Source organism: Globicephala melas, chromosome 4 (genome assembly GCF_963455315.2).
Source record: "Globicephala melas chromosome 4, mGloMel1.2, whole genome shotgun sequence".
NCBI lineage: Eukaryota > Metazoa > Chordata > Mammalia > Artiodactyla > Delphinidae > Globicephala > Globicephala melas.
In genome coordinates this window covers 54655802-54727890 of record NC_083317.1, presented here as the reverse complement: position 1 = coordinate 54727890, position 72089 = coordinate 54655802, and the positions used below count along the sequence as shown (strand labels likewise).

General features: G+C 40.2%; 1 protein-coding gene and 1 pseudogene across 5 annotated transcripts; one reads left to right on the top strand and one right to left on the bottom strand.

Moving 5' to 3' along the window:
- Positions 1-12429: 12429 nt before the first annotated feature.
- On the top strand, positions 12430-67256 carry CD47 (CD47 molecule). Of its 5 annotated transcripts, XM_060298041.2 has the most exons (13): positions 12430-12448; positions 24635-24730; positions 25658-26005; positions 36300-36389; positions 53531-53638; positions 54026-54046; positions 54829-54921; positions 55960-56052; positions 57403-57495; positions 63033-63064; positions 64441-64465; positions 65091-65123; positions 67009-67256. In XM_060298041.2, exons 2-13 carry the CDS (start codon positions 24724-24726, stop codon positions 67011-67013), a joined length of 948 nt encoding a protein of 315 aa, XP_060154024.1. In that variant the 5' UTR covers positions 12430-12448; positions 24635-24723; the 3' UTR covers positions 67014-67256. The 5 variants fall into 5 exon arrangements, with proteins under 5 accessions (XP_060154024.1, XP_060154023.1, XP_030692575.1 ...); XM_060298040.2 differs by lacking the exons at positions 12430-12448; positions 24635-24730 and adding an exon at positions 12865-13061; XM_030836715.3 differs by lacking the exons at positions 12430-12448; positions 24635-24730; positions 54026-54046 and adding an exon at positions 12865-13061.
- On the bottom strand, positions 32567-33016 carry LOC132597220 (mitochondrial intermembrane space import and assembly protein 40 pseudogene; annotated as a pseudogene).
- Positions 67257-72089: the final 4833 nt, after the last annotated feature.

Genomic DNA, 72089 nt, shown 5'->3' with positions numbered 1-72089 from the left:
TGTTTTCCTCCTTCTCTTCACTGGTTTCGTGAGCTGGTGCCAGCTGAGTCTAGATGGCGCGCGCTTTACACTTGAATGAAACACTCCCTGCCCTCCGTTCTAGGAGCTCCACTCTGCTGCCTCCATCTGCTGCTCTGATAAATGCTCGTATTTTAAATCTATTACTATCAGCTCACTCCCAAAGTGGTTTGCCAGCTCCCCACACAGTAAACAACCCCACTGGCACTGAGCCACTTCTGGGGTGGAAAGAATTTGGGCAGACAGAAGACATATCTCCCAGGGAGGAGAGATGAGAAAGAAGAGGGAGGAAATTGCCTGCAGAACTGATGGCAAAGACCCTGTCTGTGTCCCGCGGGTCCCCATGGGCCGTCAGGACCTGTGCCCAGCTCTGGGGTATCTATGCAGAGGGTGAGTGTGTCTGAAGCGCGGCCGTTTTGAGAGTGGAGCAGAGGTGAAGTCGAAGAAGATGCTTTGCTTTTTCTCTGAAAACAAACTGAACATTCTTAGCCTGGTGGGCTGACAACCCTCCAGTATGAATAACCTCCAGGAAACTAAGATACACAGGAATTTGCGCGGGCACGTACACCATTCCTGCCACTCTTCCAAGTCCCCCCCGGTAGCTTCAGCTGGCATTTGCCTCCCGTTCAGTGTTCCTCCCTTCCAGCAACTGATCTCTAGCTTGCATAATCACCAATTGCATTTGGGAAAGATGGAGTAATGCAGCGTGGAAGGTCTCCCTGAAGAGCACAATTACCGCAGAAGCCACTAGGGTAGATGTTCATTCTCTCACAGTTGTGGAATGATAGAATATTAGGGCTGGATGGAGAGTAAGGGAACATATGATCCAATTCCTTTATCCTAAATGCGTCTTACATTTTCATTTCCCAAACTGACTCCTGATACCCTCCCCTCAATCCCACACTGAACCTCCCCACTAGGTTTTCTCCATTTATTTCCATAGTGGTGACCCCATTTGCTCAAGCCAAAAACCTTGGAGTCACCCTTGGCTTCTCTCCTCGGTTTCTTGGTTTCTCTCACACCCCACGTCTGGTCTGACAGCAAGTCCTGTGGGCTCTACCTTCAAAATGTAGCCAGAATCTGATCCAACTTCACTGCTACAACCCTGGCCCAAACCACCTTCATCTCTCCGGTGGGTTACTGCAACAACTCTAGGGTCAGCACAGGCCAAATCTGGCTTGCCCCTCGTTCTTGTTAATAAAGTTTTGTTGAAACACAGCCACACCCATTAGTCTACCTTGTGCTATGATAGCATGGTCAAGGAGTGGCAACAGAGACCTCGTGACCTACTAAGAATGTTTGCCAACTCTGGCCGACCCCAGCAATAGCCTATTAAATTGAAGGTTGGCTAATGACACTGCCCCCCAAAACTCTCTCACTCAGAGTAAAAGTTAAGTCTTATAAGGTGCTGTTAAGTCCAGTTAACTGGACTCCCCACGGTCTTCTGACCTTATCCCCAACTATTCTCCCCTGTGCTCAGTCTCGTCTGACCACACTGTCCACTGCCCTACCCACAGATCCCCCTACCTCCAACACCCCTGCTCTTCTTCAAACAAGCCAGTCGGACTCCTGATGCAGGACCTTGCATTTACTCTCCCCTCTGTTGGAAATGATCTCTTCGTGGACATCTGTGTGGCTTCCTTACTCCCTACTCACTTTTTACTCAAATGTCAGCTTCTAGTGAGCCTTCTCTGACCACCTCATTTAAAATGGCACTCCCTCCCCAGCCCCTCTCATTGGTTTCTTCTTCTCCAGAGCCTCTATCACATTTAACTTACCACACTTCCCTTACGTACTGTGTTTGCTGTCTCTGCCCACCCCCTGCAGCCCACACTAGAAGGCAAGCTCCTTGAGGATTGGGTTCTGTCTGGTCTGTTGTTCTGATACACCCACAGTGCCTAGGTATGTACTAGGTGTTCAATAAATACCTTTAAATAACTAAATAAATCCTTGGAAATAGTGATGCCAAAGCAAATGTGAAATTTAACATTGTCTCAGCAAGGGTTTCTACAACCACTCCTGCCTAGGAAAAATTTCTAGGAGCTCCTGGCAGAAATGATCTGTGGACTCAAGGAGCCACCTTATTTCCCACTTTCCTATTTCCATCTTACTCCTTACCGTGTAACTAGTGTCCTTGTGCTATTCCTTGAGCCTATGGCTATAGCTTCTATAGTATTTCCTATCTCACTCTTTCTTTTCCACCTATCGTTATTAAAACATATCTCTCTGGTTTCTATTACCAAAAGACTCTGGCCCGTTCTCTTCTAAGCTGATAAACTCATTAAAACCCAAATATTAATGAATAATAATGTCTCTACCACCCAGAAAATAATTTGCATTTAAACAACTTTCAGTGCCTGAATCCAAAGAGGCCAGTGATGTGGGAATTCCCAACAGGCAAAGGGCCTGGGCCAGCAGGGGTAGTCACCAAGAGGATCCTAGAGCAAAATCAAATCCCAGCCCGTGGGCAGCTGTCCACTTTGCCTCTATGGGGTGAATCCAGCCATGTATATCCCCATCAGAGTGTGTGTGCGCACAGATATGCAGGGCATCAATTAGAGGCACTGAGAATATCTCAACTTGCATGGAAATGAGCCTGTCACTTGTGATATATACACACACTTACATACATTACCATGGATTCCTTCCCTTAGTGCTTTGATAGCTTTTCATCTAGCTTCCAGTTCCACTGGCACAAAGCCACTTCTTGGGGAAGGAAAGGAAGCTGGATAGGCATAGACGTAGCCCCCCAAAGAGAGGAGACAGGGAAAGGGGAGGTGACTATTGGAGCACAAGTCACAAGCATGTTCAGTTGGCCTCTGGGACCGTATTTACCGTGTTCCAAAACACAGTGAGGGTTCTGGGACCATATTTACCATGCTCCAAAACACAGTGAGGGTTCTGAGAGTGGAAAAGAGGAAGAGCTTGAGAAATGCAAGCTTTTCGCCAAAAAAGGGCAAAATATAAAATTCCTAGTTCACCAGATTTTGTGCCGTGCGAGCAAACCAGTGGACTTTCTTAGGCAATCCAGTACTGCTGACAAAATTAAGAGAATCATCTGAACAACTGAAGGAGAGGAATATATCCATTAGCAAATCTGACTGATTCGTCGATCTGGAGCCCTTCTCTCATCTCCAGAGGAAGGAGCGCTCATGCATTCCCCCTGACAAGTATGCCACGTACCTCCCAGCGATAGAGCAGGTTAAGACGAGCCCTTTACCTTAGTTTACCAGAGCCAACTCCAGGTGGTCTAGCCCCTGTGACTGTTTAAAATGAACACATCATTTTCTTTTAAATTATGATAGAGTACGACTCGTTTCTCCCCTACTTTACATGCTGCCTTGTGGATGCCTCTGAATTTGTCATCTGGTGAAATGGGTACTGATCTGTCCTTTCTCCAGGGGATCCCCCGGTTTCACTTACTTCATTCTCTAGACAAAGAAGCACAATTACATAACCATATGGAAGATTTCTACATTTTATCAAAATGGCATCTCGTAGTGGAAACTCAAGAGATTAGCACAGATTTCAGGTCCTAAGTACTTTGATGGACACACAAGAAAGCCGTTTGTAAACTACAATAAAACCAGTCTCTTAAACTATTGCTAAACTCACTAAATATAGAACTGAAGAGATCCTCAAGCCTCTTTAAAGCACACATCTGTTTCTCTCAGAACGAGGTGGGATATGTACTCCTTCACCATGAGACGTCAGAGAAGCCCTGCTCCCATGTGAGATGCTTCTCTTGTGGCCGTCATGATTCTGTCTCCAGGTCACCACCACAGCCTGGGTAGAACTTGTGACCTACGGCAAATACAAAATGCCCAGAGGGCCAGGAGATAACCGGGGTTCCAAGGATTCTCCACTGTACTACATGTGGGTCTTTCCCAGCAAATCAAAGGGGACAGAGGAGCTGATGATATTTTTACCAAGATGGATGACCTCCTAGGCAGGCCACCTGACTTCTGAGATCAAACCCTAAGCTGGTGGCTCTCAAGCTTTGGTATACACCAGAATCACCTGGAAGACTCCCTAAAACACAGATTGCTAGGTCCCACTCCAGAGTTTCTGGGGTAAGGTTCAAGTTCCCAGGTGCTACGGATGCTGTTGAACCAGATACCATGCTTAGAGAACCATCCCTCTAAGCACAGTGTTGCAATAACTTTTTCTTTTCCTCCTACTATTGGGGTTCATGGGACCTATGATTGGGAGAAAGTGAGTAGAAGTTGCAGCTGCAGCAGCAGTGGCAGTTGGTGTGTGGGAGACTTCAAGTCCAGGCTGCCATTCAAGACAGACAGATAAGTGAGGTGAAAGGCACATGGAATCAGGAAACCCTTCTCATGATTCCAAATATGTACATCTGTCTTGTCTGGCAGTTTGATCCTAGTTTATCCACTTCACTTTTAAAGCCCATCTGATGATAGTTTGAGTCTCTGGCCCACACCCATAGCAATTAGACCAGTATTAGAGAAAAGTAAGTTGACAGATGTACCCAGGGAACTCATGTAGCATCAATAAGCAAACCTCATGAGGCACAGTGTCTTGAGTAATTTTGTGCTGTGGCCATAGTAGGGGACGGGGGGAGGAGCACACATAGGGAGCCCTGGTTTTGGCGGAGAACAAAGGTTCCTTAGCAGACATTCCCAGCTGCTGCAGGTGGGGAATTCTTCTGAAACTGGAGACGAGACTCTCAGCCTGAAATGTACACAGTTTCTCTGCAGCTAATTTCAAAGAACACCCATGTGCTCTAGCCTTCATTCTTTTTTTTCTAGAAAACTTGCCCATCTAAGGATATAAAAGGCTGTCTTTAAAATCCATTTCTTCCTACACCTTGGCCCCAAAGAGGAATGATAAGCAGTAAAATGTTGCCAGTGGAGTTGGAGCTAAGAGGAACAGTGAGCCTACAGAGTGGTTTTGGTTAACGCCAGTATTCAAGGGTGTTGTTGTATGTAAGGAAGGAAATGGGGAGCTGCATTAGCTGCTGGAAATATCTCTGAAGGGCTGGACTGTGGTCATTAAATACTTCAGATGCTATCCCTTCAGGAGGGATGACACACTTATTTCTATTCTTGTTGCGTTTCCCTTGTAGATCAGCTGGGGCTCCGCTTTGCTCCATCTTCACTCCAGGACCCAGGCTGAGGGAGCAACCGCTGTATGGAGCACTGCTAATTGTTATTGGGGAAGGGAAGAGAGAGCAGCAAATCCCATGCCCAGAGCTAACACACTTTACTGGCTACAGTGAGTTGAATAGTCTCCCCTCCAAATTCACGTCCGCTCCTGGTACCTCAGAATGTGACGTTATTTGGAAATAAGGCCTTTGCTGATGTATTTATTGATCGTTAAGGATCTGGAGATGATATCATACTAAATTTAGGTTGGACACCTAACCTAATGATTGGTGTCCTTGTAAGAAGAGAGGACATATGGAAAGAGCAGAAGGCCATGTGGGGATGGAGGCAGAGAGTGAAGTGTTGCAGCTCACACCAAGGAATTCCAAGGACTGTCCGCATCTACCAGAAGCTAGGAAGAGGCAAGAAACGATTCTTCTCTAGAGCCATCAGAGGGAGCAGGGCTCTGCTGACACCTTGACTTAAGACTTCTAGAATAAACGTTTCTTGTTTTAAGCCCCCTCGTTTATGGTAATTTGTCAGGGCAGCCCTAGAAAACTAATACACTGGGCAAAGTCAGTCTTACCCAGTTTCAAGGGGATAGGGAGGGATAGTCCTGGTGTGCTGGATATTCTCCCTCAGGTCAACTCTCCACCCTTCCATACTCTCCTGAGCCTGGAAAGCTGAACTTCAAGAACTGCCTAAGCAGAGATTTTCCCCCCTGGCTTCTAGCTGAGAATTGCCCACAGCAGGAATTCAGAGGGTGGGAGGGAGTGAAGGCTGACTTTGACACCTTCCTCTCCAGCAGGCTGGTAGTGGCTGTGTTCCTCTATTGAAGGCCACAGCTCTTGCCTGGAAGCCCTCCTTCAGTTTCTCCTTTCCCTTTCTGGTGACCACTTCCTCCTCTTGCACCTCCAGACCTAGGGACCTGGGAGCAATAGCTATTGTTAGCTAACAGCCCTTGTCTGTTTCCTTTAACCCCACCCACATCCTTGCAAACAGTCCCTTAATCCAGGGGTCCCCAACCTTTTTGGCACCAGGGATCAGTTTTGTGGAAGACAATTTTTCCACAGATGGGGTTGCGGGGGATGGTTCAGGCCGTAATGCGAGAGATGGGGGGCAATGGGGAGCAGCAGATGAAGCTTCGCTCGCTCGCCCACCACTCAGCTCCTGTTGTGCGGCCCCGTTCCTAACCAGCCGGACCAATACCAGTCCACGGCCAGTGGGGTGGGGACCACCACCTTAATCTATCTCTTCTAAATCACTTCATTTGAGCGCACCACCTGTTTTCTGCTGATGCCTAGTGGATACACTTACCTGGGACCTAGGAAGAGAACTGGAAGTTTGGTGGACACAGTGGTGACTACCGCACTAAGTTGAGAAACAACACTAGTGAAACAATAGTGGGAACCGCAGCGAGAGCAACAGATCATGCAATTGCTTTGCTTTCACTATTCCTTCCCTCTAGCGGAGGAAGGAGTGTGAGCTCTGAAGCAAGATTCAAACTGCAGCTCCACTATCTCTTACCTGTGATATAAGCCTCTCTGAACCTCAGTTTCTACACATGCACAATGGGTATAATGAGGCTTCCCTTATTGGGCTGTGATGAGGATTGAGGGACATAAATATAAAAGAACCCAACTGTGGTAGGCAGAATAATGCCTCCCAAAGATTTCCAAGGCCCTAATAGCTGGGAGTCTGGGAATGTTACTTTACATGGCAAAAGAGACTTTGTGGATGTGATTAAGGTTACAGACCTTAAAATAGGGAGATTATCCTGGATTACCTGAGGGACCCAATCTAATCACTTGAGCACTTAAAAGTAGAAGAGGAAGGCAGAGGAGTCAGTCATAGAAATGTGGCAGAATAAGGGGAGACAGAAGAAATATGACAACAAAAAAAGGGTTTTGTGTACCACTGCCAGCTCTGACATGTTTTGAGATGACATGCAACTATACACAATGACCCAAAAGAGCCCTCTAGGTGCTAAGGGGCACCCCTAGATGGCAGCCAGCAGAGAAATGTGGACCTCAGTCCTATAGCTACTGAATTCTGCCAATCACCTGAATGATCCTGGAAATGAATTCTCCCCTAGAACCTCCAGAAGGGAAAGGAGCCCAGTCAACACCTTGATTTTGGCCTTGTGAGACCAGAAGCAGAGAAGCCAGCTGAGCCCACTGGACTTCTGACTTACAGAACTGTGAGATAATAAATGGGTGTTATTTTAAGTCCCTAAATTTGTGATAATTAGTTCTGGCGGCCACAGAAAATGACACACTAGCATGGTGAGGTCTCGGTACATAGTGTGACCTGCTATATGTATGTTACCTGCCCTCAGAGAGGAGAGTTAGGCAAGATACAAGGGGCCTTTCCAGGACCCCAAATGTTATGTGCTCTTAAAGAAATAAGCCTTTGGCCATTTTACAACCTAAAGTAGAAGCTGCCTTTCTCTAGTGCTTTCCCGCTGTCCTGAGTACGGGCCCCCCACAGGGGTAGCGGCTAGCAGCAGCCGCAGCAGGAGCAGGACACGCTGTGCTTCTCCCGGACCCGGGCAAAACAAGCCTGTGCACATCTGACATCCACAAGGAAATTCACACCAGATCAGGTTGTCATCTCTCTGGTAGGATATCTCTTACCAGAAACCTTCAGTCCTACTTACCATCCTCCTACTGAGAAGCAGTTTCTATTTCGAGTATTTGCCCCTGATTGAAACATGGGCGAGGAAGAAGGTCATTTCCTGCTGCTGGAGCCTTCCTTCCATTTCCCTAAGCCAAGTCCATCTCCCCAGTCATACGTCGATATCTTCCAGCTGCCTAACCAACCAACCCCAGTCCTTGCCTGGAGAATACAGACCCTCATTGCTACATGGCTTTATTTAATGACTGGGACTCCTATGCTTTAATAACTGGGTCAAGTTGAAATAACATCCTAGGACACTGGGCCCTGAGCCAGGCAACAGAGATGTGGGTCCCTCAGCATTCAATCACGAACACGGGGTGCAGAAGAGCAAGAGGATTAAGGCCTACCCACTGGGCACAGACATGTGCCTCTAGCTTAAATCAAAATTATAGATAGTTCACCAACCCACAGTAATTTTGCAGGGCTCCAGATCAGTAATTGGTGATCTTTCTGAAATACTCTTCACTGCCCATCTAGGAGACCCATCTCACTGTAAGAAGATTGTAATAAAAAGAGCTGATATTGACTGTGCGATTACTGTGCACCAGGCACAGCTCTATGTAACTGTAAAAGTATTAACACTAAATTCTCAAGGCAATTTGAAGGGTTAATTTCTATTATTTTTATCATTCTATCATCTAGCTTTTAAAATGAGGAAAGGAAACTAGGGCTCACAAAGGTTACATAACTTGTCCAAGGTTAACTGGTAGTACGTGGCTGTAACTCAAACCTAGGCTAAAGTGTTTCTGTATACTACATAGCACACTGATTTCTCTTGATTGATTTAACACACACACAGCCTTAGATCTCAACCAGGCACTGTGCCAGACCCTGGAGATACAAATATACTCAGAAACATTTCACTTTTTTTCTAGCTAACATGATAGAAGAGGAGACAGGTATGTAGAAAGAAATATATATTGACACATTTTATTAGCAGCATGAACAAAGTATAATATAATGGAAGAGGTCATTAGACCTGAAAAATGGTGGAGAGTTATGCGAAAAAGGAAAAGTAGGGTTGAGAAAGGCTTCTTGCAGGAGGTAAAATTTGATCTTGGCCTTGAAGGATGAGCTTGAATTCTTTGGGTTGGAGAGAGAAGAAGAAAATGTGGGGAAGGACATGTGAAGCAGAGGGAACAGCATGACTGAAGCACAGAAGCCTGAAAGTAGAAAGGTCTCGGCATGGAAAAGTCCAATGTTACGAGTGTAAAGTGCCTGACCAGGGCACAGAAGTTAGCTAGTATCACACTGGCCCGAAGTGTTAAAAATACAAGAATCTTCATTACAAAAAATGAACCCAAAAAGAAAAAATCATATTCAGAGATGCTAAGAAGAGAGATAATACTCATCATGTACTGCAACAAGCTTGATGATTGATAAACCAAAAAATTGGAACTTAGTGGTGATAAAAACCTCTGGTACACCAGATAAGCACCAGGGTTAGCTCAGTAGTTCGGTTCACAGAATTTCAGAATGGAACATCCCCTTACGATGGATAATTTGCCAGACAATCATAGAAGATGGAGTTCCTGGCCTTGAGAGGTTATTTATGATTCTTTCATTCACCCTTTTAACAACCACTTGTTGATTACCTATGATATGCCAGGCAATGGGACTAGCAATGAATAGGACTCACGTGGTCTCTCCCCTCATTGGGTTTACAGTCTAGGAAGGAGTCGCTATTGAACTTGAAGACAGCAACGCAAACAGGTACTTTCAGTATGATAAGGTAACTCATATGCACCAAACATGACTAAAAATACAGAAAAGGGGGACTTAACTTACACTGGGCTTATCCTGGGCTTTGGTCTACTGTGGGATCCTTTGACATGGGTCCACTTATGTAGAAAGGTTCATCTGGCTCTGCACAAGGCACAGGCCTTGCACAGCTAGGCAGGTACAGCCCTGAGCTAGCTCTCAGGAGTATCGGGGACAATGCATGGCACTGCATGGCACTCCAACATGGGGCCCAAAAAAAGGTCTAGTTGAATGAAAAATTACAGTAAGGATACAACTGTATCAATATAAATTTTTAGACAATATCATATCAATATGAGCTATGTGGTAGCATGTAGGTTTGGGGAGGAAGATAAAAGTAGATGTACTGTTAAGATAGAAAGTGAAAGAAACGGAAGATGACCATGAATTCAGAAGGGAAGCTTGTGAACATTTTCATTGGCCTTGGAGTCAGACCAACCACCATCCCCTCCCTGAGCTTGTGAGCAAGCTTCACTTTCCTCACCTATAAGGGTGTTGATAATGGTAAAGGGTAGCAATTATTTGGGGGTTGTAAGTTTATTCATCTACAAAGGGGAAACTATAACATCTTTGACATTACAGAGTGAAAAGAAAATGTAGGAAGAAGAGGGCAAGGGAGTTAGATGCAAATGAGAGATAAGTGTCACACAGAATAGGCAATGTGCTCATCGTCCCTCTTTCCCTTTGTCATCACTAAAGTGAAGATCATAATACATTCTAAGGCTGGTATGAAGATTAATTTAGGTAATATACCTAATGTGTATTACGTCTGTTCCAAACATTCTATGCACTACTCCCTTGTCTTCCATCCAAGAAAACCTGTCACATAAAGATAAGATGAGATCAAAATCCAAATAAAAATGCTTGCAAATGTTACAAGGGAAACACAAATGTGAGGTGGTTGGGTACTAGAGAAAGGAGCCCAAGGTTATCCCAGAGAGAAGATCATCAAACCCACGTAGGTTGCTTTGGATTGTCTCTCCTGGAACAGGCCTCCTCCTGCCCCACCATCAAAACCTATCCCAGGGCTTCCCTGGTGGCGCAGTGGTTGAGAGTCCGCCTGCTGATGCAGGGGACACGGGTTCGTGCCCCGGTCCGGGAAGATCCCACGTGCCACGGAGCAGCTGGGCCCGTGAGCCATGGCCGCTGAGCCTGCATGTCCGGAGGCTGTGCTCCGCAATGGGAGAGGCCACAAGAGTAAGAGGCCCGCGTACCGCAAAAAAAAAAAAAAAAAACCTATACCAGCTAGATTCCTAAGAGCAGAGGTGGTCACCCAGGTGGCCTCTCCTTTACCTGACTTAAGCCTATTCCATTTTCTGCACAAAGCTACATTAAGCACATAGCCTCAGCAGCTCCCAGGATAAAATAGAGAATCACTGATCTGTACCTCTGAAAGCTGGGGACAGTCCTTCCCAGTCACTCTTCAGCTTTAGGGGGGTTGGTTGATCTCAGGGACAGCAGACAACCTTATTTAGCCAACCAGCTGCTCTGTGATACATAATGTCCCGAATGCTCAAAGTCTGATGGATGATTCTTTTGTATCCACATAAGCAGCAATGGGAGGAGAATCCATCAGTCTCTTTGGTAGCCTCAGGGTGTCAAGGCTGCCATTTAAATCATTACTACCATAATTATTAACCATTGTTCTAATAAGATATCTGCCAGGCAATTCTTTTTCTTTCTTTCTTTCTTTCTTTCTTTCTTTCTTTCTTTCTTTCTTTCTTTCTTTCTTTCTTTCTTCTTTCTCTCTCTCTCTCTCTTCCTTTTTTTTCTTTAATCATTAAAAAACTATCAAATTTCACTGGAGCAACACTTGCCTCAAGTCACATCAACAAGTTGTTTAAAACCCCTTCTGTCTTCCCAGTTCAACAGAAAGTCATGGAGAAGGGAATACTTAAAATACTCTCTCTGATTTTAAAGAATTGATAACGCTGCGGGGAAAAGGTCTACACAAAAAATAATCATAGGGAAGAGTTACACAGTATATTATACAGTACACTGCTACAGAGGGTCAGAGTGGTAATTTTATTTCCTGGATGTTATCACTATGGGGATGCAATGGAGGAAGTGCCATGGGTAGAGGATTTGGAGGAGTGGAATATTGCGGTGGGGAATTGCTTTGCTTTGCACGGCGTAAGAGAAAAACAACCAAGGGAGCGGACAGGATATGCACGCCATCAGAGTAGTCACCAGAGCATGACTTTTTGACAAGAGTTTTCATCGTTTAGGGTAAATGTTAAAGGTAGTTCTAAAAGGGCTTTTGCTTTAGCATGAATGATGTGGCCTGTGTGATTCGGTGAGCTATTCAAAGGGCTTGTCCATACTGTGGCTTGGAGCCACACTTCGAACCCATTTTTCAAGCAAGCTAAACCCAAACTGAGCAGAGGAGTGCACAGGGCGAGATCACTAACCAGGCCCAGTGACTGTGCAGGAAGGGACATCTTGGATACTTCTGCTAACGTTTGTGACCATGCCTGATCGCCCCTAGGGTTCCAGAATTAACCACATCTCAAAGTGTTTACCACCGCGAGCGGAACTTGTTTGAGTAATCCCGTTCAAAGGTTGAACACACTATAGAACAAGGCGAGAAAAAGAGCTGAGAACCCGAGAGCCGCTAGGAAAACAAAAGCAGTTGGGGGCAGGTGAACCGAGGAGCGCCCACGACGGGCGAGGGGAAGTTCCCTGCAGACAGGCGCCCGCCACCTGTCTGCCCTCGGAGCGGTGCCCCCCGGCTCGCTGCCCGCTGGGGGAAGCGTAGGGACGCCCCCACGCGGTGTGAGCTCCTGCGGCAGGCGGCGGAGCTTCGGGGGAAACGGGCAGAAGTGAGAGGCGCGGAGGCGTCAAGGTCCAAGCGCGCAGGAGAACGTCGGACCCCGGGAGAGGCGAGTGATCCTGGGCTCGAGAGGGGCCGGCACTCCGCGGTCCGGCTGAGCAGCGCCTGGGGCGGTAGTTCCTGAAGCGTGAGGATGGGAGTGAAAGCAGGAGAGGACGAGTGGAGGGAGGACAGTGGGGCCCACGGCGGTGCGGGAGGCAAAAAGGGAACAGCAGACAGGGACAGGGGTAATGAGGCCCCGGTGACCGTGGGAATACGCCCTCAGTCTCGGGGACACTGACAGGAGGGCGGGGGACTGGGGCGGCAGGGCGTGACCGGGAAGCCCGCCGCGCGCCACCGCTGGGGAGCTGGCGGGAGTGGGAACTCGAGGCCGCGAGTCGTGAGGGCGACGCGTCAACAGCAGTCGCGGCGGGGCGGGGGCGAGGCCGAGCGCGCGTGCGCGGCCCGCGCGGGAGGGGGAGCGGGTGTGGGGCGGCGGGAGCGCGCCTGCGCGCGGCCAAGCCGCCTGGGCGCCCGGTCCTGACTGTGACGGGAGGCGGCGGTTGGTCCTCTCTGTAACGGCGGCGGCGCCTGCTCCAGACACCTGCGCGGCGGCGACCCCGCGGCGGGGGCGGAGATGTGGCCCCTGGTGGTGTTGCTGCTGCTGGGCTCGGCGCGCTGCGGTGAGTGGTCACTCGCTCTTGGCTCTGCGGCTAGTGTCTCGCCGCCCCCGCGGGTGTGTGGGCTGCGCCCCCACTGGCCCGGCGGCTCCCTGGAGAGGGTGGCCAGGGCGCGGGGCACGCGGGCCCTGCACGCCCGGGGTGCGGACGTGGGAGGGCCCCGCGGGTAATCTGCTCCCCCTTCTTTGCTTCCTTTGCCTCCTCTTCCTCTTCCCCTGGGTGAGAGCGGGGCTTATCTTCCCCTGTTCTCCACCTCCAGATGCACACACTGAGGAAGACTCCAAACCGTGCACCTCGCGCAAAAATTAGCTGTAGAGAGAAAGGGCGCGATCAGAGGAGAGAGGTTGGCAGCTGTTAGGGTCCCCCCTCTTTCGCACCCTCCTCAGTGCTTTAAACGCATTTGGGGTTGAAGGAGGGAGAGTGGGAGGGCCCGAGCCTCATGCGATGCAAGTGCGCATTTTGGCGAAGTCTGAAAGAAGGGATTTCTCCTGTTTGTCCTCCCACCTGAACATAGGAGTTAAGGGGACGTAAAGGACACAGTTAAGTTTCATTTCCAGCCCAGCGTTTAATCAGAAGATTCTTCTGGCTGCCTTTTTTTTTTTTTAATACCCTAGATATAAGCTTCCTGGATGGAAACTCTTTCTCACTACTCCCACGCCCCATCAACCACTTTAATACAGTCCGAATTGCACGTTCAAGTTTTCCTACTTTTTTTAGGGGAACCATTTTAAAAGTAATCCAGATTTCGCTTGAAGTATGAAGACAGTAACCTCTAGTCAAAGCATATTTGCGGCAGAGTGAGATTTAGTGTCTTTCGACGCCAAAGGCGTTTTGGCCCCCCAAGCTTTTGGAATCCATTTCTCTTTTTTAAAACGTGTGCTTCGTCTATAACAACTGAGGAAGGAATGGGAATTTTCTTGGCTGTACAGTGCCTGTCACACTTCACATTATAGAGCCTCTTGTGAACTTTTTGTAAAATTCAGAATTGAGTTGGAGTAACAGTAACAAGCCGTTGTTACATTTTATTCTAGAATGCTAAGTTAATTACATTTTAAACGGGTTATTCGCCTCACTGTGCCATTCATAAAGGCTTGTGACTTCAAGCTATTTCCAAAATGCCCTTAAGTCCCGGCTTAGCTCTCTTTCCTCACTCTGAAGCCGCCTGGAATGTTGGAGCTGCTAATAATCAATCTCTGTTACCTGAAGGGTTGATATTAGGTAAGGTAGTGTTTTCTGTTATCATTCTTAACGGCTTACTGCCCATTACTATCATTATAGCTCAAATAATACTGCTATCAGAAACCTGTTGTATGATCAGAAAGCCTTATATTGAACCCGATTATGAATTTGTAATAAAATATTACTAATTCAGACCGTTGGTCTCAAAGCTAGTTTGAAGCGTAAAAAGTGTAAATCATGTACTGTTTTAAAAACGGGGTCCTATTTTCAAGTAGATTAGAAAGAAGCGCTAGATTGGTACTTTTGGGGATAGAAATGGTTAGGCCTCTTTTAGTAATAGGTATGATCACATATAATTAGCACTCATTTACATACAATAGTAGTGTGCTCAAGTCCCTACAGAGTCTTAGAATTCAGAATTTATGGTATTTCATTGTACTTAGTTAATAATAACCTGAAAAAAAAACAAAACAGAGGCATTATGCATTTGATGAATATAAAACAGGAAGGGATAGTGTTTGTCATAGGATACAATGGATTTTTATGCATGTGTGTTTAATATGTAGTTTTAAAAGAACATGTATGAAGAGATGTTAACAGTCTCAGAACACAAGTAGTTATAAACCAAAGTATTTGGGAGACTGAAATTAGATTCTAAAATGAGTAAGGAAGTCATGGATTTGTATGTTTATTTGTACTCAGGTTTGATTTGCTTTCATTTTCATTTATAAATGATTGTTAATCAAATGCTACTTCCTGGTAACCACTACAGTTTCCACTGATCTTTGTAGTAAAGGAAATTGTCTAAAATGCCCATTCCTTCTAATTACAGGAAAAATACAACCTCCTTTATTGGTTTACAAGATGTAGAATGAGTTACTATTCTCCTTTCCTCCACCCTCCCCCATATGTCCAATTATACATTGTTTAAAAGCACATCAGCAGTTTCAGTGGTATTCACTAACTGGTAAATAAAACGCTACTCACATAAGGACAGTGATGTGAACTGTCTTATCAGTGGTTGAATGATTTTTCTTTGTTCAAAGTGAGTTTTTAAAATCAAAGGTACACATGATTAAAAAAACATTTTTATTGCATAAGTCTAGTAGTCATTTGGCTTGCTTAAACAAAAATGTTTTCTTCTCTCCTCAAGAATATATTACTTTTAACCACAATTTGCCATTTTGAGGAAGTAAATGCCTATTTAAAAGTACTTATTTCCGGGTCCGCCCAGCAGTCTAGAGGCAGTATGCTAAAGCATTACACTAAATGCCTACCATTAGGACATTTGCTCATGCTGTCATCTGTATTTTGGCAGATGTTTTATCTTTGCCACTGAATTGTTAATGGAAATTTGAAAGGCCAGGTTCTAAAGAGGAAAAATAGGTGGTTTTCCCAAAATTGATAAACATTCTAAATCCAAAATGCATTATTAAAACTAAGTTTGCATTCCTTGATGTTAATTCAACTCTAGCTACTATACATTTATGTTCTTTTCGTGATGTAATTTTCATATAACCATTTTACCCATCTTTTAGGTTTTTGCTGTCATACCTTTTTATACAAGAGAAAATTTTTTTCTCTTTTTATACAAGAGAAAAATTTCTATATTTTTATATCTTGTGCCTCAGCATAATATAATGCACTCTTGGGTTGTGATAAAGCAACTTTCACTTTATGTACTAGTGCCGATATTTCTTCTATGATAAAAGAACAAGAATGATAGTGTAGGATCAATTTTGCTAAACTCATTGTAGTAATAAAGTAAAAAAAATATAGAGCACCCAGGAAATTTGATTCTGATATACCTAGACTAAGACAGTAGAACCTGAATTTTCCCTCTTTGTGGTTACATGGAGTTGCAACAGGAATTAGAAGTTACACCCTGCTCTGAATATTTTATTCCATCTCCATGGAGCAGTTGTATAAGACTCAGAATCTGGTCAATCCCAGGGTTTAAGATTTAGATTAGGAGAATAAGTGCATATTTGAATACATGTCACACTTATAGGTTAAAAAGCAAGGCAAGGGATTTGGCAAGTGCAGGGTCTATCAAAATTGCTTTTCCTGTTTCAAGCAAGTGTGAGCCCACGTTATGCTCTAAGCATTTTGCAAGGCCCTCTTGGACATACAGACAAATTTCGGACTGTATGCCTCTTAATAACTTAAAGTGTAGTTTATGAAGAGAAGGGATTTTTTGTTTTTATACCGCAGTAATACTTAATATATTTTAAGTGCTTGATAAGGCTGTAATTCTGGATGTTACTGACTTTAAACTGCCCCGGGCCTTATAATTCTAGGTTGACCATTTCCGTTCCTATGAGGCCACTTTGAAATCGAGTGGGAGATTAGTTTGAGTTAGAACTAAACAGATGTGGACACCTCCATTTTACCCCAGACTTTATTTAGTTTCTGTTGAGGAGAGATCTGACTAAATCCTCCTTTTGACTCTAATTCTAACCCAGTTCAGTTTGAGACTCCAGTTCTTCCTACCAGAGACCAAGCCTGATGGCAAATATTAGTAGGATTCATTTCTTGCAGGCGTCTTTACTCAACAAGCTTTGCTTCATTCACCTTAGTGACTGCTGGGGCTTCTTACCCCAATCCTGAACATCCATTCCAAGCAAATAATTAACTTCCTACTCTACTGCAAAAAATAGTGATGTGTGGTGTGGACTCTCTCAAGTTCCCGCCCACCATTACTAAACTTGTCCATAATATCTTAGGCAACGTTCGTCTCATTCTCCTCCTTCACCCAGTGTCAGAAGTGTTCCTATTCACTTTCCAAGGAAAGGATCCCCTGTCTACAGCTCTTTCACTTCCACCATCTCGGAGACCTGCCTAATCACCTTAATCCTTAAGCTTTGAACCTTAGATCTTTCCTTCTTCATTGATTCCTTCGTCTTAGCTAGCAGACATGCTCAAGTTTCACCCCATATTAAAAACAAACAAGAAGAACAACCAAAAAAACCTTGGCCTTGTCCCAGGCTCCACGCTCTTTCCATTACTGCCTTCTTTCTCTGCTTTCTTATACTGCCGAGTCCCTAGTCTGCTGACATTGCTGCAGGTAAAGAAGCTAATGGTGAATTTTTAACTCTCTAGAGGCTGTTTTTACTCATCCTGCTTGACATCTGTTTTGTCCATATTAAGACCCTTGGTGTCTGCAGTGGCATTCTTTGCTGCCTCACCTACTTCTATCACTTCTTTTTCCCACATCGTTGGTTTGCTCCTCTTTAACTATTTGCTCCATAAATATTGGTATTCGCCAACACTTTATTCTCTGGTACCTGCTCTGTTTGCTTTGCAAGGACTCTCTGGGTGATCCTGTTTATGCTCACAGTTTCAATTACCACCTATATTCTTGGTATTTCCCAAGTCTTTGTAGCTCAGACTTTTCTTCTTAAATCCAAATTGATATATCCTGGGATCTACTGGACATCTCCATTTCATTGCACCACAGGTACCTTTAATACTCAGCCTATTAAATATTGAAAGAACATTCACCCCTAAATCTCTTTTCTCTATAGTTAATCCACAATCTAACTAGTTATGCATACTATTGATATTTTAGCTAGCAACTTTATTTTTATTTTATTTTACTTTTTAATTTTTTTAACAACTATATTGGAGTATAATTGCTTTACAATGGTGTGTTAGTTTCTGCTGTATAACAAAGTGAATCAGCTGTACATATACATAATCCCCATATCCCCTCCCTCTTGTGTCTCCCTCCCACCCTCCCTATCACACCCCTCTAGGTGGTCACAAAGCACGGAGCTGATCTCCCTGTGCTATGTGGCTGCTTCCCACCCACTATCTATTTTACGTTTGGTAGTGTATATATGTGCATGCCACTCTCTCACTTCGTCCCAGCTTACCCGTCCCCCTTCCTGTGTCCTCAAGTCCATTCTCTACGTCTGCGTCTTTATTCCTGTCCTGCCCCTAGGTTCTTCAGAACCATTTTTTTTTTTTTAGATTCCATATATATGTGTTAGCATACAGTATTTGTTTTTTCCTCTCTGACTTACTTCACTCTGTATGACAGACTGTAGGTCCATCCATCTCACTACAAATAACTCAGTTTCGTTTCTTTTTATGGCTGAGTAATATTCCATTGTATATATGTGCCACATCTTCTGTATCCATTCATCTGTCAGTGGACACTTAGGTTGCTTCCATGTCCTGGCTATTGTAAATAGAGCTGCAATGAACATTGTGGTACATGACTCTTTTTGAATTATGGTTTTCTCAGGATATATGCCCAGTAGTGGGATTGCTGGGTCATATGGTATTTTTTTTAGTTTTTTAAGGAACCTCCATACAGTTCTCCATAGTGGCTGTATCAATTTACATTCCCACCAACAGTGCAAGAGGGTTCCCTTTTCTCCACACCCTCTCCAGCATTTATTGTTTGTAGATTTTTTGATGATGGCCATTCTGACTGGTGTGAGGTGATACCTCGTTGTAGTATTGGTTTGCATTTCTGTAATGATTAGTGATGTTGAGCATCCTTTCATGTGTTTGTTGGCAATCTGTATATCTTCTTTGGAGAAATGTCTATTTAGGTCTTCTGCCCATTTTTGTATTGGGTTGTTTGTTTTTTAGTTAACAACTTTACAATTCTTCTTTCTTCTTCTCCTTTACCTCCCACATCTGACTTATGTCGATTTTCCTTTTTTGTTTTTTTACTGTAATTTTTTGCCTTCTTTTCAGTTGTCATTTGCCTGGATTCCTGCAGTGATCTCTTAATGTATCTTCTTTCCCATCTCCTTTCCTGCCGCAATTCACCCTTCATACTGCTGTATTATTTTTTTTTAATGTAAATAAGTCTGAGTGGTTTGCTACTGCTTGTGTTTTCAACTCCACACTCCTCAGCATGACATTCAAGGAAGCCTTTACAATACTTCCTAACCATCTTTTCCAGCCCCCTTTCCTAGAGCTCACCTGAATAATCACCAGCCTGCGGTTATTCTCTTTCTTCATTCCTCTGTACTCATTGTGTACTCTGCCTAGAAAGCTCTTACTTTTCTATAACATTCCTACTTCTCCTTCCAGACCCAGTTTAAAGACCACCTGGTAGGAAGAGCATTCTTAGACACTACAAGTAATTTTAAAGGAACTGTTCCATCCAATCTGCAACTGACTTGATTTAGATTTTTCATTAAAATATGTAGCTTCACGATACTGTAATCAGGTCTATAGAAGTAAGAAACAGTGGAGGATTCTTCTGAAATATGGAACAAGAGTGAATCTTCCCTGATATGATGTTTAGATTTTCCTTTCTTGGGATTCATACTTTAAATTTTTACATTCAGAAGAAATGTATTAAGTCCTACTTGCTGAACCCTGGGTTAGATCCATAGGATACCAAATGAAGACATGGTTCTTGCATTACTATCTTTTGATCCTAAAGGAGGGATCAGTAAAATAAAACAGTAGTTACAAGATTTGATAGTAAATGCAGTGACAGCACTTGAAGAGGGGGCAGTGGGAGCAATAAGAAGGGATGAATACAGTTGAGTAGTAGCAACGAAGGGGACAGGATTGAACATCTCAACCGTGCTTTCAGGAAGAGCCAAAGTTAGTGAACTGTAGCTGCCATTTATTGAACATTTGCTGTGTACGTGAAAGGCACTGAAATGAGAACTCCATGTTCTTTATCTGATTAAATCTTAACAAAATCTCTATGAGGTGTACACTATCAATATTCACGTTTTATAGATGAGGAAACTGAGATACAGAAATTAAGTAACTTGCCTAAGGTTATACACTTAGAAAGTGCTAAGTCACCATCCAAGGTCTGACTCCAAAGTTTGTGCTCTTACCTGAACACCCAGTGAAAGGTACAGGCCTCCTTAGGCTGGGGAACAGCTTGTGTGTGGGGGGAAAGGCATGGAGAAGAGAGTGCATTTGCATATCCATGGAATTGCAAGGTCATTATGATTGGAGCTTAGTTTGGAAATGAGGGAGTACAGGAAGTGGAGCTGGACAGGATCTTGAAGGACCTAGTTTGTATTCCATGCTAATACCCTTAGAATTTAGCCTGAAAGTCGGGGGGCGGCGGGTGCTTTAAAGTATATTAGGCAAAAGAGTGTATATTTGCATTTGGAACAGTTATTTCGGGAACTGTGGAAAATACATGGCTGGGATGGGGAAACATTGAGGCTGAAGGCAGGCAGCTAGTTAGGAGGGTATGGCAATAGTTCAAGGCAGAAATGATGAATGTCTAATTAATTCATACAACAGACATTGGATTTAGGAACTGTTAAATAGGCTGAGCCTAACAAGAACTCTCCATGGCTAAGGAGAGGCCAGAATCCAGCGTGATTCGTAGGTCCAGGTCTGGTTGACTGGTGGATAATAGAAAATACTTTAGGGAAGTGAGGATTTGGAATGAAGATAGGCAGAGGGTAAATAGATTTTTGGACATGTCGACTCTGAAGTAACTGTAGTGCATCCAAGTGGAAACACATAGCAGCCCGTTGGCTTTCCAAGGTCTACAGTTAAGGAGAAAGGTGAGGCCTAGTTAAATAAAATGAGTGGGTAGTTAAAACCTGGAGTGAGGGAGAATACTGGGGCGGGGAGGGGTGGGGGGCAGCGTTGGACAGGAAGTCCTTAGGAACCTAATATTTATTGTGAGTCAAGGAATAGATTTCAATAAAGAAAAAATGCTGCCACGAGGTGGTGAAGGCTCTAGGAGGAAATCCAGAGACGTAGAAGCCAAGAGACAAGAGCAAGAAAGGAGCTGCCCACTGGCTCAAGAACTGTAGAGAAGTCAAGATAGAGAGTGAACCATGTGCATTCCGTTTTCACAGGGGATGATTGGTGACTTTGGCAAGAGCTGTTGTAGTGAAAAAGGCCAGGGTGGAGGCCAGGTGGCAGAGATTTAAGAAGTGAATAAGAGGTGAAGAAATGCATGTAGGTTATCTTTCTAGGATGCTAGGAAACAGAGACAAGTACAAGGGATTTTGTTTTTCAGTTGGCTAATATTCAAGCATTTACAAAAGTTTTTTTAAACCTACTGTAAATGAACTTGAGGGATGTCGGAGGATGATAGTCAACGAGGGAAAGTTCTCGAGGAGATTGATGAGCGTGGGGCAGAAATGTAAACTAGCTCTCAGGTGACAGGGTTCATTTCTGAAGAGGAGGAAATGAGGGGAAGAGAGGTGTGGATAGTTGGGGTAGCAGGAAAATTTATAGGTGGAAGTATTGGAAGCTTCTGGTTTCTTATCTGGAGGACTCAACTTGAAATAGGAAGAGAGGGCTCTTTCAGAGTGTATAAGATAACCTATTCCAAAAGGAGAGTGATTTCAGGGTTGTTACACAGGAGAGAACTTTTATGTGGAACATGTGAAACGATAAAAGATTGAAGGCCTAAATGGTCAGGGTCTATGGCAATCTTCTGTTGTTCCCCTAGTAGCAGCAAACATTTTCTTTTATTTTTTTAATAAATTTATTTATTTTATTTTATTTTTGGCTGTGTTGGGTCTTCGCTGCTGTGCGTGGGCTTTCTCTAGTTGTGGTGAGCGGGGGCTACTTTTTGTTGCAATGAGCGGGCTTCTCATTGTGGTGGCTTCTCTTGTTGTGGAGCACGGGCTCTAGGCACATGGGCTTCAGTAGCTGTGGCACACGGGCTCAGTAGTTGTGGCTCAAGGGCCCTAGAGCACAGGTTCTGTAGTTGTGGCACATGGGCTTAGTTGCTCCGCGGCATGTGGGATCCTCCCCGACCAGGGCTCAAACCCGTGTCCCCTGCATTGGCAGGCAGATTGTTAACCACTGTGCCACCAGGGAAGACCCAACAAATATTTTCCTTGAAATCCGTAAGACTGATTACTTTCCTGCCCATCCATAGCACTTCATTCAGGAAGGACAGCCCTTATGACCTTGGGTTATAAAAAGTATGTGTCAGTCCCCCAAGTGAGAATTCTAAGCTTCTTAAAGATAATTCATACATTTTTTTCCATTAATGTATCCCCACATCCTGTCACAGTGTTTCAGATCAGGTGATTCTCAATAAACATTTGCTGCATGTTAGCATTTCTGACCTAGACCTGTGTACTGTATCATGTATTAAGCCTTTTCTGAAAGTGTATAGCAGCTGTTTTGAGGACTGTGTTATGAGATGGTTTGAGTTGGTGGTCTGTATTCACAGAGGTTGTAAGGTCCAATATTTTTGGCATTTGATATAAGTTAATTTTCTCATTTCATTTGTTAATTTATCTGTAACTCTAGCATGGCTGATGGTTATACTTATCAATTTCTATCTGATTTAGACTGCTGTAGGCATTTCTTGATTATTCAGAACTTACTTATTCATGATAATTATCTATATGATCCTTTATTTGCTCTATTTTAGATCATTTCTTCACTCTGCTGTTTCATCAAAAGGCAGTAGGCAAAATAGAGAAAAACCAAATCAGATAATTTTACTGCTTAATAGCTTTTTAACAAATGTTTATAGAGGATGAAGTTGTAGTTAACAGCTGATGGAGCAACATTTTTGGACTATATTTATTAATTATTAGTGCAAGGATTATTCAAATTATAGTTTATCCAGGTCAATTTCACTTTGAAGTTTATTGACAGCATTTATTCTACTTAAATTGCTTCAGCTATAAAAATGTTTGCATTAATATGACAACAAATAACAGTGTAATCAGTGCTTTCTGTATTCTTTCGAAAATTTGTTTTCTAAACATAAGTTATGAAATCGTGGAGTGCTTGCTGACTGCTTCTTACTTACTTAGAAGCGGTCTTACCACTTCTAAAAAAGATCGCTGGGATAACTTAGCTCTTCACTTGTATCTCTTTAATTAAAGGATAATTTTTAGAAGGTAAAATCTTGACTCAAACAAATATAAAATGAACATGTGTCAAAGTTTTTATTTCACATTAATAAGCAAACCAGCAAGACGGTACAACCATCTTGGTTTTAAAAGAGAATTCGAAGAATAGACACATGTACATATGGGAAATCAGGAATGGTGAAATGAATTTGTGAGCAAATGCAAAATTGGTCAGTGTCCTCAGCACAGTAAAATGTAATTTAAAAAAAAATTTGTTTTTAAATTTTTGGCCGCGCTGCAAGGCATGCAGCATCTTAGTTCTCCAACCAGGGATCAAACCCGTGCCCCCTGAAGTGGAAGCACTGAGTCTTAAGCACTAGACCTCCAGGGAAGCCCCTAAAATGTAATTGTTTAAATTCCTCTCTTCCACCAGGTGGAAATCAATGGCAGAACAAAGTTTATTTGTATCTCTATGGATCTGAATCATTCGCATTACCATCAGTTTTCTACAACTTACAAAGTTGTAAAAGCAGCCCAGTCTTAGCAAAATGCACAGGCCCCTATAGAATCAGATATTCCAAAAGCATCTCTCAGACAGTGCCCAGCACTCGCATCTCTCAGACAGTGCCCAGCACTCCGCTGAAAGGACTCCCGGTAATCTTTTTGTCCATTTCAAAATCGTTGACCATATTTTCTGACACTTTCTTTCCTTTCTAATCCCAACATCATAGCCACTTTTCTTCTCTCCTTGTACACGGTAGTCTCCCACTAATGCTTATTTCTCAGGGGAAATAATTTACAACTCCAAGGTTTTGAAGAATGCAGTTGGAAGTCCAGGTTTTGCCTGGGGCTTCCTGATATTTGGGTGGCTAGAAATATAAAGAACTAGGGAGAGGTGAGCTATGGAGGCCCACGGGATTGATTCAGACTGCAGATTCCCAGAAATGTAACAGTTTAGACCTGCCAGTCAGAGAAGGTCTGGAACATTACATTAAAATGCTGTATAGTGCTTAGTTTTTATAGTATCATCCTACATATTTATAGCACAGTATTGTTTAGAGAGCACTTGCCAATATATTTTCTCCTGTGTTGCTGACCACAATTCTGTGAAGCAGCCCAGTGTTCGTTTTTGTTTGTTTGTTTTTGCGGTACGCGGGCCTCTCACTGTTGTGGAGCACAGGCTCCGGACGCGCAGGCTCAGCGGCCATGGCCCACGGGCCCACGGGCCCAGCCGCTCCGCTCCGTGGCATGTGGGATCCTCCCGGACCAGGGCACGAACCCGCGTCCCCTGCATCGGCAGGCGGACTCTCAACCACTGCGCCACCAGGGAAGCCCTTTTTGATCCTCTTACTTACAGAGAGTAAACCAAGGCATAGAGAAGTTAAGTGAATTGCTTAAGGTCGCATACTGAAAATTGACAGAGATGGGATTTGTTCTCAGACTTCTTGAACATTGTTCAGTTCATATTCCACTTTGCATCCTAGCATTCAATTCAGTGGGCATTTATTGAATAGTAATTATGTTCCTAGAGTAATACCATCCTATGCCCCGATGAAGGAAAAAATCTTAAAGATGAATGATTAAACTTGAGGTTTTATTTATATTTGTTAGTGCTTTTTTTGAGAGAAACACCAAGGAACTACTTAGATGAAAGAGTTGATAAATGGCTGAAGAATATGGAAGACAACTACAATTTCTAGATGAAAGGTGATGCATTTCTCAATCCCTCTTTTATAAGGCAACAACCAGTAGTTTATCCTATTGAAAAGAGTTGATGGAATATATGCTACTTATTAGCAGTATCTGCTCTTGGTTTCAACTTGCATCTTAGCTTTATTTTGGGTGGTTTTTGGTTTCTAGAAGGAAGGGATACCTGTAATATACATTTGGAAGTTGTTCCTTAGTTTCAATGAAATGTGGGAGTGGGAAAATACCATTCAATTGTGTATAATCTTTTATAATACTTGCATACAAAATGTCTGTTGCTGTCTGTATTTTGCAATGGGAAAATAGCCATAGAGAATGTTTTTTTTCTCCTTAGCATTCTAAGACTTTCCATCCTAGTGGAAAGATGTGATGTGACTCATGTGATTTACTTTTTATATTTAAGTACAGTAGAGCCTGACACCATTTTCGGAAATGCAACATAGGGATAGAGATAAACTTCATATCAGTTTAGCAAGTTCTATTTGGAGGAGTGTATAGAAGTTAAGACTGAATATAATATTTGGTTTTATTTTCTGTTTAAAATTTTCTCATAGTAAGGATAGTATTTTTCTACATATATCAGAAGACAGTAATGATTACTTCAAAGCTTCCAAAGCCAGATACTACACCTGCATGTTCTAACACAGTTGCTGAATTTATTCCCAAGATGTGTGAGAATGTATATTTTGTTTTACTGGGAATGAATAAGCAAGAAGTGTACAGTATTGTCTATCAGCTGTGCATGTTAATATTAAAATAATTTGTTTCTTTTTTTAACCTTGCCCATCTTCTCTTCTCTATAGCTGCTTGCTTGCTTAAGTGAACAATAGAAGTATTTCTCTTTATCTTAAGGATTTGTAACATACGTAAAATCTCATAGTATAGAATTCTGTAATGAAATGAAACCATTTTATTTCTCTTTTCCAGGTTCAGCTCAGCTAATATTCAATACAACCAAATCTGTAGAATACACCGTTTGCAATCAAACTGTTGTCATCCCATGTTTTGTTAATAACATAGAGGCGAAGAGCATCGCTGAATTGTATGTCAGGTGGAAATTTAAAGGAAAAGACATCTTCATCTTTGATGGAGTTCAGCAAAGGTCCAATTCCAGCGATATCTTTACTAGTGCAAAAATCTCACCATCAGAATTACTAAATGGCATTGCCTCTTTGACGATGGATAAACGTGAAGCCGTCTTAGGAAACTACACTTGTGAAGTAACAGAATTAAGCAGAGAAGGCGAAACCATCGTAGAACTAAAATATCGTGTTGGTAAGTCCCTTTTATTTCTCCTGAAGCAACATGATCCTGTTAGAAAGGGGGGGGTAACATGGGGCCACCAACTCGTTTGAATCAAAAAGCAGACTATTAATAATAAATGTTGATGGAATGTTTAGCAGCTTTAAGATCACGAGTTTTATCTTATATGCTCTTCTGCTTTTCACAGTAAATCTCCTTTGTTGTTGGTTAATTTGTACATTGTGTGGTTCTCAAACTTTTTGTCTGAGGACTGTTATATTGCGGTGAGCAGTCCGGGGGGTCATCTCCTCTGCATTTCTGTTTGCTGCCATCAAAAGTACTTTCTTTCATGTGATTAATTTTCAAGGCTTTTTCCAATTATTTTGCCTTTTTTTTAACCTTACACTTTGATCAATGGTTGACAAGTCCCAGCCATGCTTCCTCTGGAAAGAACAGATTAGGAGGAGAATCAGAATATTAAAAATCAGGTTATCATAGATGATTCCTTGAGGTTTCCTGTGCTTAGCCTTGCTTTGTTATTTTTTCCCTTGGCCAAGATGTGGGAGAGCTAGGGATCCAATTTAATTTATTTATTTATAATTATTTAAATTATAGCACCGTTATTCTGCCCTTTCTTCACAAACTTGAGTTGGTGAGTTGCATAAAGCAGTAGTTACCTGGAGTAAATTTAAAGTCTCCTTTGTTTCTATTCTTTGCTGTGCCAGCTGAGTTCTTCAACCACATAGAAGTACATTTCAACCTCCTATTTTGAAAGCTGTATTTAGAATCACTAGACATATTACCGATCTCAGGATTAGATCATACTTTAAGAACCTCTGCTTTCAATGGGATCAGATCAGTTCAATTGGATCCGCTGTTTGCCTCTGTTCTTCTCGCATTTACTGTTACTAAATATCTGTTACCACGTTGGGAATGGGGTGCTTAGGTTGATAGAATATTTTGACATTGCTTAGGATTAGGAATCAACAGATCTGAGTTATATCCCCTATTCTGCAACTTAACTGTTCACCTTTATGGTATGGAGAAGTTACTTTGCCAAGTCAAGTTACCTCATCTCTAAAATGGGAATGAAAATAGATACTTGCTTTTATGTATTCTACAGTCTAATGAGCACCAGATGAGATCCCTTGTGTACAAGTGCTTTGTGAACCAAAGTGCTTTGCAGATGTAAATTGTGTTTTGGGGGTGTTTGTTTTATGAAGGAAGGTATCAGGTTGCTGAAGCTGGCCTGGGGTGTTGTGAGAGGGAGGGCAGGAGATGGCTTAGAGCAGGCTAGCAGAATCTGGAAAGCTTTTCTGCTCAGAAATCTCTCTTACACTGTAACTTTTATTTATTTGATATTAATTTGGACTGAAGAGCTTTTTTTCTTTATTTTAGAGTATACCTTTCATCAGGAGTCTAATCTGGAGTTGGATAACCTAATATCTAGTTGAAATTTCTGAAGGAATGTACAGCTTCATTGGAATGAAAAAACAAGGCATAGGGACCAGTAATTTTTTAGTGTAGTGTAGGTCACTGAGCGGTAAACTCAAGATATGAGACTTGAAAGGCCAGAAGATGGAATGAAGATGGATGAGAAAGTAATACCAACATCTGAGATGAAGAGAAAGTTTATAATTTTGTGTGTGATTGTTTCATCTTTCTTTGTTTTCAAAGTACCCTATAAAAATATGAACTGTGTTTACTCTGGGACCATTCAAATGAGGAAGTACTGTTTCACTGTAGAGAACGTAGAAAATTCTACCAGAGGTCTCAGACATTGGGCTTTGCATTCATTTTTATTTTTTGAAATACTTACAGATTCACAGGAAGTTGCAAAGATAGAACAGAGCGGTGCTTAGGGGTGCTGGGTACTCTTCACTCAGTTACCCCAGTGGTTGGTTACCTCTTATATAATGATACTAAAATATCAAAACCTGGGGCTTCCCTGGTGGCGCAGTGGTTAAGAGTCCGCCTGCCGATGGAGGGGACACGGGTTCGTGCCCGGGTCCGGGAAGATTCCACATGCCGCGGAGCAGCTAGGCCCATGAGCCATGGCTGCTGAGCCTGTGCGTCCAGAGCCTGTGCTCCGCAACGGGAGAGGCCACAACAGTGAGAGGCCCGCGTATTGCACAAAAAAAAAAAAAAAAAATCAAAACTTGGAAGTTGACAATGGTACAATGTACGTATATTCTTTGTCATTTTATGATATGTATATTTATGTAACTACCACCATAATCATATAAAACTATTTCATTTGCACAAAGCTCTCCCTCATGCTAACCTGACAAGCACTAATTTGTTCTCCATGTCTATACTTTGGTCATTTCAACAGTGTAATGTAAATGGAATCATATAGTATGTAATCTTTTGAGATTGGCTTTTTACACTCAGCACAGTACCCTTGAGATCTATCCAGGTTGTGCCTGTATCAATAGTTTGTTCTCTTTCTCTCTCTTTTTTGGCTGAGTAGTATCCCATGGTATGGGTATATCACAGCTTGTTTAACTGTTCACCTATCGTAGGACATTTTGGGTGTTTCCAGTTTTTGGCTGTTACAAATGGAGTTGCTGTGAACTACCATATAGTGGTTTTTAGGTGCACATAATCTTCATTCCTCTGAACAAATGCCCAGAAGTACAATTACTCAGCTGTATGCAAGTGTATGCTTAGTTGTTTGTTTGTTTGTTTTAACATCTCCATTGGAGTATAATTGCTTTACAATGGTGTGTTAGTGTCTGCTGTATAACAAAGTGAAGGAAACTGCCAAACTGTTTTGCAGAGTGGTTGTACCATTTTACATTCCCATCAGCAACATATGAGTGATCTAGTTTCTTCACATCCTTGCCAGCATCTCCTGTTGTCATGTCATTATTTTGTACCCAGTTTTTACTGGAAAAAAAAAAAAAAACCTTCTCTCTGCACAAAAAGTTAATTGGAGCAGGACTCCTGTAGTGGAATACAAATGTATTGTGTTAATGAGACTTACCCATCATGGGGACTTTGGGGATTTAGGCAATAGAAACCATTTTTACAATGTGGTACTTTTTCACAAATATAGGCATAAGTGAGGAATAGAAATTGTGTAATAGAGAATTCCACTTAGTAGAATGTGAATTAAGAGTGGCCATTCTTTGTGCCCTTTTTTTGGAGCACAGTATTTTAGAAATACTACCTATGAGATAAGTATACCTCTCTATGAGATTTTATATACCTCTGGTGCCAAATATAGTATAGTACCATGGACAGAGCACAGGACTTGAATTTAGAAAGCTTTTTCAATACATTACCATTTTCTAGTTTAAGAAAATTTGGATAAAAAAACTCAACCTGTCTGGTCCTCTGTTTTTTATCTGTAAGATGGGAATACCATTTCCATCACAGGCTTGTTCAAAATATCTTGCTTACTTAACAAAGATTTATTGAGCACCTACTATGTGTCAGGTGCTATGTTAGGCACTATGGATTCATTGATGATGAAGACATAATCCCTACTTTCAAGGAAGTGATAGTACAAAAGAACAGTAAAATAATCTTACATTTATTAGGGTACAGATAGTTTATGTATATGTGCCAGACAGTTTATGTATATTGTGTCCTGAACTCAAGAACTCTAGGAGGTAGATATAGGTCTTACCATTTAACAGATGAGGAAGCATGAGAGATTTAGGGTAGTTGTTCAAGACCAGAGTCATAGCCAGGATTTTAACCTAGATCTGTCTGTCTTTAAAACCAGTATGTTTACCACCCCTGTATATAGTTTCTGTGGAAACACCTTGTAAACAACAAGATTACTAAATGTAAATAATAATAGTTATAAAATGTGTTATTAATATTTATACTTATAGTATTAATGATACAAAAACTTGGAGGCTTAAAATTTTACTTTTTTCTGAGTAAGCTATTAGGGTTTTGTTTTAAAAGGTCTGTTCAAGTTTAGCAAAGTTGCCATTTCCATTACCATCATCATGAGATACGTTATGTTCATAATGTTGACATGAAGGCATTTTGAGATCCTCGTGTTAGTTTTCAAGTGCATGTACAAACAACCACAAATGTAGCAGCTTTAAACAGCACCCATTTATTAGCTCACCACTTTGTAGATCACAGTTCTGGTCATGGTATGACTGGGTTCTCCAATCCTACGAGGCTAAAATCAAGATATTAGCAGGCTGTGTTCTCATCAGGAGCTCTGGGTCTTGTTCCAAGCACACATGGTTTTGGCAGAATTCAATTCCATGTGATTGTAGGACTGAGGTCCCTGTTTCTCTGCTGGATGTCTGATGGGGGCTTCTCTTAGCTCCTAGAGGTTGCTCCCATTCCTTGCCACACAGCCTCTTCCATATTTAAAGCCAGCTAAGGAGAATCCTCCTCTTGTTGAATCCCTCTCGAACATGTTGAATTTCTTTTGCTAGAACAATCCCAAACCCTTTTAAGTTCTTATTTGGTCTGCCCCCTCTCCCTCAAGAATAATCACTCTTTCAAAGTCAACTGATTGGGGGCCTTAATTACATTTAGCAAAATCTCTTTGCCATATGAAACAATATAATCACGGGAATGAAATCCATCATATTCACAGTCCCATCCCTCCCTCCAGGGGAGGGAATTTAAAAAGGCTGCTTTCAGGGGGCAGGGTGTTTGGGGGCTACCTTAGAATTCTGGCTTTGATTAAATAACTGGGGACTATACCCTAGCCAAGTCAATACATCAAAAAAAAAAAAAAAAAAAAAACCCATCACAGTCCTGAAGCATCAAGTAAAAATTTGGCTTGAATTTTAGTGTCAGAAATTTTATCGTGATCATTCTCTGTGGAAACGTGTTCTCTGTGCATGGAGGTATAGCTTGTATATATTTGAAGGAGAGGCACGCTTAATGGATGAGAGTGATTCCTTGGCTCTTTCAGGTCATTCCATTTTGTATACAATGATAAGAGAAATGAGGTCCTAGGTTTTTATAATGTTTAAACTTGGAAGCAAAATGTAAGCACTTATCCACAGACCACATCCTCTTAGTATCATTTCATTGCCTTTCCACTAGTAAGTTTATTTTCCTGCGAGCCACTCTACCTGACCAGGAATTGGAGAATAATGGGCATAGTTGTCAGACGTAGCTTGGGTGGAGTAAGAGTTTGGCTGACTTTGGATCGTCTTTCTTAATCCTGGACTGGAAAAATATCTAATATTGTTCTTAGTCCATTTTAAGCTTAATTTATTTTCTTAGTGCCATAGAAACTCAAAACTGAAAGGGACCTTAGAGAAGTATCTTGTCTCCCTCTCCCCTCGGGAGACAAAGAGTTAGTCGTCTGACAGTACTAATTACTCTAACAAATCAGTAGCTTAATGGGCATATACATAGTTTTATATAAAACATTGGGTTTTTCCCTAGCATCTCATTTGCTACTCAAACATCCAATTCAGTGATCCTCAAACTTTTCCCACCGTAACAAATTAGAGAGAGGTAACATGTTCATGTCAGTGAGAGAAGACAAATTACAGCAGGGAGATGGAGCAGTGATTTTAAATTGAGAGACTCGTGGGTCACCCCACGCCTGCCCCCCCCCCACACACAGTTATTGGGGTAGAAGCTGAAAGGGGAGAGTATGTGGCATTTGGATAAACTCCAGGTAATTCTGATAAGCTCCAGTTAAGAATCACTTAGACAATAATATTTTTTGTTCTATAATCCCACCCTCTGTCTTTGAAATAGCTCTTATTATTATTTCTGCATAGGGGTATAGAGTCAGCTATTAGTCATCTAGTCTATCTGCCCATGTAATTCCTGAATTACTTCTATCACAGCCCAGGTAGTTGGTCATTCAAAAAAATTTTTCTTTCAGGTAAAAATCATGCTTTCCTTTTAATTGACACCGTTTCGTCTCTCGGGTGCTACTTTGGCAATGATTAGGTTCCCACCTCTCAAGAACATTGTATCTGAACAGGCCGAGACAGAGCCAATGTGAACACAGACCCCAAACCAGGGCTTTGGGAATAACAAGAACAGAAATAAACAGCCTTTCTCTTCACTTACAAAGGGAGTCACTCAGAGGGTACAAAGCTCTGTTTTCCAAATGTAGAAAACCTGGAGCTCAATGCAAACTGGAAACCAAAATATATCAGAAATGAAGCATAGCGCTTGGTCAAATACTCAAGGGCTGATCATCCTGCCTCTTCTACAAGGAATGGCCCCGCTCCAGCATCTTTAAAGGAAGATGTTTCTCTTTCGCTTTCCAACTAGGTATAAAGTCTACTAAAAGGGATACGAGGAATCACAATAAATCTCACTCACAAGAGACACTCCCAGATAATGAGTTTGGGTTGCTGAGATTATTCAGCACGTTATTTCAAAGAGGCAAAATTCAGGACAATATGAGAAGAGAATTCAAAAGTGGCAGCTACATTCGCTGATAGGTTATGTGAGACACACATACTCACAACCCATTTTTCAGTGTATATGTCAAGGGGCCAAGACCCCTGATCAGCACAGTACGTTATTTTGTAGAGTACAGTGCACAGAACAACAGAGGGAGAGACACTTTCTTGGAGAGGTTCATCCTCTCTGAAGGAGTCTGGAGCCCAGCGCGCCCCGGGGCCTTCATCAGCTAGACCCCTCCTCTTTTTTGGTTGTGATGGCCTCAGAGGCAGCCATTTACTCTAATCGATCCGCTGGCTTCTCCTTCTCCTCCTCCTGGGGATAGAGGTCCGGGTACTTCTGCATGCACTCCTGCATGGCCCGGAACTGGACTACACAGTCCGACCCCTTGACATCCTCTGTGCTGCAGTGGAAGCAGGAAAAGGCCTCCTTGAACTGTTCCCCACACGCCCCGCTGGCCATGCCCCCAAGGCACGGGCAGTTCCAGCTGAGGTCTCCGTGGGGCAGGATCAGTCCGTGCTCCTCGTACGGATCATTGGGGTCCTCGGACGCCAGCTCCACGTTGCTTGGAGTTTCATGGTCTTCTTTGGTCACAAATATGATTTGATCCTTCCCTTCCTGCCAGCAGTAGGCCACGGTGCAGCCCGGCGCTCCGACCTCCGGCGATTGAAGCATTGGGGGGCGGCCTCTCGCTGCGACCTCTCGCTGTGACCTCTCTGCTGCGGCCTCTCTGCTGAGGGGCGGGCGGCTTGGAGGCCCGCGCGGACCCGCCCCCTCCCAGTCAAATATTTACCTAAGCGCATGACAGGAAGAGACTTTTACTGCCCAGAGGATTTTAGTCTATTATCAGGCAGTTCCAGTTCTTCCTGAAGTCAAGCTAAAACTTGCAACCCTGCAATTTCTCACTCACTAGGAGGTATGGTATTTCTCTTCCAAGTTTATTCTTCTCTAAGGTAAAAATCCCCAGTTCCTTCAGCCATTGCTCATGGTTTCAGCATCCCTATTCTAGTCATTTTCCTTTGGGACGATTCCCTACTATGTCTTTAAATTTGATGAGTAAAACTGAGCTCAGGACTGCATTTGTGGGCCGTGTCCTACCTTCCTGCTACTACCTGATGGCTGCATTAACTTTCTGGTAGGTCCTGCTTCTCTATAATCCATTCCCTTCAAGGCTGCCAAAGAAGATTTTAAATAAATCAGGTCACATTTCTTCCCTACTTGAAGGTTTCCGATCACTTTTCATTGCTTATAGAATAAAATCCAAACTTTCTTAACAAGCTGAGAAGACTTTCCCCACCTTAACAAATTAGAGAGAGGTAACAGGTAATTAGAGAGTTCTTAATCCCAGCAATCTCGTTCCATCTTATCTTGTATCATTAAATTCTAGTTACACTGGCCATCATTCAGTTGCTCCAACTTGCTGTTCCTTTGGCATATCTTCTCCCCTGTCCTCACATGGCAGGCTCTTTCCAGTCCAAGGCTCAGAGCCAGTTCCTCTCCCCATGAGGCCTTACTACCCACAAGAGTCTGTTCTTCAGCCCCTCCCCCTCCTCAAGCCGGTAGCCCCACCTGGCTTATTCACTGCTAGATCTCAGGTACCTAGAAGAGTACCCTACCCATGGTGGGCTTTTAATAAATGTTTGTGTAGTAAGTGAAAAATGAGTGGTCAGACCAGGTCAAACACACTTCTTATTTTCACTGGTAGATTTCTATTAATATACGCTAAGACTGTTGAAGATTGTTCTGTTGTGTAAGGAGGGAGGCCAGTGAAGAAAGAACATTTCATTGTCAGCCCATGTTGAACATGAGATCAGATTCTGGCTGTATCTTGAAGGTAGCAACCACAGGATTTAGTGTCAGGCCAGAAGTGAGATGTGAGAGAAGTCAAGGAGTCAAGGATGACCCCAAGGTTTTTAGCTTGAGCAACTGGAGAAATGGGGTCACCACTACTGAAATGGGGAAAGCTGAGAGGGTAGGTTTGCTGAAGGAGTAGGGGGAGGAGTTTCAGGAGTCAGTTTGGGACATGAAGATTTAAGATACTTAAGACCCTTAATTCTCTAGGCCTCAGTTTCCTCAATGATAGGAGGCATGTAATAGTTGTGAGGATTTGAGGAGTTAATGTACACAACTCAAAAAAAAAAATAATGAAGCACGTAGAGAAAAATAGGTTAAGAATAGTCGTTATATCATTGAGCTTTTACCAAATCCTCTGGGCATTAGATACGAAAAACTAAAGATGATTCATGAAAGTTTTTCCTGGTAGGATTTTAGACTGAATTGAAATGGGTTTTCTTTGGTATGGGAAGATGCTCAGTAATTCAGTTGGAAATTAAGATATGAATTCAGAGTATCTGAAGACATCTGTCTCTTGGTAGAGATCTGCAACCATGAGAGCATCCACCCCCCAACCCCAAAAAACTCTCTTTCATTCACTCACTATTTTTTGACTATCGGAACCTTCAGCAACAAACCAATTGAGTCTGTACTATGTGAAGTGCAAAATGCTAGATTATGGAAAGTCAATATCTGTGAGATAGAATTCATAATATTATATTCTGTGGATTGTTGTGAACATTTACCAGAGCTTAACATTATAAGCTAACACAAGAAATGCATGGCTAGTATTACTGTATGAAATCCCACAAGTCTTCTTGCATGCTGATACAGAGGCAGAGCAGTGGAAGATTTGAAAATGTGCACAGCGCATTCCCTCTTCACAGGCAAACTTTGAAATGCTTTCAGTGCATTTACTTGGCTTTATTGTTAGAGAAGAAATTTCACAGGTAAAATTATCGTCTTAAGAGTTGATAAGATGCAATTAAACTTAATTTTTCAAAAGTTCTCAACAAATCTTTCTGAAGACTTAAAATCACAATTTCCTTTATATAGAACATATCATGTCATATTATCATTCTCTAGGTAACTTGTAAACCACTTAATACCTAAAGCCCCTCATGTTACTTTATATCTAAACAGTCATTTGAAGCCTGATTATTCATAAATACGTCTTCTATTCCAGAGTAAGTTTGAGAAAAGCCAGCGCTCACATCTGTCTTGGTTTTAGTCAGAGTAAGGTGAAGGTACCCAGTTGTACAACTTCCACACTTTGATACCCTGAGTAAGTCTTTACAGAAAGACTTCATTGTTGGTTTAAGGTAAATTCTTGGCATGTTACACATACAGGTGTTCACTGTAGGAGCACATAATAATAATTGAAGTTAATGTTTACTGAGCACTTGGTAAGTGCCAAGATTTGTTTTAGGCCCTTTTCATGTATTAACTTCATTAACAATCACAACAGTCCAGTTATCCCAGTGTAACAATGAGGACACTGAAGAACAGAGAGGTGTTAAGACTTTGTCCAAGATCACAGAGATTGTAAGTTAGGGTTGGGTTTCAAAGCCAGGCGCTATAGCTACAGAACCTTGTTCTAGGCTCCTGTACCATATTACCTCCTTCCAGAAGTCATATGTTAGGGAAAATGTGGTGAAAAGCACTTAAAGAACTAGTTTCTTGTTTCATAAGTAAAATTTGCTGTATAAGTTAAATTATATGTATAATTTGTTACTTAATTATTTTAAGACCAAAGGTTTTTTGGGGTTTTTTTTTTTGTTTTTTGTTTTTTTTTTTTTTTGCGTTACGCGGGCCTCTCACTGTTGTGGCCTCTCCCGTTGCGGAGCACAGGCTCCGGACATGCAGGCTCAGCGGCCATGGCTCACGGGCCCAGCCGCTCCACGGCATGTGGGATCCTCCCGGACCGGGGCACGAACCCCTGTCTCCTGCATCGGCAGGCAGACTCTCAACCACTGCGCCACCAGGGAAGCCCTAAGACCAAAGTTTCAATCAATTGTTTTTATTTTCCATCTCCACAATAAAATATATTGTTGACTATTCATGGGCAGGAGCTACAGTGATTATAGTAAATGTTAATTGTGATTTTTGTTTTCTCTTTTCCCAGTTTCATGGTTTTCTCCAAATGAAAATATCCTCACTGTTATTTTCCCAATTTTGGCTATACTTCTATTCTGGGGACAGTTTGGTGTTGTGAGTAAGTACTTACTTCTATTTTTCATTTATGTTATACTGGTTAAATTGTTATTTCTGGCAGACAATGCTGGTGAAATATTTTATTTAACCAAATTGTATTAGCAAGCATGATAACATGGTAAATAAGAATATACAGTCAATATTAATATTCTCCTTGAAGTCTATATTGTTCCTCATACTTTGCTTCAGTTCACTTTTAATTCCTAAGAAGGTTTTTTTTTTCCTTAGCTTCTTAAGAATGAACATCGGGAATCCTGATAATAACAATACCTTTGACTCAACTGGTTTTAATATTTATAGAGCATTTACACATACATTATTTTCTTTGGTAAAGAGATGGTTACAGCCTACATTGGTGTTGACAAGATAGGATGACGTAGAAGGAGCGATCAAGATGGCGGAGTAGGAAGCCCCTGAGCTTACCTGCTCCCACGGCACACCAAAGTTACAACTATTTACAGAGTAACTGTCTCTGAGAACGACCTAAAGACTAACAGAGAAGGTACTCTACAATTAAAGATATAAAGAAGAAACCACAACAAGATGAGTAGGAGGGGCAGATGTGTGGTCTTGTCAGGACCCACACTTAAGTGTCCTTAAGTAGGAGGAAAATCACAACAATGGAAATCCTCCCCGAGGACTGAGGGGTCAAGCCCCACATCCACCTCCCCATCCTGGGGGTCCTAAACCATGAATACAAGTGCCCAAAATGTCTGACCGAATACCTGTGGAACTTATGTTTGGGAGAGCCAGAGAGCTGTAGGATACCAAGACTTTGCTCTTAAAGGTGTGCACAGAAACTTACTTGCTCCAAGTCCCAGCACAGAGACAGCAGTTTGACAGGTGTCTGAGTCAGACCCACTTGCTTATCTTGGAGAGCCTCACTGAGAGACAGGAGGCAGCTGGAATTCCCCCCGGAAGTGAGATGCTGGCGGCAGCCATTTTTGTGATCTCGTTCTACCACTCCAACACCTTCACTGGAGGGCACCATATTGGAATCCTCCCTCTAGCATATTAGCTCTGGGGACTGGCACAGCCTACCAGCAATCATGCAACTTGTAGCATTTGCATGCTGACAGGTTGCACAGCCAACAGTGCTGGGGAGCCTATCATGCCCACCAGTGTGCCCACAGGAGTTGGCCTCACACACAATAAAAGGGCACAAAGAGTCCACATAGGGGACACCCCTGGAGCATCTGGCTCTGGTAGCCATAGGGAAGCTTGCTGCTGGGCCCCATAGGACATCTACATAAGGCCACTTTTCTAAGATTGGGAGATGTAATGGACCTACCTAATACATAGAAATAAACAGAGAATTAGGCAGTATGAGAGACAGAGGAATATGTTTCAAATGAAAGAACAAGAAAAACTCTCAGAAAAAGAGCTAAATGAAACAGAGATAAGCAATCTACCTGATAAAGAGTTTAAGGTAATGATCATAAAGATGCTTACTGAACTCTGGAGAAGAGTGGATGAACACAGTGAGAACTTCAACAAAGAGTTAGAAAATAGAAAAAAGAATCCATCAGAACTGAAGAATACAATAACTGAAGTGAAAAATACATTAGAGGGGATCAACAGTAGATTAGATGATACAGAAGGACAGATCAGTGATCTAGAATACAGAGTACTATAAATCACTCAAACTGAACAGAAAAAAAGAAAAAAAGAATTTTTAAAATGAGGATAGTTTGAGGGACTTTTGAGACAACATCAAGTATACTAACATTCACATTATAGGGGTCCCAGAAGGAGGAGAGAGAGAGAAAGGGGCAGAAAATATATTTGAAGAAATAATGGCTAAAACTTCCCTAATCTGGGGGATGAAAGAGATATTCAGTTCCAGGAAGCATAGAGAGTCCCAAGAAAGATGAACTCAAAGAGATCCACACCAAGACATATCACGATTAAAATGACATAACTTAAAGATAAGAGAGTTTTAAAGGCAGCAAAAGAAAAGCAACACTAGTCACAATCGTGGGAATTCCCATAACGTTATCAGCCAATTTTTCAGCAGGAATTTTACAGGCCAGAAGGGAATGACATGCTGTATTTAAAATGCTGAAAGGAAAAATCTTACCACCAAAAATATTCTACCTGGCAACATTGTCATTCATAAATGAAGGAGAGAGAAAGAATTTCCCAGACAAGCAAAAATTAAGAGTTCATCACCACCTTACAAGCTGGTTCATAAACCAGCCTTACAATAAATGTTAAAGGGTCTTCTTTAAGTGGAGAAGACAAGGTCATATCTGGAGATAAGAAAGTATATGAAAGGAAAACTCTCACTGCTAAGGCAAATATATAGTAAAGGCAGTGGATTGTCACTTAAAAAGTGAATGTTAAATGACAAAAGTTGTAAAATCAAGTATAACTACAGTAAGTGTTATTTGTGTATACAAAATAGAAAGATGTAAGTATGACATCAAAAACATAAAACAGGGTTGGGGGGAGTAAAAACATAGTTTTCAGAATGTGTTTGAACTTAAGTGACTATCAGGTTAAAGCAATCTGCTGTGTATATAGGTTCATGTATATAAAACTCATGGTAACCACAAACCAAAAACCTATAATAGCTACACAAAAAGTAAAGGGGAAGGAACTGAAACACAAAGCTAAAGAAAATCATCAAACCATGAGGGAAGAGACTAAAAGACGAAAGGAACAGACAAGAACTACAAAAGCAACCAGAAAACAATTAACAAAATGACAATAAAAGTGCATACCTATCAATAACCACTTTCAATGTAAATGGACTAAATGCTCCAATCAAAAGACACGGGATGGCTGAATGGACACAAGAACAAGACCCTTCTATATGTGCTGCCTACAAAAGATTCACTTCAAACCTAAAGACATACATGCACTGAAAGTGAAAGGATGGAAAAATATGTTCCTTACAAATGGAAACAAAAAGAAAGCTGAGGTAGCAGTTCTCATATCAAGGAAAACAGACTTTAAAACAAAGACTTTAAGAGAAGACAAAAAAAAAAAAAAAGGTGTTACATAAGGATAAAGGGATCAATCCAAGAAGAGGATATAACGTTCATAAGTATTTATGCACTCAACAAAGGAGCACCTAAATATATAAAGCAAGTAGTATAGGAAAATTGACAATAATACAATAGCTGGGGACTTTGATACTCCACTTACGTCAGTGGATAGATCATCTACACAGAAAATTAATAAGAAAATATTGGCCTTAAATGACACATCAGACTTGATAGAATTAATAGACATTTATAGAACATTCCATTCAAAACCAACAGAATACACACTCTTTTCAAGTGCACGTGAAATACTCTCCAAGATAGATCACATGCTAAGCCACAAAACCAGTCTCAGTAAATTTAAAAAGATTGAAATCATATCAAGCATCTTTTCCTATCACAACAGTATGAAACTAGAAATCAGTTACAAGAAGAAAAATGGAAAAAACACAAACAAGTGGAGGCTAAACAACATGCTACTAAACAACCATTGGGTCACTGAAGAAATCAAAGAGGAAATTAAAAAATACCTGGGACAAATGAAAATGGAAACACAATGATCCAAAATCTTTGCATTGCAGCAAAAGCAGTTCTAAGAAGGGAGTTTATGGTGATACAGGCCTACATCAAGAAATAAGAAAAATCTCAAATAAACAATAGAACCTTATACCTAAAGGAACTAGAAAAGAGGAACCAACAAAGCCCGAAAGTAGTAGAAAGAAGGAAATAGTAAGGATCAGAGCAAAAATAAATGAAAAAAAAGACTTTAAAAAAAAACAGTAAAAAAAGATCAGTGAAACTAAGAGCTGGCTTTTTGAAAAGATAAAATTTTATGAACCTTTAAGCCATACTCATCAAGAAAAAAAGAGAAAGGGCCCAAGTAAATGGAATAAGAAATGAAAGAGAAGTTACAATTGACACCTCAAAAATACAAAGGATCATAAGAGATTATTACTAACAGTTATACACCAGCAAATTAGACAACCTAGAAGAGATACATAAATTCTTAAAAACACACAATCTTCCAAGACTGAATCAGGAAGAGATAGAAAATCTGAGCAGTCCAATTAGTGGAAGTGAAATTGAATTAGTAATCAAAAAACTCTGAACAGACAAAAGTCTGGGAGCAGATAGTTTCACAGGTGAATCTACTAAACATTTAAAGAAGAGTTATTACCTATCCTTCTCAAGCTATTCCAAAAAAATAGAAGAAGGAATACCCTCAAATTTGTTCTGTGAGGCCAGATTTACCCTGATACTAAAACCCGTCAAAGACACTAGAAAAAAAAAAAAATACAGGACAATATCCCTGATGAACATAGATGCAAAAATCCTTGACAAAATACTAGCAAAATGAATTCAGCAGTACATTAAAAGGATCATAGGCCACAATCACGTGGGATTTATCCCAGGAACGCAAGGATGTTTCAATATCCACAAATTAATTTAACATGATACGTCACTTTAGCAAGACAAAAGAAAAATATCATTTGATTACCTCAATTGATGCAGAAAGAGCAGTTGACAAAATCCAACATCCATTTATGATAAACACTCAACAAAGTAGGTGTACCCAAGATAATAAAACCACGTATAACAAACCCACAGCTAACATCATATTCAATGGAGAAAAACTGAAGGCTTTTCCTCTAAGGTTAGAAACAAGACAGGATGCCCACTCTCACCACTTTTATTCAACATTGTATAGGAAGTCCTAGCCACAGCAATCAGACAAGAAAAGAGGTAAAAGGCATCGAAATTGGAAAGGCAAAAGTAAAACTGTCATATTTATGTATAACATGATGCTACATATAGAAAAGCCTAAAGACTCCATGGAAAAAATGTTAGAACTGGTAAATGAATTCAGTAAGTGGTAGCATACAAAATCAATATACAGAAATCTGTTGTATATCTATATATTAAGAATGAACTATCAGAAAGAGAAATTAAGAAAGCAATCCCATTTACAATTGCATCAAAAAAAATAAATTTAACCAAGGAGGTGAAAGACCTATAATCTGAAAACTATAAGACACTGATGGAAGAAATTGAAGACAACACAGACAAATGGAAATATATTCTGTGCTCATAGATTGAAAGAATTAATATCGTTAAATTGTCCATACTACCCAAAGCAATCTACAGATTTAATGAATCCCTATCAAAATACCAATGGCATTTTTTAAAGAACTGGAACACATAATCTTAAAATTTTCATGGAAACACAAAAGACCCTGTATAAACAATCTTAAGAAAGAAGAACACAAAAAAAAAAAAAAAGAAAGAAAAACAAAGCTGCAGGTTATCACTCTCTTTGATTTCAAACTATACCACAAAGCTTTAGTAATCAAAACTGTATGTTACTGGCACAAAAACAGACACAAAGATCAATGGAACAGAATAGAGAGCCCAGAAAGAAACCCACACACTTATGGTCAACTAATTTACAATAAAGGAGCCAAGACTATACAGTGGGGGAAAGACAGTCTCTCTTCAATAAATGGTGTTGGTAAAACTGGACAGGTATGTGGAAAAGCATGAAACTGGACTACTTTTAGTAGTCTAAACTTTTAAACTTCATTTATTTATTTATTTGTTTGTTTGTTTATTGGCTGTGTTGGGTCTTCGTTGCTGCGTGCGGGCTTTCTCTAGTTGCAGTGAGTGGGGGCTACTCTTCGTTGTGGTGCGCAGGCTTCTCATTGCGGTGGCTTCTCTTGTTGTGGAGCATGGGCTCTAGGTGCACAGGCTTCAGTAGTTGTGGCACATGGGCTCAGTAGTTGTGGCTCACGGGCTCTAAAGCGCAGGCTCAGTAGTTGTGGCGCATGGGTTAGTTGCTCCACGGCAGGTGGGATCTTCCCAGACCAGGGCTTAAACCCGTGTCCCATGCATTGGCAGGCAGATTCTTAACCATGGTACCAGGGAAGTCCCAAAACTTTTAAAATGTAAGATTTATTTCTCATCTCCCTATAGCACACTGAAATAGTCATTGAAGGCTGGTAAACATTTATATAAGGCAAGGAGTAATTAATGGCTGATTTCATTTATTTATTTTATTCACTAGTGCAACCCTTATAAAATGAAAGCTAGTAAAATATTGTAGTGGATTGACCTATTATATATTTCATGAATTTTACTCAGAAGTTTAAGTCATGTGTATCTAAAGTGATACATAAAAATGGAAGGGAAATGACTGATTATGTATTCTAAGGATTCTTTTCAATGTATGGCACTCTGGAAATGCTTTGTGATTTCAAATCTGTTCTCAACTTTTGTATAAAAGGGCAAAAAAGAGGGAGAAAGGGCTAAGGGAGAAAACTGTCAAGATATTTCACAACTCTTACTTTCAAAACAGTGTCTAAAATTCTTGTGGAAATTTTCTTAGAATTTCAGTAAGTCTTTTATATCAAGAAAAAGACCGGTATAGCACGAAGACCTTGTCCACTGATGTTAGGGAAAGCCTTTATCCCTATTGGCAGACTCAGGCCTTAAGGCCTATGTCATATGATTTAAACAGGCAATAGCCTTTTTCTAAGATCATGAAATCATTTCGCTGAAGTGTGATTTGTTGCATTTGGATTGATTGAACTGTGCTGATCGTGACATTACCATTAGTAACATATTATTTTTAGTGGACTGAACCGGGAGTGTATTCACTATCAGCCGTATTCTTACAAAATAAGCTTTACCATTGTTTTTCTGACTTAAAAAAAAGTAATACATATCACTTTAGGATACCTTATACAACATAGGAAGTCTAGAGAAAAAACAAAAATCATCTAGAGTCTCACAGCCTGGAAATAAACTATTGAGGTATTCTAGTGAATTTCTCCTTCCCTTTCTGTCTTCTTTCTTGAAAAAGGAAAAACCATAAATGGACTCATATAGCTTACATACTTGTAAATGCTGATTTGCCTCCCGTGTTTTCAGAAATCTTTTTGTAGTTGCCTGTGCTCTACTTTTATGGATGTACTATAATTTACTTAACTCTCATCTTGATGGATATTAAGGGTATTTCCAAATTTTCTTGATACTATGAAAGTATCTAGTGTTACATACCTTTAGTACATACTAAAGGTATGTAACACTAGAAATGGCAGAGATGGTATTTTAAGCCTCATGATACATGTTGCCAACATGTTTTCCAGCACCATTGTATCAATTACTACTGCAGGTGAGAATACCTGTCTTTTACCTCACAAGCTTGACATCATTATAATTCTAAAATCTTTGGTAATTCGATGGTTAAAAAACATCATCTTAATTTTCATTTTTGTGTTAGGGTAAATGTTCTTTTTTATATGTGTTCTATTGGTCATATTTTTGGGGGGGCCATGCCTTGTGGGATCTTGGTTCCCTGACCTGGGATCAAACCCGTGCCCCCTGCAGTGGAAGCACGGAGTCCTAAACACTGGACCAGCAGGGAACTCCCTTCTATTGATCATATTTTAAGGAATGTGATCATAAACCTAAAAAAATATTTGTGGCAATTTTTTTTTGTAAATAATTTTTTAACATCTTTATTGGAGTATAATTGCTTTACAATGGTGTGATAGTTTCTGCTGTATAACAAACTGAATCAGCTATACCTAAACATATATCCCTTTATCCCCTCCCTCTTGCGTCTCCCTCCCACCCTCCCTATCCCACCCCTCTAGGTGGTCACAAAGCACCGAGCTAATCTCCCTGTGCTGTGCCGCTGCTTCCCACTAGCTATCTATTTTACATTTGGTAGTGTATATATGTCCACATAGTGGCAATTTTTTAATTAGGCTCATCTTAGAACAAGTAAATGTAGTGTGTGTGTGTGTGTGTGTGTGTGTGTGTGTGTGTGTAGGAGGTACCTATATACTTGATTCACCCAGCCTGCGCTCACATTTAAAGGTGTTTTTGATAATAGTACCTAAATATTTGTAGAGCTCTTGCTTTGTGTGATAAGCACTGTGCAAAGTACTCTACATCTGAAATCACATTTACTTCTTTCAGGAACTCTATGGGGATAGATACTGTTGTTATCATTCCCATTTTATAGACAAGAGACAGAGGCACAGATTGGTTAGGCAATTTGCCCACCATCACCCAACTGTTTCTTGGTAGTACTGGGATTTGAAACAGTGCTATTTACCACTACATTATAGTGCCTCCCTGTCTTGAAATTATTTGGAATGTGTTTTTGTTTTCTTTTCCCAAGAAGGGTGAACCTATATCTGGATATACACACTGAGTAAAAGAAACTGTTATTTATAGAGTAGAATGTGGACCCACTTTATTTATTCAATAAATGTCTTTTGACAGGGTACCTACTGATTACTAGGCACTGGGCGGTATGCTAGAGATGTAGAAGTGAAATGTAAATTGCCCCTGGCTTTGTAGCACTGCTCTGTGCCTTCTGTCACATCTTCAGGATAGATATGAATCTAAATCTACTTCTCCCTTGGTACGCTTTGTAGGAGGCCTCCTGTTTATGGCCTGGGGATTCCACCAACAGGAAAGCCCCCTTTTTCCCCACTTGCTGCTTGGTTTTGCATTTTTTATATCAAGAAAAAGACTTGGGGCTTCCCTGGTGGTGCAGTGGTTGAGAGTCCGCCTGCCGATGCAGGGGACACGGGTTCGTGACCCGGTCGGATCCCACATGCCGCGGAGCGGCTGGGCCCATGAGCCATGGCCGCTGAGCCTGCGCATCCAGAACCTGTGCTCCGCAACGGGAGAGGCCACAACAGTGAGAGGCCCGCATACCGCAAAAAGAAAAAAAAAGACTTGAATCAAGTCTTTACATGCTCTAAAGTATTAATAGTAACTCAGACCCATGACTTTCTAAGTTTCTAGTTCCTTTTAACTTTTTCTGTACTTGACCTCAGGGGGTTTCTCTCTGGTTTTTCTAGCTCAGAGTGTCATTCTTTTTGGTGATCCAAGATAAAACCTAAACCCTGTGTCAGCTAAACATCCAGTTATGACAGCAGATTATGCTTTCACTTTGAGGAGAAAGAGTTTCTTTATACCAGAACTGTATCTTGAACTGTATCTCAGGATGCCATCGATCCTACTGAGAAAGAAGCCTTGAGAAGACTTCTAAACTCTGGAAGCCAAGCCAAGGGGTCCCAAACGTGGTGAGCCTTAGACCACATTTTGAAGACAAAGGTCTCTCACGGGAAAATGTTCCTAAATACCTTTGCCTTTAGCTTTAACTTACAAGCTTTTAAGCAGAATCTTACGCTTAGCACACAGCTCAGAGAATCCTCGAATCAAACACTGAGCCTTAACCAAAGTAACAATTTTCTTAATAGTATTGCATTTCAGGTATTTTGTTTTTGTTCTGAAAACTGTACCAACTCAGTTTTCCACTGCACTGACAATTATGTTTCTGGCTGATTTTCAGGGTTGTCCTTCCTTACTCTTTGACAATATAACAGGTATTTTCTACCATTTAGATGTTTGATGAATGATTTCAATTGCTGCCCATCGAGACCTGTAGTTTTTATAGGATTAAGGTTCAACTTCATATCAAGAACTGGATAACATCGGGGAAGGGGAAGGGGAAGCTGGGACGAAGTGAGAGAGTGGCATGGACATATATACACTACCAAATATAAGACAGATAGCTAGTGGGAAGCAGCTGTATAGCACAGGGAGATCAGCTGGGTGCTTTGAGACCACCTAGAGGGGTGGGATAGGGAGGGTGGGAGGGAGACGCAAGAGGGAGGGGATATGGGGATATATGTATACATATAGCTGATTCACTTCATTATAAAGCAGAAACTAACAAAACATTGTAAAGCAATTATACTCCAATAAAGATGTTAAAAAAAATAACTGGATAACATGTTGAAATTCTTTGAGATAGGAGTATCTATTCTTATTTTTTCTTCTTTAGAACTGTTGTATTATTCAGTGAATCCCTGCTTTACACAGAACTGCGGGACTATAAATATGACCATATAAGCTGAAACTCTGCAGAACAATCTAATAATAAATGCCAAAGTTTACTATAGTTCCGTGACCTTTAAACTTTTTGTCAAAACATTAAAACCTCTCTTACTGTCAGTAATAAATGTATTAGGAAATGAAGAAAATAGTAAAACTAATATTTAGTACATGATAAAACATAAAAAACATTGAGAATTGAAGAATTTTATCAAGGGTAGTTTGAAAAATGCTTGCCTCCTCTTCTCATATAACTGAATACAGAGCAAGCATCTTGTCTATGCCTTGGTGAATTGTCATACTCCTTTCTAAGATCGGATCAGCTTCCATCACTTTCAATGTCATGAACTATCCATCGCAAAGAATTCCTTTCACGTGAAGTTTTTCTGCCAGAGTCATGTCCTCTGGGACATCTTCATTCTTTGTCACAGCCGCCTCATTGTCCTCATGTATGCCAATAAGTTCACTTTTACTAAGTTCTTCTGGCTGCGTATCTAGACTCTCTTGAACGGCAGTAGTGTTGACATTCCACAGTCAGCTATTCTGTAACCGCAGTTACCTTCTATTCGAATTTCGCTTCCAGCATTATCACATCTCGTTTCTTTGCTCCCTCACCTTTATTGCCCTGTTTCCTCTTTTGATTATCCATTGTAAAATGTTGCAGTGGCTTATGACTGGGAGACAGGAGGTAACACAACATATGCTTTGCTGTCTGTGCGTGAATTGAATAACAGATGTGCAGTGACCAGTCACCAGCAGTCTTTGAAAAGGGTAACATGAGTGGTCACTGATCATGATGCATATCTGTTATTTATGCAGTGATTTGTGAATTGAAGAGATATCAGAGAAGTTTACAATTTATGCAATTACTCAGTTAATATATTGTGAACTCTGTTTTGGGGGGACTTGTGTTATTTAACTAAATGATGGTAACTGAAATTCATGCATGTCAGAACCGGGCAAAGAGAGAACAGCTGTAATTTATTTCAAATTTGTGCATTCTAGGCATCTTTCATTTCGTTTTCTAACTTTCTAGTCCCTGCTCAAGATTATTCCTTCCACAAGGATTTTGGTTACTGCTCAAGGGTCTCTACAGAAATTGGTTAGGGGTCTCTATAGAAATCATTGTTGGAAAATTCAAGGAAAAAAATTCTCCATCACAACAGCCTTGAGATCCTACTAAGTCCTTGAGTGCAATCTTGAGGAGTAGCTTAATATTGAACGTGATTAGGCCATGAAAACACATTTAAAAGAAGTAATGGAACAGAATTTCTTTGTAGATTAGAAAAATCATTCCGACCGAAGTAAAGACGTATACTAACTGCACCAGGAAATTTCTGTCCACAAAAGTAAAGTATCATCATGATAGATATTATTACAAAGAATTCTATTAAATAATCTTGGACTCCCATTGCTTTCCCTTGGTCCTGTCCACATAATTATCAAATTCTGTTATTAAATCGTGTTTTTATACACTGATTTTATTGTGGAAGGAACTGAACAAAACTATAGTTTAGCAGTATACTCTTTTGTAGAAATACAGTTGCTATTCCTTTGACCCTTTCCCAATTCAAACGTCCCAACTTCCTGCATATATTCTGAAGGTGTGGCACCATCCACAAGACCAGGAATGTTTGGAACCAAGGAAAGGAAGTTAGTGTGTTAGACATCATCTTCTTTTATCTTTTATATTCAAAGTACTTCAAAGCCCAGGCTTCATAAAGATTGGGCTCTTTTATTGCCGGGCCCTGTAGACTGGGAATGTGATTTCTAGTCAGTCTTCATTTTGACAAAATTATTTCATCGAAACAAGTTGGATAGTGTATGGAGTCCATTATAAAATTATTTTACTCTCCTTCTGGCAAGTAATCAGTTTATTATTGGCATTAATATTCATTTTTATCCAGCACCAGTTTCACAAAGCCTTCACTGTTTTTTTAATGTGTGTTAAATATTTTTAAAATAGTAGTTTTAATTTAATTTAATAAAAAATTTGAAATTGTAATTTTATTTTAAAACTTATGAGATGTGCTTTATCCTGCATTGGAGACAATATTGATGTGCATCTCAACAGAAACCAAAAACATTCTAAAATTACTTTCCGAGAGTTATCAGAAGATAGCACTGTAATAATAAAATCAAACGTGTCTCCCTTTATGATTTTTTCCTTTTTTTTTTTGTGGTAGGCGGGCCTCTCACTGTTGTGGCCTCTCCCGTTGCGGAGCACAGGCTCCAGACGTGCAGGCTCAGCGGCCATGGCTCACCGGCCCAGCCGCTCTGCGGCATGTGGGATTCTCCCGGACCGGGGCACGAACCCGCGTCCCCTGCATCGGCAGGCGGACTCTCAACCACTGCGCCACCAGGGAAGCCCCGATTTTTTCCTTATTTGATGTGCATTTTACCTCACTGTTTAACCTTCCTGTTTGCCACTAACTCACTAATCACTTAGTAAGGGATCATTTAAATGTCATGCATTATAACAGGCATTGAGTTCATGGATTTTAGGGTTTTGTTAGGTGGACTTCAGCCTGTGTGGGTCTATGTGGGCTTATTGAATACCATCTTTGGGGTGTCATTAAAACTAAGGTGATAGTTTTATTTGATCTCCAAGTTGAGCCTGGTAATTTCACTAGACTTCTTCTGCCACAGCCTGCATTCTGTCTCGTATGTGCTTTATGTCAGTGACAAGGAGACAAGAAAACCTTAATGGAGTAGCTATTCATAGTATTAACCATGTTTCTTCAGGTGGCTAGAGGGACATGTCATTTCTCTGTTCACATGAATCTGACAGATTAAATACATAATAGGGCTTTCTTAGGCTAGGGTAGACCCACACCTTTTATTTAACTGGAGAAGAAGATCTGGGAGTAACACTTCCCATGACACATTCCCCACCAACACACACACTCATTCCATATTAGAATGTCAGGAGCACTGAGGCAGAAGTACTTGTCTTTGTTCACTGTCAGCACTTAGAATAGTGATTGTCACATAGTAGGTGCTCGATCAACTGTTACTGAATAAAGTAACCTCTACTCCTACCTCAATTTGGTTGGTATGACTTGGGCTAATAAAAGGGCCCAGTACATGGTGGGCACACAGTAAGTTTTTATAGAGCAAGCAAATGAACAACCTATCTCATCTCTGAGAAGAAGCTGGCTAGATTTAATTACTTTATAGACGGTATAAAAGGGAAACTTTTAGAATTCCTAATTTGTTGAAAAAACTTGACATTGTCTCCCCATATATTTGGTATTCCCGTGTCAGGCAGCACTAAGTTTATAAGTATCTGTTAAAAATGTAAGTACCAACCATACCCAGTGTTGGTCAGAATGTGGAGCAGCAGGAACTCTCATACATTGCTGGCGGGAGTGCAAAACGGTACAGCCTCTTTGTAAGACAGTTTGGTGGTTTCATGTAAAACTAAATGTGCTCTTTCCATATGATCCAGTAATCGTGCTCCTTTGGGTATTTACCCAAATGGAGTTGAAAACTTAAGTCCACACAGAAACCTACACATGGATGTTTATAGCTGCTTTCTTCATCATTGCCAAAACTTGGAAGCAACCAAGATATTCTTCAAGAGGATAATGGATACACTGGGTGGTACATCCCGACAATAGAATATTATTCATCACTGAAAACAAATGAGCTGTCAATCATGAAAAGACATGGAGGAACCTTAAATACATATTCCTAAGTAAAAGAAGCCAATCTGAAAAGGCTACATACTATATGATTCCATCTATAAAGCATTATGGAAAAGGCAAAACTATGCAGGCAATTAAAGACACAGACCTACTAGAGAATGGACTTGAGGATATGGGGAGCGGGAAGAGTAGGCTGTGACAAAGTGAGAGAGTGGCATGGACATATATACACTACCAAATGTAAAATAGATAGCTAGTGGGAAGCAGCCGCATAGCACAGGGAGATCAGCTCGGTGCTTTGTGACCATCTAGAGGGGTGGGATAGGGAGGGTGGGAGGGAGACGCGAGAGGGAAGAGATATGGGAACATATGTATATGTATAACTGATTCACTTTGTTATAAAGCAGAAACTAACACACCATTGTAAAGCAATTATACTTCAATAAAGACGTTAAAAAAAAAATGTCAGTGGTTGCTAGGAGTGGGTGGTGGGGAGGAGAGATGCACAGGCAGAGCACAAAGGATTTTTAGGCAGTGAAGATACTCTGTATAATATACAATATTGGATATATGGCATTATAAATTTGTCCAAACCCATAGAATGTACAGCAACAAGAGTGAACCCTAATGTAAACTATGGACTTTGGGTGATTATGATGGGTCGATGCAGGTTCATCCTTAGTAAAAAAAAAAAAAAAGTATCATTCTTGTGAGTGAAGTTGATAATTAGGAAGGCTATGCATATGTGGGGGAAGGGAGTATATGGTAATTCTCTGTACCTCCCTCTCAATTTTGTTGTAAACCTGAAACTGCGCTTAAAAAAAAGTCTTTAAAAAATGTAAATACTGTATTTCCCCTATTTTATTTTGGGCATTTATTTCAGTACTTTTAGCTAAGGTCTATCGTTGAAAGCATGGGGATTTTTGCCAGAAAATCATACCAGGAAGTTTGATAAGAGCCTGCAGTTAAGAACACATTAAATTATCTTAATGCTAAATGTTCGGGGAATTACTTGAATTTATTTTCATTGTTACATTTAAAGTTTTGATAGGTTTGATAAATAAGAACAAATCCACTTATTAAAGGACAAGAACAGATCACACACACACAAAAAATCCTTAAGGTTAGTGGGTTCTGTGGCATCTATATCAGATTCCTGACCATTTAGCTAGCTGGAAACATGACATCTGAACCTAGCAACAAGATACTTTCTCCAAACTTGCTATGGGACCTGCTAAAATGTGGCCATTGTAAGCAAAGAAAATGAGTGAAAAGAAACCCTTTTTAAAGGTTTACAAAAGAAAACATGAAGATAACCTTTCATTGCCTGTGGTTACTTAAGTAGACCCCACTAGTATATTTGTTAGAAATTGCTGCTTAATTTTGAGGAAGAGGTTAGGTAGCCTTGAAAATTAGTAGTTGAACCAATCAACAGGAATGAAAGCTACCTCCAAAAGGTTTTGAAAAGACCATTCTATGATAGCAACCCTGTCAATAATAGCATTTTGTGGCATTTTATTTTTGTTTGTATTGTTGATATTATTTTTCTCCTACGGCTCTTGTAAGCCTGAAGAGATTGAATTTTATATGAGGTTCAAACTCTTATTTTTCTTAAGCATGGTGTAAGTCACTTTTTGTGTGAATTTATACTGGACTCTAAGGTGAATTGTTGTTGCTTGATCTTTGTAGTTCTTTTATGTACTGAATTAAACCTAGAAGAGTCTCTTATGAATGTTTGATTGTGAAGTACATTTGAAACAGTTTCTATTTTATAACCCTTTTGCAGAACTTTCAGACTCTCTTTAAATAATAGTATACATGGGATTAAAATGGAAACATGGGATTAGAATGGACACATGTCTAGAGAAAGTTTCTTTTTCTGTGTCTGTGCCTTTTGTGACCTCTACACTGAATTTCATCCTAGCCAGTGTTTGACCCTAGAAAGTAGGGAAGCCCCAAATCTTTGCCCTGTATGAAGGCAGGGACATGACTGAGTCATAGTCACATAAATTTCGAGGCTGGATGGATCAAATGAAAGTTTGGGGAGCTTGCTATATTGTTTCTCACTCTTTTCTGGTTAATGTGGATTTCACTTACCTTCAGGACTGATTACTGATTGGCCCTCCATCTCCCTCTAAAGAGGAAGAAGTTGAGGTTACAATCTAAAGTATGAGTAGAGATTTTAAATTCAAATGCCTGTATTATACTTTAAATACCTTAACCACAGGTTATAATCTAACCCTAGGTTATAATACCTTAAACATAGATTTTGTCATGGTCATTTAGGAGTTTATTTGTTGTTTTTACTATAATTGATCTGTTTGTCATTTTAGTGGATGCAAATTAAATGCTAAACATAAAATTATTTAAAATTTCCCCCTCAGGACCATCGCCCATTGATGAATGGCATGGAGAGTACCGTGTGTAGAGGAAACAGCAGAATTTCATCATGCACTCTATTTCTCTCTGCTACTCAGTCTGCTTTTAGGTTGCTTTTAACAACTGTCTTGGTGAAAAATTAGTGTTAATATTAACCAAAACAAAACCCAAAAGGTGAATATAGGATAAAAATGTAACACTTTTAGGCTTATGCATTACATTATTCTTTTAGGGAAGCTGGATACTTGACAAAAGCGTAACACATACGTTAAGGACTATTTGTAGTTTATTTTTATGAAATTGTTTTACTTGAACAATTAAAGCATTTCCCCCCACCTCAGGATTTCAAGAAGGTGTGATCTGTCCAATGTTTACTCTACTTTTTCAAAACAAAATGTCTAGATTTCCAGATGCTTTACTAATTTTATGTAAGGTGGAAGGAAGTTCTGTTTTTGCTGCTGTTACTAATTAGCCAGTTATCTCTCATCAGCAATGTGTATATTAGTTGTAAACCTGAGGCAGTCTGCTTCTCAGGGGACATTTGACAATGTTGGGAGATATTTTTGATTGACGCAGCTTGGAGGCTGTTACTGGCATGTAGTGTGCAGAGGCCAGGGATGGTACTAAACATTCTGTAATGCACAGAGCAGTCCCTAACAACAACAACTTATCTGACCCAAAATATTAATAATGCCACGATTAAGAAAGGCTGATAGGGCTTCCCTGGTGACGCAGTGGTTGAGAGACCGCCTGCCGATGCAGGGGACACGGGTTCGTGCCCCGGTCCGGGAAGATCCCACATGCCGCGGAGCGGCTGGGCCCGTGAGCCATGGCCGCTAAGCCTGTGGGTCCGGAGCCTGTGCTCCGCAATGGGAGAGGCCACAGCACGGAGAGGCCCACGTGACGCAAAAAAAAAAAAAAAAAAAAAAAAAAAAAAAAAAGCCTGATATATATAACTTCATTCTAGGGCAATAAAGTGTCACCTATAAATTCAGCATCCATATTTATACTGCCATGACACCATTTAGCCACTGACATATTGTGAAAAAGATTTGACATGGCTTGACATGATGTGAAGGACTTGTTCCTCAAAGGTTATTCGATTGTAGTAAGTTATCAGTTTAATCTTTGTACCTTGTAAGTTACAGAAATGGCTTTACTTCTTGTGATTGAGTTCATGTAATTCTTTGTGTTTTTTTTTTAAGCGCTTAAATATAAATCCAGTTATACGAAGGAGAAAACCATTTTTCTATTAGTTACTGGACTAGTGCTCACTATCGTTGTCATTGTTGGAGCCATTCTTTTCATCCCAGGTAAGATGTAAAGTTATTATGAGGGAAAGCAAGATTGATAAGGTTGAGGGCATTTCTGGGGAGGTGCATATTAGTTTCCTAGGGCTGCTGTAACAAATTATCACAAACTGGGTATTCTAAAACAATAGAAATTCTCTCACAGTTCTGGAGGCCATAAATCTGAAAATAAAGATGTTATCGGGGCCATACACCCTCGGACACTCTAGGGGAGAATCTATTCCTTGCCTCTTCTACCTTCTGGTGTATCTGGCAATCTGTGCAGCTCCTTGGCTTGTGGCAGCATAACTCTGATTTCCTCCGTGGTCACATTGTCTCCTCCTCCGCTCCATGTCTCCACTTAATTTCCCTCTGTCTCTCTGTTACAAAAATACCTGTCATTGGATTCAGGACCCACCTGGATAATCCGGGGTAAGCTCCTTCTTTCAGATCCTTAGCTTAATCATATCTTTTACTATATAAGTTAATAGTCACAGATTCGGGGGATTTGGAGGTGGACATATCTTTAGGGCCACCATTCAACGCACTCCAGAGGCACACTTCATTGGCCAATACCTGGAAGTGGGAACAAATGTGGGAAGCAGATCTATCTGAAATTGCAGTTGCCTGTGAAGGATGGCAGTGTGAGTGGGAAATAAGGGTCTGCAGCACATGGAAAGAACAGCAGAGACAGGCTGGGACTCACAAGTGTAAACTGTAGAAAGCCTTTGTTGTTTTTTGAGCAGAATACAGTATAGGTGTAATGTTTAGGAACATAAATTTGGCACCTCTGTTTGCAACTGGAGTTAGTAAAGACATGGGGAGGAAGGATATGAATCAAAAGACAACTTGAAAGAACAACTGCTTTGACTTTGGGACAGGTTGAATATAGCAAATGAAGGGAATGGTAAGAGATTCCAGAGTTTCTCACTGGAATTATGTAAGGTAGGTAAGAAGCGGGTAGAGCCAATTCAAGGTTTGACGTGTTGAGACTTATATGCTGACATTTAAATGTCTTAAGTTTGGTCTTGAATAATCAAAAAAAAGTCATTTATTTTATGTGAAGTTTTTGGGGAAATATATATTTTTAAACCTTTTGTAGTTTATAAGAGTAGTATTGAAATTAATACATTTAATAAATTAAATACTTTAACATCCCATAAGAATAGGAAGTACGTAGGAAAATATTAATTAGTATTTTTAATTTTTAACAGGTGAATATTCAACAAAGAATGCTTGTGGACTTGGTTTAATTGTAATTCCTACAGCAATATTAATATTACTTCAGTACTGTGTGTTTATGATAGGTGAGTATTTGTTATAGCATGATTTTGCCCACCTTTTTCATTTTATAAAGCAGCAGTTTTGGTTAAAATATTCTTGTATGATTTTTTTTAACAACTCAATAGAAGTTGGTTTATTAAAAGATTTCCCAGGCTATTCTTAGCGATATTTTCCCCATATGGATTAATTTTAAGGTTAACTTCGGTTTTCAAGGCATTCAGTTATCTTGTAAAAAATGATTTTCATATACACTTGATATCAGTGGTTTTTAAAATTATGCTACATAATTTCTTAATGATTATCTTCATATATTTATTTCAGTTTTTTGAAGCTATAAGTAGATATTAAACATGCCCTTTCTCTTCTTTTGCTAAGCCTCTCTGTTTAAAATTCTACAAAACAGGATTATAAATAACAAATAATAGATTTATTTATTTTTTTTGTTACTGGCAAATCTTTACATTGTAGTTTTAAAAAATGATGTAGATATCCAACTATAATTGATGTCATTTTCACTGCATTTTGGGAGTAAATCATTAATGTATTTTTTATATCATTAGAGTCTATTTTTTTCTGTTTACATGTTTAACTCTCAGCCTTAGAGCCTATCTCTGGCTTGCTGTACACTGGAGGGGTATTGATTTGCTATAAAATCACAGATCTAGGCACACGGATAGAGGTTCGGATGCTTACAGTGGCGTGTTTGTGTAACGGTTCTCTCCACCAGAGCAATTCTGTGTGCATGTGGCAAAGGCAGGCATAATAGCCATTCACGTGGTAAAATGCACAAGGGTGGTAAAAGCAGCACTGTTTTAAGATTCGGGGTAAAAACTGCCAGTCCACCTCAGCTCACTGTGAAAATGAAAGATTGCTGAATGTGTGTATCTGGAGCTGACCGCTTGTATGGAAAGGCAAGGTTTAGATCACTGGAAAAGAATCTACCATCTGACAAGGAACTCCAGAGGCAGTCTTTGGTCATAGGATATTATTCTTGATTGCACAGAATACAAGTAGGAGTGATTGCTTTTTAAACACTCTCAACCCACTTTTCCTCTCTCCAGCTGTGGGGATGTCCTTCTTCACCATTGCCATATTGATCCTTCAAGTACTGGGCCACTTGCTCTCTGTGGTTGGATTCAGCCTCTGTGTCTCAGGTAAAAGTCTCATCCTTCTCTAGTCTTACTTTGTCTTGCCAGGGATTTCTCTTAGAGTTCTTCTTTCTGTTTCTTTTTCTTTCTTCTTCTTTTTTTTTTAATATATAGACTTTATTTTTTAGAGCAGTTTTAGGCTCACAGCAAAATTGAGTAGAAAGTACAGAGAGTTCCCATATACCCCACATAACGGCCTCCTCCGCTATCCCCCAGCAGAGTGGTAAATGTGTTACAGTTGTTGAACCAGCATTGACATATTACCACCCAGAATCCATAGTTTACATTAGGGTTCATTCTTAGTGTTGTACATGCCACGATTTTGATAAATGTATAATGGCGTGGATCACAGTCATAGATATAATATCATACAATAAAGTTTCACTGCCCTAAAAATCCTCTGTGCTCTGCCTATTCATCCTCCCTCCCCCTAAACCCCTAGCAACCACTGTTCTTTTTACTGTCTTCATAGTTTTGCGTTTTCCAGAATGTCTTATAGTTGGAATCATACGATATTTTGCCTTTTCAGATTGGCTTCTTTTACTTAGTAACCGTGTCTTTTTGTGTCTTGATAGCTCTTTTCTTTTTAGCACTGAATAACATTCCATTGTATGTATGTACCACAGTTTGTTTATCCATTCACCTATTGAGGGACAGCTTGGTTGCTTCTGGTTCGGGGCAATTAAGAATAAGTTGCTCTAGACATCCATGTGCATTTTTTTGTGTGGACATAAGTTTCAACTCCATTTGGGTCAACACCAAGGAGCGCATTTGCTGGGTTGTACGTTAAGAATATATTTAGTTTTTTAACAAATTGCCAAAGTGTCTTCCAAGGTGGCTGTACCATTTTGCATTACCACCAGCAGTGGATGAAAATTCCTGTCGCTCCACATCCTTGCCAGCCATTTGGTGCTGTGAGCTTTCTTTTAGAACTCTCATTTTCGCCCCACTGAGAATAGTGCTTTCCACATTGCCATAAGAATATTGGCTGTATATGGCTTGTGGGCTGATTGTTCCAGCAGTCAAACTGCTATGCCTGTATTTGTGGGAGAGCTTTTAAAATAACCAGGCTCCATCCAGTTGGTTGGAGCCTTAGCTTTACACACTATTTTCCATTAGTCTTGGTGTGATAAGGTACATATTATACAGACAAAGGCTTTTTTCTTTTAGTAATTGGGAGTCATTTCACTGACTGACTTAATAGTGATGAACATATGTAGATAATTTTTGTTTCTTGATAATTAGAAAAAGAATCTCCTTAAAACTGAATATTATTACTGTTATTGCTAGTTCTTTTTTAAAAGTTCAATTATTTCATGTGAATTTCTAATATAGAATTTCATTTGTTTTTTTCAGAGTGTACCCCAGTACATGGTCCTCTTCTGATTTCAGGTTTGGGTATTTTAGCTCTAGCAGAATTACTTGGATTAGTTTATATGAAATGTGTTGGTAAGTCAACCTTATTGTTATTAGCCTATGCCAGGAAAATGCTTTTGGTTAATTCTTACTGTTTAGGACCAAAGAAATGCATTGGTAACTCCAAAAATGAGAAAATACAGTGAATGCTGCTGTATTTTTAAAATAAATTTGGAATTATTTGGGGGGCAATAAAAGAGGGTAGAAATCATATGAACTAATGAAAAGTTTAGATTATTAACTAGTTAAAAAGAAAACAGCTGTATGTTTTAGAATGTATAAACTTTTTTATACTAAATAAAAGGAGAGATTGTTGAGGATTCTTTTTTTTAAATTAATTTATTTATTTGTTAGTTTTGTTTTGGTTTTTATTTTGGCTGTGTTGGGTCTTCGTTGCTGTGTGCGGGCTTTCTCTAGGTGCAGTGAGCAGGGCCTACGATTTTTTTTTTTTTTTTTTTTTTTGCGGTACGTGGGCCTCTCACTGTTGTGGCCTCTCCCGTTGCGGAGCACAGGCTCTGGACACGCAGGCTCAGCAGCCATGGCTCACGGGCCCAGCCTCTCCACGGCATGTGGGATCTTCCCAGACCGGGGCACGAACCCGTGTCCCCTGCATCGGCAGGCGGACTCTCAACCACTGTGTCACCAGGGAAGCCCCAGAGCCTACTCTCCATTGCGGTGCTTGGGCTTCTCATTGTCGTGGCTTCTCTTGTTGCCGAACACTGGCTTTAGGTGCGCGGGCTTCAGTAGTTGTGGCACGCAGGCTCAGTAGTTGTGGCTTGCGGGGTCTAGAGTGCAGGCTCTGTAGTTGTAGCGCATGGGCTTAGTTGCTACATGTGGGATCTTCCCGGGCCAGGGCTTGAGCCCGTGTCCCCTGCATTGGCAGGCAGATTCTTAACCACTGCGCCACCAGGGAAGCCCCGAGGGTTCATTTTAATTAATAAAAAAGATTTTTAATTCGCCCGTTGTTTCTATGTAGAGTCCTTTCACAGAGACCTATTTGTCTTGTTGCTCTTCTTGCAGACTATTTACAGACCTTGACTCCCCTAGTAGACAGAATTGAAATTCAAAATCTGTCACTTTTGTTAATTAAAGAGCAGTATCCTCTGACATTTGACTTTAAAATATTTTTAGTTAAAACCAGTATAATCAGAACATTGAGTTTTAAATTTTAGGCTTTTACTACTCTTAAAATCAGTTGTAAGTGTGGACTTAGCTTATTGTTTCTAAACTTTGTATTTAGTCTTCCAATTTTCAAATAACAGATCTCTGTGTAAATTCTTATTTTTAATATGTTTATGGAGATAGATGCCTTTAATATTAAGTACCTAAAACTAGTGTGATGTCTTACTTAAGCTAAAGATATTTCCTACAATCTGGTTATATTAATCTCCCTTAAATAAAAGATTTCTGGTTTTTATTTATGAAGTAAAGCAAACTCTTAAACATTTGTCAAAATAATCAAAAGTTACAAATTAATGGAGTAAAAAAGTCAGTCTTTCTGCTTTGCTTTAGGTAAACCTTATATGTTTCTAAAAATTAACATAGACTTTGAATTGTTACAGTCAAAGAATCCCCCACATGACTTGTATAGTACTTTCAAAGAAATGAACCTCAGCTTTTGCTGACTAATCATTGAGTTCAATTATTTTGTATATTTTTGCCCCCCTTTAATTAATGCTTATTAGATAAACAAGTAAAATACTTAACTAAAATTTACTTACCTTTAGTTTATGTGTTCATAAATCAGAGTTGTCTCCTCAATGAAATTTTCTTAGTTCAAGCCATAAAGCACAATTAAGACTTCTAAAGCAGAATGGCATTCATTTGTAGGCATTGTGAGTATCACATTATGAATGCTGATACAGATTCTATTTTCGTTGAGTCTTCTAATCACCATTTGTCTGGTTCTTGAAGATGACACTGCTGCTGATGTTGCTCCCTATGAATACTTGAGCACAGTATGTGACCTGCAGTGTCCATATAGCGTGATGTAGTATTAGGTGTCTTTGACTGATGGTCGGCTCTTTGTTCTTTTTCTTCCCTCCTTATCTGGATCACGCTCCCTTTTATTCCCATGCTCCCACATGCCTTCCATGTCTCACGAAGACCAGCAGGTCTGGAGATGCTGACTCAGTGGAAATAGGCATTGTCTAGCTGTTACCCCCTTGACCTTGCTCTCCCCCCTTCTCCACCGCTACATCCCTAAGAAGCCTGTGAAACCAGTATAATATAATTACAACCGTATTATTCTCACATCAAATTCAAAGTGAAACTGAAATCCTGGAAAGTTCCCCAGATTATTTTTTCTTTATGATAGTTTGACATATAAATATACCATATGTAAGTTAAGAATTTAGTCCAGTTTTATTTACATTTTGAGACTATTGTAAATTAACTATTCCAATCAACTTGTCTGATACCAGAGTTCAGAGGAATACCTTCGGTCAGTTAAAGGGCAAGAAGAGAAAAGGTACAGGAAAGTAGCTCTTTAGATACCGTGGTAGACTAGAAAAGTTGATGTGTTTTCCATATATAATCTGAATGTGTAAATCTGAGTATATATAACATTAAGGTTGCAAATTTGAGCATTTGTATCAGGAAGTAAAAATTGTAAATACTTCCAATGTAACTTTTACTTGTTGCAGAGGCTCTATTTTGGAAAAGTCTAAAGAGTGTGTCTTGATTTAAATGTAATAAAATCCTCAGATAGTTTTTTTTTTTTAAAAATCCAAGCTATCTTGGAGTAAGTTTATGTCCCTATGAGAGATTTAACTTTTATCATTTTCATTATTTCCCAGTTTAAATTTGTAGCCTTAATTATTACTTTAAACAGTAGGATTTTAAGTTTAATCTTCTCTGTTGTTCTTTTTAAACTGTGTTAGGATTTTTTGTTTGTTTGTTTACTGAAACATTTAAATTTCATAAAATGAAATCAAGGGCTGAGAACAATAAGAATGTGAGAAAATATAGAAGATTACAAAGAAGTAACTAAACTCATTGAAGTTGGGTGTGTTACCTACGTAGGATGCCTATGTCCATTCTTCATAAGGGTCAATACTTTTTAATTTTCCTAAGCCATTGCTATCTAGTTAAGTATAAGGGAATATAGTCATGTTTTGATATGAATCAACATACTAGCAGTCAGAAACCATATTTACCACATCTCAGATATTTTAGAATGACATGAAATAGATATATAAAACTCAGTGATATTTTCTTCCCCCTTGTTGAGGAGAGGTGAATCTGGAATCAATAGAAAAAGTTGTCCCTGAAAATTCAAAACCTGGAAATATATTTATAGCATGGGTCAAGTGTTTCTGGGAGAGAAGAACAAATCCAGACGAAGCATTGCAAGTGAGCTCATATGGAATGCTTAAGGCTTGCGATTTAAAAATATATATATACATGGCTGTCAATGCCTTAGGCCCATGGTAGCAGCAGATAAATCACAATCATTCTTTAGTCACATAGGTCATATGCCTATTGGAGAGGATTAACTCAAGCAAAATTCACTTCTACACTGTTTGGTTTTATAATATTTGAGGGATCACAGCTGACTGGTGCCCTTTGAATCCCTGTTCTTTATAGATATCTTTGTTTCAGAATGGGCTAGCCAAATGTGATGTTCCTTGGACCTGAGAATCAGAACTCACAAACTCTTCTTTACACATTATTAGGGTTATTAAAGGAGTTGCTTGGCGGTTCTTAATACTAATTCTGATAAATAATTTATGAGCTCGAAAATATAGCTCTAAAATCTTACCTCTGACCCTTCACATTGCCAATCAGAAATTTACATAGCTGTTCAGAGCTCTTTTCCTTGATAGAACATAGACACAGGACGTGGTTTAGTTAAAGTAAGTTGTATATACATGTAACTATCATGATTGTCCCTAATAAAGTTGTGTAATTCTGCTTGGTTTATTTGGGAGGTTGCTAAATGTGATTTACCCATATTCCCAACACATTTCACTCCATAGTACTTTGAAAAGAGGTTCCCTTCTTGTTTGGTTGCAAGGACCAAACCACTCCCCAGGTGCCTCCAGTAAAGGAGATTTACTTTCAAGCCACACATGACACTAACGGAGATGGGAATCTCATGAGAGCAGATCTATAACTGGGCCTCACAGAGTACAGTAAGTAGTTTAGGAATTGGAAGAATCCAGTACATCTCTAAAGACTGAGTCATCATTTGCCCTCTCAGTAACAAGAGTTAGCGGATGCCCTCCTGCCAGTGTAGTTACTTAGTTCCTCTCTCTTTGGTTCTTTACCTGCTAGCCAGCTAGCTCATCCTCTCCTTAATGTTTTTATTTTTTTGATCCTATTCATGTCTTCTCACTGGTGTATTTTCTTACCTTTGTCTCTAAGCTTTGTGCTTCTCTTTGCTTACTTTCTGTCTCCTTTTCACCTCTTTCCCTTTACCACCTTTCTAGTCTTCTTTCTGTGTCTCCTCTCCAGGTTCCAATGGGAGAGAGAAACTTTTCAGGCCAGTCCGTTGCCATTCCCCCCGTTGGAGGGAGCCTTACCTGCTTCTGACTCCTCTATAAATTGGCTTGGGTCAGGTGTCACCCGCATTTCCCATCAGTTTTAGAAGCTTGGTAGAGCGGACATGGAGGAGTGGTAGGACATAATTAGCACAGAAAACCAGAGCAGTTCTGGGGGCCTGCCTCAGTCTGCTCATAAGTAAATCCAGTGCCATCATCCAATCCAGAGACCGGTGGAACTGACTATCCAGTAGCATCACCTTCCTACAGAGTCACTCGCAGGATGTTGCCCCTTGATGCTTATATCTGTAGGACTCTGATTCTGTATTTAGGACTGGTTTTAGCTGCTCCGGGACCTTCTCACTTGGTTTTTGTAAGGAAGTTCTCTTTTCTTCCCTATGCAACTAGAGCGGTTCTTTTCCCTTTTGTCACTTTCTTCATGCCCTGTATTCCTTCATCTTCATTAACCAATCCATTGAGCAGCAGCGAAGGGTAACTTGAACATCTAAGAAGGGATCCAGAGAAGGGCTTGATTGTAACTAAAACTGGCTGCCTAGAATAATTCTCTACACTCAGAGGGATCTGATATTTTCTTTAGTTTGTTAGCTAGGTGGAGCTTTGAAAACTGGAAAGATGGAAGAAGAAAAAAAGAAGACTGGGCTACAGGGAACGAGAGCAGTGAGCTAAGGGTGGGCGATGGAGTGGTGATTGCCCTATTCTTTCCACATTCCAGCTGGGTCAAGTAGGCAGGGGTGTAGAGCCTACAGAGGGGCTGAGTCAATGCCAAAGTTTTTCCACCACAAAGTGTAACAAGTGGCTGATTTGGGGGGAGATATGGCATGCAAAATGAGAGAGTGTGTGTGTTTATTATTTGATCGGGGTGGACTATTTGCATCATTTTATTCTGTCGTATATAATTAAGAGTGTTCTGTATTTTTTCATAGTCTGTCAAAGCCAGAAATCTTTCAGTGGAGTTTCTGGCACCTTTAGTTTTAGCCGTAAACATTTTATCTTAAAATTAAACATAATGTAGCCTCAATTTCTTTCATTTATTAAATCCATTTTCTTATTTTTTAATTTCATCAGCTTCCAATCACAAGACTATACAACCTCCTAGGGTAAGTTAAAATTTCTTCAATGAATTGGGTATGGTCACTTGATGGTTTAGTCTGAGGAATGGTGATTGAGATGTTGAACCCCATTGCTCTCTGTTTGGTGTGACATAAAATTAAGAGAACACTGAAGTCATTTCATGACCTTTGCATGGATAGATCCAATCTATTTTAAAACTTCTGTTTGGTCATTTACTGGCAATGGGATAGAATAAATGATTCCTTAAGATTGTGCTGTCTTCTCACACCCAGAACTGAAAAGTTTATGTGTAAGAATAATGGTCGTTATCTGCGGAAGGAAGCCGATTCCAATATATTGCCTCACCTGTTGGATCCATTTGATGTGCATATACAGAATGATATTTCAGGCTTAAAAATGAGGGAGAGAAGTTTATATTAAGTTGATTTCATTAAAAATGATAATCTATAAAGTAAATGGAAATATGGCCGAAAAATAGCTGTTCTGAATTGATTCATTTCCCTCCTTCCCCCATTTTATAAGCATTTTTCTTCCTGCAAACTGTACTGTAGTTTTTACTCTATCTTGGCTACCTTAATAAGCTACCTGAGAAAATTCCAAGAAAAGGAGCAAATTTAGGAGATACACTGAGAGGGATTAATGAGGGGGGGGGGTGAAAAAAACCTTTGTAGATAGAGACTCATCCTGGTGACAAGCACAAGAGCTACTTTATGGAAATAAGATCTTGAAAGGACTGTATTGTACTCCTCTTCCTATAAAGGATTAATAATAGCTCTGTCTGGAACGCCAAAAGCAAGACTCCTGTCTGTGGCAGGAAGTGGAGATTACATATACCCCTAAAGCTGATAAGCCTCAACAGACGTGCTCGAGAGGCGAGGGAAGTGGGGTTGCACCTTACCCCAGGTGTTCACTCTAAAAACATTGGTGCCGTAGCTACACTGGTCACAAACAGCCCGAAGTTTTAAAAGTGCCTCTGTTAGACGTAATCCAGCCATTAGACCCTTAAATCATTAACACTTTTGCTTTCCCTGTTACTGAGTTCAATTTGCGCGACTTGAAAATGATTGTTTTGTTCTCATCTCTGGCTTAATTGTATTATTTATTATGTTGCTATCTGTGTCTGTGCTTCTCAGTTAGGATTTCTTGAACTGAGAGAGGCAGGGTGGGGTGGGAAATTCTGCATAAAAAAAGAATATTAAGAGAAGAATTCAGTAATTATAAGACTAATAGCTAGACTTGGCAAGCTTTGCTTTTCTAACTAACTTTTATTGCTTTACTTTGGTTTTTGACTATATATATTCACTGTTTATCTATAGTTTAAATGTTAGCATATATAAATTTTAGTAGAAAAGGACATGAAATAAATTCTATTTTATGTAAATATATTTTAAATATTTTCCAGAAAGCTGTAGAGGAACCCCTTAATGGTATGTGGTTATTACAAATTTATAAATTCTTCTTGATCCATTACCAGTTCATAATAATTTGAATTGGTCCCCAAAGTAGTTAGAATGCTGTCTATGCCTTGGGAAGAATCTAGGTTTTTTTATTGCCTTAACCTCTCTTTTCTTGATTATTCATCAAGAATTAAGAGTATTGCTTTTGTAACATTTTCACCTCTGAGAAAAATGCACTGTTCTGTGTCTCTCCAGTAGTTGCTTGTGCTAGCCAGGTGATATCTGGGTGAGGGGACTGTTGCCTTTTTAATTGGCCAAGGTGAAATGTAACACCCCCGGTAGAGAAGAATCTCAGTTAATTTCAATTGCTAATTATAAATTTCAGGAAGACACAGGTTGTCATCTTGGAGTGAGACCAAAACATCTCACTTTCTTTCTCCCTAAATCTAGATCTGTATTCCCAACTTTGTGTCCCTTTGTGGAGCCTGTGGGTATGATCCACAGAAAGTCTTTTGTAACCAAATAATAACCTTAAAATTAATTTGGCTTTATAGCTGTGGAATAGTTGGCATGATATTACTGCATATTTGTTTGTCTAGAAATGATTTCTAATTGAGGAATCTTACTAACTGCTTGGCTTGTTACTAATTCTTAGCATTTAAAGAATCAAAAGGAATGATGAATGATGGTAAGTATAAAATGCACCTACAATTATAGGTCGGTTAAAATATGGACATTGAAAAGAAATAAAATTGATTCTTGAAAGTATGGCTTTTTTTAAATAAAAGGGACACTGTCAAATCATAAAGGCCTACATTTCTTGGTTTCTAAAACTTCAATCTACTCTGTTAAAAGTTGCAAAACTAGTAATATAAAAGCTGTAGGGTGTCACTAATCAGACTCACCAGTCTCACTGCTCACAACAAAGAGGAATTACTTCTTTTTTTAAAAAGGTACTTTTCAGATGCAATGTCTGGTGACTGTAACTTTAAAATGCTTTTTATACGACACTTAGATAATTTGGCACAAATCTTTATCATCTTGACAGGGTTTCTTTTGTGCTTGTGTGATTTTGTCGCATTTAACCCATGGAGACTTAATATCTCTGCTTTTCCAAACAGGAAGTGGGTTCTAACCTTCTGGGAAAGGATTTAAAAAGAGAGAGAGAAATGTTTAGTCACTTCAGCTCTTGGGAGGGGAGACTCTGGGCTAATAACTTCTAATTTTTATTGACTTTCAAAGACTATATTTATTAGTTCTTAAAGATAAGTAAGTCTGAGATATTGAGTGCTGTAAGCATTCATTTTGATTTTACCTTAACATGTTCTGATACTTTAGTTCTGTTAACATTTTAAAAACTATGTTTTCATTTTATCAAAACTTTCTTCATACCTTTGCTATTTACAGTCATTCCTTGATCATGTGAATAGTCTGCTTCGTATTTCACTGTTTAAAGTCTGTGACCTGCCTGCTCACCTCTACAGCAAAATGCAGCATTTATCTCAAGAGGCTATATTCCCCTGAGTGTAATTAATTTTTGCGTAAGATTAAAAACACGCTGACTGTGTCTAGTGGACTAAGTTTAAAACAATGCTTAGACTGTGTTCAGTAAGCAGTCACAGAATGATCCCACTTTTGTAACTTTGTGTCACAGCCTTTATTACAAAAAATGCATGCTCTGCTAACCACTGCCCTCCTAAAAAAAACATGATTAGCAGGAATACATTAAATGGCGTTTAAGAAAGAACTGGTACCTGAAAGTGTGGCATGGTTTGTCCGTGTTTGCATTCTGGTGTTTTATTTTTTAATTTCGTTGTTTTTTTTTCCTTTTCTACTGTGGTGTTATTCCTCTGTGGTTGTATGAAAAAACTAAACACGTCTTCATTTTCAGAAAACCAGTAGGAGAACCTTGAGTGCCTCTTCCTTTGTTAATTTCCTTTAAGATGTGACTTTTTTTGCACCATTGTATCAGAAGTTAGACAGCAGTTTTTGCGTGTTCATAGCGCATGAAATCTATAATGACCTTTGAAATTCCCTTAATTTTGCTAATTTTTAGCTGTTCAGAATTTGTGGGTTTTTTCCAAATGTCTGTGGTGGGCTCTTCCTACTGACAGTGCACAATGCCCATAGTGTAACTGCCTTGTTGGTGAGTGAGGTTCCAGGTACCCTCTTGGGACCACAGTTCCATTTCCTCTCTCACTTATACCTAATCACATTTTTAATTCTCTTACCTTAAGTGAATGGTGTCGATCTAAAGTGAAAGTGATAGAATATTGTTCTAGGATAAATATCTTTTGCTTTGGAAGAATCAATGTCTCTTGGCTTCTCCACCAACCCAGCAAACGGAGATTATCAGATTTTGTTGGTTTTTATTTCCATTTGACATTGGCCTTTTACTTACTGCAACTAAAAAGGCTAATGATTTGCCTGGTTTATGTCTGTGACCTTTGCAAAGCTAAGATTTTTAGATACCATATATCTGAAACGATTTTCAAATTTTAAAATACAGCAACTTGTTAAGGCATAGAAAATAGACATCATAGCAATTATATGTTCATTTTTCAATTTTCCAGAGTAATTGAAGTAAAGTGATGGACTCTGATTTGGAGAGTAGTACGACGTGAAAGAAGTACACTTGTGTTTAAGCACCGTGGCCTTGATTCATTGTTTTGGAGAAGAAAACAAGAAAAGTAACTGGTTTCCATCTATGGGAAAAAGTAAATAATTGACCTTTCAATGATTGTTACAGTTAAGTTTTTATTCAAAGCATTTTTAATTTAGTTAATAAAAGAATTATGATCTGTGTTGTGTGCCCAATTGATATCCAGTTTTCTGTTGTTATTTTTATTCAATTAGGGGCAAAGTAGAGTGGGCAACTTACAAGAATGATGCCTTTCAGATCCTGGGGCCTCTTGACTGTAGGTCACCAGTTTAAATTGGTTCAAGGTGAAAATTTCCTGACACTAACCTGGTTACCCAGAGCTATCTATGAAAACTGTGGCTTCCGTCAAGCCTTAGAAAACTCAGGTTCACAGCCACTGTGGCAATTATGGTGTTAGCTGAATAATGTGTCTGCCACTTCCAGGTCAAGGGAATAACATTAAGCACAGACAGGAATTCAGTTGGGAACATCCGTGGGATGTGATACTGATGGGGATCATGGTCTTCATTCTTGGGGGTTGCCACTCACACATTGTTCCTTCAACATACAGTGTACCAGACCCTTTCCAGATTGAGGGTAATTTTACTGATGGATGTTTTCTTCTTTTCTTCACACAACCCTTTACATCCTGTCTTGTCCTTCTGTTATTTGCTTCTGCTGCTGTATGAGATGTAGCACTTTTTCTCCTCTTTGAACATGGTCCAGTGACACGGTAGCATCACTGCAGAAAGGAGCCAGACTTATTCTCAGAGAACTATGTTCACACTTTTCAGCAGAAATAGCGATGGTTGTAACATATGTATTCCCTTCCTCGGATTTGAAGGCACAATCTACAGTGTTTCTTCGCTTCTTTTCTGATCTGGGGCATGAAAAACCAAGATTGAGATTTGAACTATGAGTCTTCTGCATGGCAACATAATGTGTGTCACCGTCAGGCCAACAGGCCAACCCTGAACGGGTGATTTTATTACTGTTGTATCTGTGTTGCATGATAAACACCCCTCATCTTCCTCCTGTAGTCCTGCCTCATATTCACCTTACTCTAAGATTGAAAAGTAAAACAAAACCCACGTTTCCTACCCCCATTAGAAGAAAATTAACATTCTGACAGTTGTGATCGCCTGGAGTACTTTTAGATTATTAGATTTTCTTCCCTTGTGGGTGTGTGTGTGTATGCGCTCATGTATAAGATAGGCACATGTATCTTCTGTATGGACAACAGTGGGGTACCTACAGGAGAGCAAATGTTAATTTCATGCTTTTAGTGAAAACATTTAAAAACAAAGATCTTTATTGGGTGGACTTATATTTGATGTGAATATTTGATCACTTAAAACTTTTAAAAATTCTAGGTAATTTGCCAAGCTTTTTGACTGCTCACCAATGCCCTCTAAAAATACTAGTTATTCTTCCTGTTTGTGTAATAAGACATTCATATTTGTAGTTGCATTATCAATAGTTATTTCTTAGTCCACTGAATGTTCCCACGTGCCTCTTTTATGCCAAATTCCTTGTCATATTTTACGTTGGGACCAAGTGGTTTGCCCGTGGCAAACCAAAATTTATATCCTGCTGATGCCTCAGAAAAGTGAACACACTATGAAGACAGCTCTTCTTAAAGAAAAAAAAAAAGTTCTTCCCTAATTGTGTTCCTGTCCAAAATATTCTCATACGTAGAGGGAGCTGTATTCCTTTATACAAATTTGGTGGCTCCCTCTGCTCTTTCTCCTTCTGAAAATATATTTCACTAATATTGTTTGTTCCTTTAGAAATCAATTTTGATGAAAGGAGGGCAAAAGCAGTTGGACTTGAAAAAGATCCAAATTCCTACTCTCTATTAAGAAAAAGTCAGGTCTGAAATCTTTATAGTAAACTTTTTTATGAACCAAAGTTGAACCTTTAATATGTAGTCAGCTCTCATTGATTTGGGGCTCAGTCTTGGAACTTATCCATCCTTCGTGTTCTCTTTAACACTGCCTGTCTTTTGAGGCATTCACTGCCCTAGACAACACACAGAGGTAGCAGGAGAAACGCCAGATGAAGTCCACCCTTGCTGTTCCTCGTCAGCTTCTCTGGAAAAGGGACCCACAGCAGCAGGAACCCTCTTACTTGGGCATCGTTGGGCCAGTTCATTCTCTTTAAATTAGACTTATAATGGCAGGAAGTTTTCTGTCACACCAAATTAAAGTTGCTAACAATGTTTTGAACATCATACATCTGTTCCCCCCATAATCTGCTTTTTCACTTAGTGATCCCAATTTTTCCATCGACTCTTCCATCCAGTTTCATTTACTGTATGTTCTCAGCGTGACACCATTTGTCATTTTGGCAACAAACCTTTCCAACCTTTTCGGCCAAATCAAATTTCTTTCTCCTTCAAAACATCCTCCCTCCCTTCCTCCCTGACTGGCTCTCCTTTGCGATCTGTGCCTATCTGTCCAGCTGCCTCTTTCATCTCTTACTTACCTTTCCTAGTACTTCACGTGTCTCTGCCTAACTTTGTTGGGGTTTTGTCTTGCCTCTTGTTCAATTAAAAAATTCCTCCGTACATAACAAGAGGCTTTTTTTTTTCCTTCCTTTCTCTTCCTGCAGTGTTTTACATATATTAGACGCTCATTCCATAAGTTTGATGACTGAGAGCAGGCTGTATTTAGACTTCCCCGTGTTTGTAAGAGGGTGAGCTAGCGAGTTTTCTTTTTAGACAAATTTCATATGCTCTGAAAACCTTCAAAGGTGATGCTTTTTTTCACCTGGAAACCCCAGGTCCAATCTGTTAAAATTTCTGAGAATGTCAGAATGAAAATAATGGAGCTATCCCATAGTTGGGAGTATTGCTCTTTTCAAGATGCTGTAGTCAGTTTAGTAAGTGACCAACCAAATTGTGGTTTGAGTTATAATAAAGCTTAAAAAGTGGTGAGTTTATTCCTCCTTCTCATTAATACGAATTAAGCTCTATATCACCTAGATTTCTCTTGTCCTAACATGGGTATTCAAAAACGACATCTGTGGTGTATGCGTGGAATGGCATACCCCTTTATTTACCCGTTGGTGGAAACTAGAGAAATGATTGTTGGGCAACCCTTTATCTTTTTATTGTGTGTCGTTTGATGGAGCGTTTGTTTAAAAACATTAGTTTTACATGTGTCATATTTTCAAAATCACTGACTGCCATCACCCACTGGGGTCCTTTGTTAAGTCATTTTCTGTGGCTAATAAGGAGAATCCAGGTAACTTTTAAGAGATGCGCAGCGAACAGGAAGTTTTCCTGTCTTTGGCTTTCGACAGCTCTTAACATTTAAGACCAGCTTTTCCATAAATTTAGCCTTTTGAAAAAAAAGAGAGCATTCGTAATAAACTTCTCTGTAAGGCAACATCAGTGAAATCTTAAAAGTGTTGTTGTCAGCGTTGGTGAGAGAGGGAAGCATTTTTGTTTCTATTAAACGGAGCATTATTTACAAAAAGCCATTGCTGAGAATTAGATCCCACACCATAGAAATATCCATTAACCATTCTAAAGAAAACTCCAGCGTTGCTATGTGCAAGATCCTCTCTTGGGGGCTTTCTCCCATAGCAATGAAAGGTGTGCTATTTGTCAGCCATTTTTTGCAGTGATTTAAAGACCAAAGTTGTTTTACAGCTGTGTTACCGTTAAAGGTTTTTTTTATATGTATTAAATCAATTTATCACTGTTTGAAGCTTTGAATATCTGCAATCTTTGCCAAGATACTTTTTTATTTAAAAAACATAACTTTGTAAATATTACCCTGTAATATTATATATACTTAATAAAACATTTTAAGCTATTTTCGTTGGGCTTCTTTCTATCGCTGCTTCAGCAGACCACAGGCGCATTACTGAGAAATTTAGTTTATCAATGTATTTTCGAGTCCATATCCTAGGTAACAATGCAAAGGATGACTTAAAATATTAATTTATAAATTCTTTTTGGAAGTATAACAATATCCAATAAGTAAACTTTTGATCAGAGCAAAGTTTTAATTAAAACTTCTAAGCAAGTCCAATGCATTAATTTTCCCCCTGGTAGAGTGAAAACATCACTTTTCTAGTCCCGGCTGTACTACTGACTAGCAGAGGACCTCAGCAAGGCACTTACCTGCCTCTCAGTGTGCCTCCTTATCTGTAGAATGAGATAAGCCTCTTCAAGACTGAAATGTACATTGAAATGGTTCTCCACTTTAATTGGTTACCAGTTAGGACTATTTTGATTACAAATGAAAGTAAACCTAAATCGAAGAAAAGTGGGATTTATTGGCTAATATAACTGAAAATGTAGACGTACAGCTGGCTAGTGGGTCTCCAAGCAGCGTCCTCAGGATCAGCATGTCTCCAGCTTTCAGCTTTATTCTCTCCTCCCTGTTGCCTTCCTTCAGAGATTGCGTGTGATGGCAGAATGACTGACCTCAATCCCAGACCCACCTTCTCCTGAGTTCAGGGAGGGTAGAGGGGAGAAAAAAAGAGTGCCTCCCCTTTCTGAATAGTCCCATCCACCCCAGATTGCAGCTCGGTTCTCTGCCTGGGCCATGCACCTCTCGCTCAGCCACTGAGGCTGAGCATCTCTGACACCCCGACTGGGCCAGCCTGAGCCACATGTCTGTCTGGCCTGGAATGGAGTTGTGGGTTCCATCTGGGGCGGGGTTGGGGGACAGAGTGGGAGTTAACTGAAGCAAACTCGGGATTGTAGCCGGATCGAGACGGCGTTAGGTTTTAGGCACCTTCCTTGCAGGTATGTACTCGGATTCTGCATTGTATGTGTGATCGTAAACCATTTGAACGGAAAATAATATTTGGCGGCAAAGGACCGCCTCATTCCTTACCTCGTAGGCAATTCAATTTTTATGCATTTATGCGGACTTTTTTTCACTCTCAGCAGGAGTAACTAATGAAGTTCAGAAAGCATTTACTATCCTGCCTCCTGCACGGAAAGCTGTTCTGTGTAGCACAGAACTGCACTCAACCTGACTCGAACTCCCA

What these genes read in the sequence shown, in the direction of transcription:
- CD47 (XM_060298040.2), top strand. Translation starts at nt 13,016, where the DNA reads ATGTGGCCCCTGGTGGTGTTGCTGCTGCTGGGCTCGGCGCGCTGCG. An exon ending in GCTGGGCTCGGCGCGCTGCG is followed by an intron (nt 13,062 to 25,657) that starts GTGAGTGGTCAC and finishes TCTCTTTTCCAG; the next exon opens with GTTCAGCTCAGCTAATATTC. An exon ending in GGGACAGTTTGGTGTTGTGA is followed by an intron (nt 36,390 to 53,530) that starts GTAAGTACTTAC and finishes TTTTTTTTTAAG; the next exon opens with CGCTTAAATATAAATCCAGT.